General features: G+C 36.1%; 3 protein-coding genes and 1 non-coding gene across 4 annotated transcripts; 1 reads left to right on the top strand and 3 right to left on the bottom strand.

Moving 5' to 3' along the window:
- Positions 1-3,932: 3,932 nt before the first annotated feature.
- LOC146168277 (claudin-15-like) lies at positions 3,933-8,008 on the top strand. Its single transcript, XM_083386246.1, has 4 exons — positions 3,933-4,179; positions 4,450-4,614; positions 6,685-6,837; positions 7,890-8,008. The coding sequence occupies exons 1-4, from the start codon at positions 3,933-3,935 to the stop codon at positions 8,006-8,008; spliced, it is 684 nt and encodes a 227-aa protein (XP_083242372.1).
- A 22,562-nt stretch (positions 8,009-30,570) lies between these two features.
- On the bottom strand, positions 30,571-44,047 carry LOC146168275 (arylsulfatase B-like). The gene is made up of 8 exons (XM_083388972.1): positions 43,861-44,047; positions 43,396-43,485; positions 42,802-42,988; positions 41,688-41,884; positions 40,960-41,167; positions 39,019-39,156; positions 32,355-32,639; positions 30,571-31,889 (listed from the first exon to the last, which is right to left on the bottom strand). Exons 1-8 carry the CDS (start codon positions 44,011-44,013, stop codon positions 31,570-31,572), a joined length of 1,578 nt encoding a protein of 525 aa, XP_083245098.1. The 5' UTR covers positions 44,014-44,047; the 3' UTR covers positions 30,571-31,569.
- Trnaq-uug (transfer RNA glutamine (anticodon UUG)) lies at positions 34,535-34,609 on the bottom strand. Its single transcript has one exon. It is a non-coding gene; the product is annotated as a tRNA-Gln (tRNA).
- A 7,581-nt stretch (positions 44,048-51,628) lies between the features above and the next one.
- Positions 51,629-61,002, bottom strand: LOC146168274 (WD repeat-containing protein WRAP73-like). The gene is made up of 2 exons (XM_083383339.1): positions 59,843-61,002; positions 51,629-53,959 (listed from the first exon to the last, which is right to left on the bottom strand). Exons 1-2 carry the CDS (start codon positions 60,967-60,969, stop codon positions 53,758-53,760), a joined length of 1,329 nt encoding a protein of 442 aa, XP_083239465.1. The 5' UTR covers positions 60,970-61,002; the 3' UTR covers positions 51,629-53,757.
- Positions 61,003-72,089: the final 11,087 nt, after the last annotated feature.

The following is a 72,089-nucleotide window of genomic DNA, read 5'->3' as shown; positions in this document are numbered from 1 at the left end:
TGTTAGCGACAATAAAAAAAACAGCCAATGTTATCGTACACGTTAAAAATATATAACAACATAAAACTTTTTAAGCCAATCAATTGATATTCATGCGTACTAATTTATTGATTTACAGTTTGTAAGTTTATAAAAACAATCTATATAGGCCTGTGGTTTTCAAATTTTTTACAGCATGCGGCTCACCGAAACAAAAAAATAACGCTACATTTTATTTTATTGAATATCAATCTATTACATCTATAAATTGACCATCACCCTTCATATACGTTAAGGCAATGTATATACGATAATAAGATCAGTTATCTGACGAATAGTGTGATATCAAGTCTGGCATTGCTCTTTTATAATAGATAGGTCTTAAAAATAACAAATAAGTTGAGCTCCATTTTATGATCTCTCTGGCGAGGCACACTTCTACGCCGATGGACGCAGTCCGAGAAACATTTATAGGAAATAAAAAAGACTTAACACCGATGCATTTTTAGCGTATATACAAACTAAAAACATCATAAATGTATATCATCTTTAACCGTTTGATCTTTAAAATGATTCTGGGTACCCCTTGCTGGCGTTGTAAAGAGTTTGTCATTGTTTTTTCAGTAAAATCGAAATCAAATTTAAATGCCCTTAAATATAACTTATACTTCTACAGCTTTTGTTCAGAGCAATAATCGTTTAATTTTGAACCAAACGCTTTAAAATGTTAGTCAGTGTCTTTACTGCGCAGTACCGGTAACTTGCAACCAGCATTTAAATGCATTGATATACAAGCTACATTGTTAGATTTTAAATACATACTAAGTGGTGGCATGTTTATGCTTAAAAATGCATACCTAGTGTTGGCATGTTTATGTTTAAAAATACATACCAAGTGGTGGCATGTTTATGCTTAAAAATGCATACCTAGTGGTGGCATGTTTATGTTTAAAAATACATACCAAGTGGTGGCATGTTTAACCTTTTAATGCGAAAGGTACGTATTAATTTGGAAAAGTCAATTGCACGTGTCGCCGGCGACACCCAACATGGGCGACTGAACGTTTCACTGTGAAGCTAGGGACAAGTTTTACTTGTCTTTTATACAAGTTTTATTTGTGTATATTGATTTGTTGCATGTACCATTAGCCATTATTAGCCACTTTTTACACTAACCTATTTATCGCTAAAAAACACATTTTCACGGAAACAAATCTGTTAAAATATAGAGTTTTGCAATTTTAGAAAAAAAGGAAATTATATTTCTAAAAAATAATATAAACCTTGCATGCTTTGAAGATTTATTTTTTATCAATTTAATTTCATCCAGGCTTCGATTAGAATATTTCTAATTTCCTGTTTAAGGCGCAATTGTCTGTCTAATTGCTGAAACCCGAGGGGGGAAAATAAGACGTATTACGAAAAACCTATTTACGAAAAAATAAAATGTTAGGACCAGAGAATCCATTTTGATGGCGGTTACTCAGATTTGAAATAACGCGGTCCCTACGTCTCGTTCTTTTTTCTTGGCGCGAAAATGTTGTCCTGGCTCTTTCTACTTACCATGCGCTTATTGAAAATTCTTCAAACGATCGGTGCGCGGTCGCGATTTGTTGTGCCCATGATCCGGCCTCGAAAAGACGTCAATCAGATGGTGAAGAGGCAGGACGATCCGCGCTCAAGTACCACTTTAGTCGCACGGAGCCGAGAGCGCGCCTGAACGCACCGCCTTTGCCCAGCTGCTCTTTAGGATTGTATGGAGCACCCGCGCCTTTTTCGCCACAATATTGTCAAAGAATAATTTATGATCCGATTCACAGTAGCTCTAATTTATTCTTTTGTTAATGATTAGGGTTCTGGTCTGGTGCAAATCCCGGATTTTTGTTTGGGGAAGCACTTTTGTTCAGCGCTGGCGACATAAATGCACATCTAAACGTGATGTCATAAAAAATAACCTTAAGAACAACACACAGGTTATTTAATCTGATTTTTGATTGACGAGATGTTACTTTCAATATTACAAAGATATAATCGATTCCATAAGGCCAAAAAAATCCCTTATAAGTTTTTTCTTTTGGAGGGCGCTTTTGGTTTAAAATAATTCAACAAAATGGGTTTGAGATAAACTAAAAACATAATTCAGATACTCGAAAAAGTGTTGAATTACGTAGTTTAAATATCTAAAAACGACAGAGGGGGTTGGCACCTTCTGTGTACAGATGCACGAATCATGCAACCTAGTTCGAATATAAGTAAATAGGAAAAAATATATTATAGTTTTTTTCGGATAAAGTTTTAATCCATCCAACTTAACCAAGCACGTGATAAACGATAATTCAATGAATTCAACGACGCCTAATGCTAATTAACTATCCCAACGGCCCTTTGAGAAATTCCAATATTAACGTTTCTTTGATTTTCTGTGTAACATCATTGTCTTGAAAGCGTTTAAATTGTAATGCGTGTTTGGGAGCAAAACAGTTTACTGGTAGATGTTTTTTTGTACGATCAGCCACTGTTACCGTGATTTATATATTTACAATATTCTTACTCAAACCGTAAAACAGTGTTCTAAAATAAATAAATTTCTGGAACAATCTGACTAAAAAGGTTAGAATAACAAAATAACCGCAAAACATTTAGAATAATAAAACAAATTAATGCGCGTGTCCGCATGCAATCAACACTAACTGTTAAATAAACACTGCGGTAAACCATAATAATTATTCAAAACCTTATGACTAACCTACTTGAATTTAAAACGCTTTGTTTCACTTTTTTGGTTATATAAAAACAGCGGTGAAAGTAAGCCGAATGTTATATATGCACGACATAATAACCTTCTTAAACGTCCTAGCTGTTTTGATGTTAGTTTGTGCGTTCAAAGATTATTCTTTTTTTACCCTGTACAAAAAATATCAAACAAGCTTTTCTACCGATTGTTCAAAGGTACTGTGATCAAATCGAAATGAGCATTACACCACGTGGTGTCGCTTTTGAGCCTAAAATTCCAGTAGTTTATACAGTTTCGATTAGTATATGGGTGGGTGGCTTCAGCTCAGTTTGGAGTTTGAAAATATATATACCAAAAACAAAATCGCTCCTTATCTTTAAAAATCAACAAAAAAACAATCAAAAACACATTAAATCAAGTGTCATATAGAATCTAATTCCCAAGCCAATGTGAGGTAAAATAATAATTTTTTCGCAGAAGTAACCACAAATTTTTGAGAAATTTGTGAATTTACGGGTTTTTTTAGTAACTTCAATAAAATATAAAAGAACACTTGATTTTTACACTGACGATGGCATGAGTTATTGCTGAAACGTCTGTAAATTGCGAAATGTCGCTCTTATCAAATATTATAGCTTTTATATTTTTATTGTGAATTTAGTTTTTAGCTATTTTAATTCGTTTGCTGATACGAGTCGTTAACGTAATATCAAGTTGCAGTAGCTTAAATGTCCCAAGCATAACTACATAATCCCTAATCCTATTCGATGCATGAACTAAGTAATCCGAAAATTCAAAAGCAAATGTTAACCCGACAGAGGATTTCAATACGAAATTGGGTCGCACATATAGTTTGTATTGAGTCTTTGTCAAGCGATGTGTGATGTCTGGCAACCGTCGCGTTTTGTTTGAAAGGCGCGACTTAGTCTTACTTTAAACTATATAAACAGGAGGTGGTTGGACTTGCTGTAGTATTTTTGTTTGAGCCTTTTTTCGGTAAATCCGAAACCGTATTGCGAAGAGAATTTTACACCCTACATTACAGTACAGTTAGTCTTTGCTACTGTGACATGGTAATTTAAGTAATAAAGTTGGCAGAAGCTGCTTTTCGTTATTGTTATACGTATCTCTAGTTGTGCATTTTGTGTTTTGCACAGTTTATTCAACTGATTGTGTTTCATAAGACGTAATACCAATGTACAACCAAAATGCCAGCACCATGGTGTCCAATACACCTATTATGGTTCATCTGTTGCAACTTGTCGGGTTAATAGCTACTTTCTTTGCTGAGGCCGGCAGCTTGTGGTGTTTGTTCGATCGTTGCTGGAAGATGTCCAGCGAGGATCTTGCGGTCCAGCCTTACAGTGTTTGTTACGGTATCTGGATCGGTTGCACGATAAACACAGACGGCAGTTGGGTTTGCGATGGATATTTTGGGAAAACAGTTATCGACAGGCAAATCAGTCGTAAGTATCGTAATTAAACTGTTCATTTTTAAAATGGTATATGGCGTAGCAAATGACTGACAAAATATTGCCTAATAATTAAGTATGTTAAGCGTTTTCAACAAAGATGATTCTTTTGTATATCATGACAAATAAAGTAATATAGAACAAAATTAAATCAAACTATAAATTGGAAGCTAACGTCTTTCTAACATTCGTAAGATAAAATTATTATTTTAAATGTCAGTTTTAACGTACATAAAGTTAAACATGTCCCAATTTGATTGTTAGCACGACAGCACTACTGCAGAGCAGCAACCATCACCGCCATTATTCTGTTTGGGTGCGCCATGCTGCTCGGTGGCTACGGTGGACAATGCTGTCGGATTAAATCGTTGCAGTTGACACAAAAACATCGGTTTATCACCATCGCTGGATGGTTTTGCATTGTAGGAGGTACAGAAAGTCATTTTTCAATAACTACGTATTAATGTAGTTTTACTACTTTTTATTCATTTTGTTTTCGCTCCTTAAATGTTTTTTGAGTATTGCGTTAAAACACTTAGTCAGTTGCTGCTCAAAACGGTTTGCTAGCATATTTATTTGTGTTCGATACGGCAGTTCAAACAATGGCAAAAGCTAAACAAAAAATTGCATTGTGCTGGCGCTTGAGCTTTATTGAGCATTTACAAAACAATGTGGAAGAATCGTTCTTATCAACAAAGCTTTTTAGGTTTCAATTTTCTAAAATTACCATTTTTCCGAAAATTTAAACACTTATGGAAAAAGAAAATACACGAAAACGCGAATATGTAAAACAAAAATCGCTCAAAAGTTTCTGGATCCTCCTTAATTCACGATGAACTGGTAAAATACGACAAAAATTTTAACCTTATTTGTGCATAAAACCAAATTTTATCTCGGCCAAGTATTGTCCCTTTTAAATAAGTTTGGTGTAGGTGTAGGCCTTTAATATAAACCTGTAAAGCGTGTGTGTGGGTGGCTTTTATGGTTGTTAAGGAAATATACCACGGTTTCCTAAAAGTTTACTCTTATCCTCTAATGCAGCCGTTCTTAACCTAGGGTAAATATCCTCGTTTTAGGAGGTTATGAGCTATCAATAAAAATATCCAAATCAGTTAACGGGACAGAAAATTTGTGCCAGATCTAAGTATTTCCTATTCAGATTAACTGCTAATTCGAAGCTAGATTAGGAGCCTATTGATTCTTTATCGTCTAGTGTCGCTAACCTTATGCTTCGTTAATGGATATATTTTTTAAGGCAACATCCATGTCTTAGTTACTTCATTGTTACATCCTTTGCTGTTTGAATTCATCAGCTTTTTCGGCAGTCACGTCGTAACTTTGGGTAACGTGTCTGGGAGCAGACAGCGTGTTTTAAGTTTAATTTTTGTGCAGTTTATGTCTGGAAAGTTTTGTGTTTTATTAAATTAGTAGCGATCACTGTAAGGTTTAGTGGCCTACACCTTTTAAAATTTCAGTGCTTCTTTTGCATGTGATTGCCTACTTTTTGTCACTGTCCAGTAAGTTTATTCTTGATCGTTTTTCAGTGGTAAAAATAACAAATCATTGACTGATACATGTATTCTGTAAAAGTGACTAAAAATGTATTGTTAAAAAATAGCAAAGAGAAAGTACCAGGAAAAATATTTGGATTTACTTTTTGAGGTGTTTTTCAAATTCCTTAGTGTGTTGTGCAAGGGCAGCCGTCGCATTGAATATAACTGCTAATTTGTTACTTTCATTTTTTAATAAATGAGCACCATTTTATATTTTTGGGGTAAATGTAAATCGGATATTCATCTTTGTTGAAACGGTAAACATACAAAAACAGTTAAGCATCTCCTACACTAATGAATTTGTACCCGTTTAAAAAAATTATTTAACAAAATTTAGAACCAAATAAAAGTTAAATTTGGATGAAATGTTAAACTATAAACGGAGATTTTATAAGGATCTGTTTATATTTTGGAAAATATTTTCCATTGTTATCTTCGTTTAATAGTATTCAAGTCAAGTAGGTCGAAACAAAATTTTAAATCCTACCCGCGCTTTTATCGTTACAGTAGTCGGCCCGTGATTACCAGTCTCATGTTATCTGACCCTTTATGAAAAGATTGGTGACCTCTGCACTAGGGTCTATAAGCGACGATGAACTTTCATAAGAGCGCATGTTTGATTTGTAAAACAGCTAAAATTATGTTTAAACCAAAGTTAAGTAAAATATCAGAATTATATGCTGGCATCATCGGTCGCTCATCCTAATTCTAATAAAAAAATCACTTGGGTGTAAAATAGAATTCGCTCCCACCTTAGAATAACCCGAACCAATTTGCTGGTCATGTGTTTAATCTGGTTTAAAACTTTTTTTCGTTTCAGATTTTGTATTGGTTTTACTTGAATGAACGTATGTATTTGAGAATGCCTAAAACCTCCATTAACGCTTATTTAACCTATAAACCCACTTAATTACTTTACCTTATTTGTTATATTTTTAACTTTCAGCTATATTAGTTGGTTCTGCTGGAAGCTGGTATCTTTCGGAAATATATTATGAGAGAATCTGGTATCACCAAGCCCCCAATGCCGGTTTGGGTTACACGATTGGCAGAGGAATATTTCTTGCTCTTGCAGCTAGTCTCCTTGGTTTAATTGCTGGTTAGTATTTTTTAATTGCTTAAAAAGTAAAAAAAATCATCCAAAATTGAAACATATTTAACACCGAGTTCCTCGTTAGGCTAAACTAAATACATCATACAAAAATGTTGTGTGCAAGCAATGCATTCGTCGCCGAAAAAGTGACCTGCGGTAAGATTTATACAAAAGGCCTAAAAATCCCGTGTTAAATGGAAATCTGTTTTGAAACACCCACTGTCTTACTTCAACGGCTCGCCAATAAAAAAACAAGCTGCCTATCAGGCTAAAAACCGAAATCAGGTGGCCGACCAAAACAATTTGCTAACTATCTCTATAATAGCTATAGCCAATCGCTAGAAAATCTATCCTGTGGTGAAAACCAGTCGAATAAATAACTTTTTTGTGAATATCGGCCTAACTGACCACTACTCAGTTAAACTGTGCGTTCCAAAAAGCATTATCAAGTTTATTATTCATTTTTATAATGATTTATCCCTCTTTAAGATAACAGTAAGTTAATTATCTATGCTGAATTTCAGGAGTATGTTTTTTCTTTTCCAAATCGGATTGCTGCATTGGCCAAGAGGACGACAGTATATATAACTCGAGCTTTCGTAACGTTACTCTGCCTCCAGCTAAAAGATCTCATAATCACTCAAGTTACAGACCAAGAGACTATGCACCGAAAGTGGCTTCGGAATACATTTAAACGTGCGACTGCATGGCCGTTTTTTACCAAATTGTTAAAAAAATAAATGATGGTGTCGTTCTATACTTTTTCGTGGTATTACCAAGACGAATTGATATCCAAATTGTTAATACGATCATATGCAGGTTCAGACATAGTTTATAATCAATTGGACGGATTGTCATTGTACTTATATTTATGGACACAACGCATTTTTAGATCAGGATGAAAAAACAATTTAGTTGAAGAATGGTAAATTGATTTACATTTATTACGCACTGTCAGCGTTAAGTTTGTAAAAACGGATCGCATACAGTCAATATTAAAGGGGAATTAAACAATGATTTGCCTTCTATCATGTATCTTATTTATACATCTTCCTCAGAATATAATGGATTCCCAAACGTCATACCAAAGTTATTAGTAAGTGCACCCATGCCAGGCAAGCCAGCCACACTACTGTCCAGAGAATGTTCTCCTTTGGATAATCCTGTCGGTTTCTGAAAATATTACAATATAGGCTATAACAAATATTAGGACGTGTTAACACAAGGTCTTTTACAAATTCTAATCCAAATTTTGGTTTTGTGGTGGACTTTTAATTATCTTGGCCGTTTTAGGTGTATAGTACAAAAATGTGCGCAAATATAATCAGGATTCTTCAAAAATATATTTATCGTTCTTGGTATCTCAACTATTTGTTTTGTTGTGTTTCGATAAAAACAAGAAACAAGGTATAGTTTACTTCGTCAAGGCTCATGTCATATCCGGGATTGTCTAAATGTTCAACTTCATCTTTGTACTCTGTATATAATCCGCGTTTTTGCGGTGAATATCTGCAACAAAACATTTTACAATTTTGTCACCTTGGAGGTGGTGTCACCTTACTTATCAGGCAAATTGCTTTGCTCATCAAGCAATTTAGATAAAAAATGGCAGAAGCAAAACTTTCTGATTTTCAGCAATTCCAACAAGTAGACTTGGAGAGGATACAAGTATTATTCAAGCACCGCATTGTTTATACGCGGAGGGTCTAAGGGCGTACCGTTAAAACTGCATTGAATTTCTTTAAAACCTGCCCGAGCATCATAAATAATATGCGTTTTTCGAAAATTTTAAACTAAATTTCTCAATAGCTATTTGAATGTGTTCAACAAAAAATGGGCTGGATAGAATGTCATTTTAATCTATAACCATATGGCGTTTTTACTCTTTACATTATAGTTTACCTTTTGTTGTACGCGATCACTGTAATAGCGAATAACAAAGTAAGTGCAACAACTCCAATAACTATTCCCGCAATAGCTCCTGGTGACAATCCGCTTTGAGGTACAATGCCTTCCCCCGATATACTTAAGGTGACATTGTTGGCACCTAATTGGTAAGAATCTACAAGACCAAATCGTTTGTGAATAGCTACTCGTCTGTGCTGTTAAATAGGGCTTAAATGAATGTTTAGTAGGGATATCCGATACTTGATATTTCAATTTAATCACAAAACTCCATATTTTGGACATTAAAGTATGGCACGATGCCCAAATAGCCTAAGCAAAATAGCCTAAGAAAAATAAAAGGGTGAAACGTTAAAGAGTAGTTCTTGAGGTTATTAGGTAAAATATTGCTTTAGCGTGATGAGCATTGGTTACACTTAAATTGTTAATATATATACATATATATATTTTTTTTTTTGATAAATAAGTTATAAATCACTAACGCGTTGGACACAGATCATTGCAAAACCTATATTAGTTTGGCACCGATACCACCCTAGTATCGGACGAGTACCGATACTACCAATTCGCGTCGGGTATCGTTTCCGATCGGATACTAGTGAACATCCCTACTTTTCAGCGCACGTTTAAAACGTTACACCTTTTTATTGCTTGAAGTAAGGAATTAACTACAAAAACCGGAAACAACAATAACTTTATATAACTAGGCCAAAACGCGAATTTACTTACTTTTAACAAAATAAAGCGTAAATGTGATTTTTATTTCTTAATAAACAAAATTAAGGCTCTATTTTTACATTCATACAATGTTACCTAGTTTTGTATCAAGTGTTTTTGTATACATTTTTTCCCTTTTTTATATATGCTTTGTTGATAAATTTGTTGATAAAACAACCCCGTTTTTTTTTATCTTAATCGCATGGCGCTCTTGGTAATACGATGGTAACAACAAAACCGTTAAAAATTTTAGGTGTTTGCCTATTGAATTTTCTTTGGGAATGATTGATACTCGAAGTTATTTTCTTATGCCGATACCTACACTTGTTGAAAAGTATCGTAATCCGATCCGATCAAATAAGCAAAATAGATGACATTGAAAGGTTCAGAGATAATTCTCATTTGGTTCGCCCAAACTAGCTTTAGCGGTAATTTATATAGTTACCTCCAGTTATTAAACTACAATTGTTTGATAAGTTTACATTTCAGGGTAGACATCGATGCGTCAAAATGCAAATCATGAAATTTCTATACTAATTGGTTATCCGATAGACACCGACACCATCCTAGTATCGGACGAGTCACGCCGCCAGTATCGGACGAAGACCACTAATACCAATTGTCATCGGGTATCGGCTCCGATTTGATATTATCGAATATCCCCACAACTCATATAAATTTTTTTTATTTTAATTATATTACTAAATTTTACTTGACGTTAAATCGTTGAAGACTCTTTTCGCGTAGTCCTTAGCGACGCTTCCAGTTTTTGTTCCAGTTTCTTCATCCGTCACAAATATTTGAACGAAATCCTCAAAAGCTAACAAAGTTTACAAAAATGTGTATATTTATTAAGATATACGGTTCATGCGATTTGTAAAAATTAAAAACATTGATTGAATTATAGTTTAATTTCGAATAGTCCTACTCAACAGCAGACTTCAACGATTAGAGGAATTTGTAAATTAGAATAGAATTTAATTTATGGGCTTTTAAATTTGCAAATTGGATTTTAATTACGATTATTGCCATTTAGTTTTTGAAGATTGTTAGAGTTGTCAAAACATATATTGAAATCAAATAAATTGAAATTTCGTTTATTACAGTTATTATTTTTGTTTGAAATGCTGAGAACAAACTCAATCGATATATCTGTTTAACAGTTGCTAAATAAAGAAAACATTCGAGCCCAGAATATACAACAATCGCCAACTTATATGAACTTGTGATTGTTTTACCTATTTTTAATAACCTTTATATCATTTGAAACACTTTTAACCGCTTTGTTTACGCTCAAGTTTGACAATACAATTTTAGGATATTTACAAAATATTTTAGGTTAGTTCAAATCATTCCATGTTGAACGTTATATATTCTATGAAAGACACACACAAACATATGTGTTTAATAACATCTGTGATCTAGCCTCTCGGAAGTTGCTTTATGACCAACGATTACGGCTTCCGTTGTACTATTGATACGGAAGCCGTAATCGTTGGTCATAAAGCAACTTCCGAGGGGCTAGATCACAGATGTTATTAAACACATATGTTTGTGTGTGTCTTTCATTGATTGATACGGACTGTTGATCCCCCAGTGTGAAGTTGCTTGTACTAACAAAATGTGCAAGTATTGGCGCATGGTTGTTTCTCGACTCGCTCCTCTCTGAGCCTGCATAGCTCAGTTGGTAGAGCGACGGTCCCGGCTTGACCGGAGGTCGTGAGTTCGAACCTCATTGCAGGCCAGTTGTTTTTCTGGCTTGCTCTGCTTGCATCATAGATCGACAGATTCGGCGAGTCTGCGATGGCTTTTCGGTGTATTATATATTCTAGTGTCATGTTCATATTCAAACAATTTCAAGTTACTGTAGAGTGTTGGTATTCCAGTATATAAAACATATTATAAGAAAGTCCATCTTACGCTAAGCCAGTAGTTCCATCTTACGCTAAGCCGGTAGTGATTAATTTGCATTAGTGATCAGAGATGCGAAGTGGAAAAAAATGATACCACAGGCTATCCTATTTTTTATAATTTATCATGCCTTTATTTTATTTTATTTCCTAGTATATACGGTAGCTTTTGTACCACTTGCTGAAAAACGGTGTTGCACAAATTAGCATTTTCAGAAAAATGAGATATTAGATTAGAATTAAAATTAAAGCACACGAGCTTTTTTTAACTTAGACTAATACCGGAATTAGTGGCATGCTGCTTTAGTTAATAAAAATAAGACAATTATTTTGTTGTACAACTCCCATGTTCGGTACAGTATTTACCTGTAAAAGTCTGTGCTTGATATATGTTTTGTTTTTTCCGATTCACCATGATAGGTGTTATTTTTGACAAGGTTATATGACATCCATTGTACTATACAAAACAAATTATAATTTTACTACATTTTAGACCCCATGTAATGGTCATATTTTTATTCAGAAGCTAACATGTTATGTAACAGTTGCAATAACAAAAGCTTAAAAACTAGACGTATTTACAACAAAATTATTAGTGGAAATGCAATACGACCAACCAAGACCTTATTAAGCTTAGCTTTGGCCCACGACTATATGAAAAGGTTGCCGACCTCTGCCCTAAGTTAAGGGATCGATTAACCCCCAGTTGAAAAACACTGAGGTAACACAATCATAGAGCAAAATAATTAAACGCACCTCTGGTAAAAGTTGAAATAAATAGTTCTTCATCGAGGCCTCTGTGTATGTATTGTCATACTTAAAAGTAAGCAAAGCACCACAAGCTGGACAACACTGTCCCACTGGCGAGATGGTGTTGTCGCACATCACATCTGAACATCTGATTTGACTACATATCCACTTTTCTACAGCCTTCACACGTTTTTAGTTAGAAGTATAGTTTTATAATAAATCATATATGCAAGTTCGGTTTCTTTAAGTATATTTTTGTATAGTACTTGTGTGTTGGTCTTGCTTCGACAGGCGCATCCGGTCCTGTCTTGACATACTCCATTCGTGGCTGCAACATTTCCAACCCCAGCGAACTGGTAACGTCCACTAGATGATTTTCTGTAGTCAGTGAACTGATTGGTCGTGTAAAACTGTTATAAAGGTGTGCAATATGCATGCATAAGATTTGTGAAATAAAATTGTCAAATTTTGCAATGAAGAGATTTTTTTAAAGAGATAAAATAAATTCCGGATTACTAATTTTGTTGATTCTTCTTATTTCGTTGTGGTTTTTGTGTAATGTTTAATAAAATTTATACCATACCCGGGGTTGTCCGAATTAAATGAACTATTTACCAGTTTTTAATTGCAATAATTAGGTGCGATAATTTGCGAAACCTGCTGTGGGCTTCATTAAATTCATCACTATTGCATATTACGTTGTAGCATGTCTGTGTAAATTTGCTAGCCTCGTGTTATAACACATGTGTATGAAATGAATGTGTTAATTAACATGGAACTAAAAAGTACTATAACAGATAGCGTAACATCTTTATCAGAGGGCTGAATAATGCAAGAATAACTTTTCTAATGGCATACCATTTTACTCAGACCTAATTGCACTACGTTGCGCTACACGTTTAGGAAATAAAAAAAATCATAACATGTGAAGCGTTTTTTTTTGTTCGCGGTGTTTGTAGAAGACACATTGTAAAACAGCAACGGCGCTGGTCCTCCCATGACTGTTTGCCTCTGTTTGTGTTCGAATAGGGTTAACTAAAATTATCTGCGTGACAGTAAATAATCAAATTAAATAAATTATTATTCTTCGTAAAATAGAATTCTCAAAAAGATTTTACATTTCGTTAAAACAATGCGCACAGCCAAATTGAAAACGAACCTAAAACTCAATGTTGTATGTCACGTCTAAAATGGATCGAACAAATAACCAGCCGGGATTTATGCTAATATAAACACGTGATATTAAGGGCAGTGACCTCATGATCACTGATACGTGTTGTACTACCATACTTGTGCAAGTTTGCTGAAGGCGCATGCTATAGCAAGATTGTAGCAATTAAACAGGCAACTAAATTGCAATGTTGTGTTGCTTTTGAAATGGAAAGTCTAAATACTCGGCTATAGCACACAACACTTGGCTTAGCATGTAACACATAGTTTACGTAACGAAAACCCGTGACATATGTCAAAGGGGAATCACCCACCTTAAGTTCTAGCAGCAATTGTTTGTCTTGTGCATTATTGAAGCAAATACGTATCCCTTTACCAACTACGTCAAACGTAAAACATATATATGCCGTTTCAAAATAAAAATTGCTTACAGTTCAAACTGCTGCACACAACGCGATATTTTGCCTAAAATTTAAGTTAAACATACAAATTATCCTCAGGTAAGTTTTTTTTTACGATATTCGTGTAAGTTTTGTGATGCCTAGCCAAATTACGTTATGGATACGACCCGTGAGTTAGCAGTTATAATGGATCGCTTTAAATTCAAGCAAACGCATAATCCTGGTACCAAACGGCGACAAACGTAAAAAAAATCCGTAACCCGTTTGAAAATGAAGACTGTTAAAAGTAAACCACCGAATTAAATGCAATGTTTTGCGATCTTTGACTAAATTTGTGTGATTAAACATACTGTAAGAAGCAATTAAGCTTTTACCTGTGAACGTTTAAAAATAAAAATTCCTATGTCTATGCACGCTCATTGCTCTGTCTTTCTCTCATAAAAAAACAATCATTTTTCTGTCAGGGAGAAAATGTCTGTCTTTCTGTATCGCGAGGCATCTCGCTTAAGAGGAAGCGCATGGCTCCATCTCTATCTAGTAACAAACATCTTCCGTTGTCGGCCGGGAATCAACTAAGAAATTCATAGAGATAGAGATATAAATGATTGTCACAACGTTATCCATGTAAAACTACTTCACAGACCCAGACGTTGCGCTACTCTGCTATCTGTCAATGACCATTGTGACGTAATATCCCTATTGTGACAACAACATTGGACATATGTGAAGCAAAGTGGCTAAAGGTAGTCAACGCAACCATTAACATCCAAAAAATGGTTCTACCGCGAATAAGATAAACCGCTATCTTATCGCTACCCATTCGAGCCGCATTTTACCGCCTAGCATCTCGCACTGCTCATATGTATTTTTTCCCCTTCCTCCACTTATTTGCGTCGCCTACTCATTTATCCCAGTCGTGTTGCCTGCGAGGCTGTAGTGCTTTTCATTGCGTTTTTAGTCTATTATAATGTTTTAATATTTTATTGTTTACTTTTATTGGTTTGTTGATGGCTGCGCTCTGATTTTATTTATTTGTACTCTTACAGGAACTGATGATGCCACTTTGGCGAAATATATTTTCCTTTAAACAAAACGTCTGATCCTGTTTTTACTCATGTTTTTAACTATGAGTTTTACTTATCCCTATTGTGATATATTGTAGTGCAGTGGTTCTCAAACTGGGGTCCGCGGTCCTTTTGGGGTCCGCGAGACAATTTCTGGGGACCGCGAAGCACCTAACAAAAATCGACACGACGCTCCTAAAAAAGAAATTTTTCTGTGCATTAAAATTTTCAGTCAACTTACATTTCCAAACCAAGCTGATAAGTTGTTTATTCACGTTATTGTACGCTTCGAGTTAAATTGTGCATTGTGACGTCATAGTGTTGCATTGTGCTAATGGGAATTACGTTTTTACAGCTTGCTGCGATGATACTGTGAGCTGTACGGTAACGGTTTTAAAACTGTACATGATTGCTTTACTTAAATAACGTGATTCGTTAGAGGTTAACAAAGCCGAGTCGATAGCAAAGAAGCAAGTGCACCCGTCCCATTGATACCATTAAAAACAGCGTGTTATTTTGTGTTTATTTGTTTATATTTTTAAGGGACCGTGTGCAATTTAAAAAAAATTTGGGGGACCGTTGCATAATTTTTTTTCAAAGTTTGAGAACCACTGTTGTAGTGCGGCCAGTTGATTTATGAACCTGTTGTTTTGACATGACTTTGTGGCAAGGCGTGGCGTGTTATCCTACATAACTTATATTGAACCTGAAACAGAGATATATTTTTAACCGGTTTGAAACAATTTTTGAAGAACCGGAGATGAACCGGAATTGAAGTGAATTTAAAAAATACGTAAACCCGAACCGAAACTAAACCGGAAAAGTTAAACGGTTGAAATCCCTGATTTAAAACCGTTTTTTTTGTCCTTTGGTGACATATAGTGGCCACGGATATGCAGCTATCGTCGGCCAGCTAGTCCTACATCTACATAATAAAAGAAAAGATTTGTGAGATGTGTGTGTGTGTGTGTTTGTGTGTGGCAACATGTTCGCCCGGTCGGTCGCTGGCAGAGCAACGTCGTCGTCGACTAACAAAGAACCGGCGACTCCCCGTGGTTTGCTCGCTTCTCCACGGGCGCGTGAAAAATAAATTTTAATGTTTTTAACTTAAAAGATGTTTGATGTGCTTAGCCGTTGGGCATTTAATCCTTGCAGCGGTTTTAATAGTAACCAATTTTCAGTTTTAAGCGAGATTTTAGGGATTTACGTAAAAAGCACACCACATGTTATAATTCATGTTAGCAAACGTGTGCAACGTTTCAAGTAAAGACTTAAGTTTAACAATGCCAAATTTAGGCAAAGTTCGCAAAATATCGCGTTTGTTGTCGCAGTACGTAAAAGATAGTCCAAGTTTGACATATCCGCGCAAAACTTTTTTTCAAGCGCAATTACCCGCCTGGCCATAAAAAAATAATATTAAGTATATTTCACTAATAAAGTACAATTTTAATGGTTCCAACTAAAGACTATTATGTTTAGGAACTTATTGATGTCTGTTACCGCGTAATATTTAGGAAGAGTTCGCAAAATTACGAATAACTAAATTTAGTACCGGTGTGGTACCGGGATTACATAAAAAGCACATCACATGTTATAATTCATGTTAACAAACGTATGCAATTATCCAAGTAAAGACTCAATAAGTTTAGCAATGCCAAATTTAGGCAGAGTTCGCAAAATATCACGTTTGTTGTCGCAGTTTTAACAGTAAGCAATTTATATTTTCAACGGGTTACGGGTTTGTCTGGCGTTAGATTCAGCTTAATTTGGCGTTTAGAGCAGGTTTAGCAATTTTAAATCTTTTTTAAACATACTTAAATAAAAGAATAAACATCAGGAAACCTGCACGGACATCCAACAACAAACGTGTTTAACCACGCAATACTTAGCAGAGTTCGCAAAATATTGCGTTTATTGCAGCAGTTTAACAGTAGGCATTTGTTTTTTCATTGAGGATTTTTACCACGTTTGACGCAGTTTAGCACCGAGATTACGTATATCACGCTATCAAGCAGGTCTAAACAATTGCTGCTACAACTTAACGTCTGAAAGTTATTCTCAATTGACAAATGTTACGGGGTTTCGTTACTTAAAAGATGTATGACATGCTTATCCAAGTGATGTGTGATATAGTCGATTATTTAGTCATACCATTTCAAAAACATTACACAGCATTGTACTTTGTTTGCATGTTAAATACAAAGGCGCGCGTGCGACTTCACGCAAAACATCTCGACGTATATGGGTAAAACGTTCCCAAACATTTATAGGGCAATAACCTGCGTGACCGTAAAAATCAAGTCAAGTACATTGCCTTGGTAATAAAATTTCATGTGGCAAAATTTCTGCTTTATGTTTTATAGCTTTTTGCAGTTTGTTTAACCACGTAAGTGCAGCCTAAGTTCGCATGATATTGCGTTTATTGCAGCGTTTTCCTTAACATTCTTTCATGAGGCATTAGGACACTTACACAGACAACGTACAGCAACCCTAACCGAGTATAAACTACGCAACATTTGGACTGAGTTTGCAAAATATCGCGTTTATTGCAGCGGTTTGCACAGTAAGCAAATTTACTTTTCAAAGGTTTTTTTTTCGTTGGATGCAGTGTGATATCTACCGGGATTATGTATTTGCTTGAATTTCGCGCAATTTGAACAATTGATGCTACGACTTTTTTTACGTTTGTTAGTAATTTTTGATCGAAATATGTGTTTAGCCTTGTGTGTTTAGTAGCTCCATTTTATAAAACGCAAAACGTTGCAATTTGGTTTGATGTTAAATATATATTTTTTTAAATATCGGCTATAACATGCGGCTTCAGGAAGAAGGTTATACAATGCTGGTAACACGTTATTAGTGATTAAATGGTCACAGAGCGTTCGCGCCTTTCCTTTTAGTGACTTATTTCAGACCCAAAACGGCTTTTTATACGTTAATTTTTCATTTTTACACCGTTTTAACCAAATGCAAAAATTAATGGGAGTTTACAGAAGCCAAGAATTAAATCTTTAGAGCCACGCAGATAAGTCACATAAATAAATTCCATTCCACGCCATTCCACGTTTCCACTCATGGAAAGCATTAAGTTAACCGACTTTAGACACACAATATGAGATGATTTGAAACACATCACATGATTTGAAATTTGTATTTAGTGACACGCAGTGCAAACGTTCAGGCATAAGCAAATTTATTATGACATTATAAAATGATGTTTGCATTTATGCCTCTTACGAAGCTCTCATGCTATCCGTAACATTACTTTTTGAGTATATTCTGATTACCACACCTATCTTCCATAATCATGGGCTATAACATGAGGACAGCAGTTTAACATGTTACAACGTAATGTGCAATAGTGATAAAGAGCAAACAGTATAATGGATTGTTTCATTTTGTTCAACCAGACAAAATTCAAGTAGACTTAGTACATTATGATGGTTATTGTAGGTGTAATTCATTTTTAGCCAGTTAAAATAACTGATAAATTTTATATTTAACCTGGGCAACGCCGGGTATTTCGTCTAGTATATAATAACGAGCGAAATCTAAGATTGGTGTACCCAAACGTAATACAAATACCGTGTGCCAAACGAAAATAACAACTTTACAAGGAAATGTTTAAGCCTTACCTTCTCCCATATAGAAATGCTGTTGATATCAATATCTTGCGGAATAGTTACGGTCCAACTGTTCTTTTTGGGGAAAGTCACAACATCAAACTCGCACGGAACCTATAATTGACAACAAAATTGTTAAACAGAAACAAGTTAGTCATTTCCACTACCTGTTTTACACTCGTCTAATAATTAATTGTTATGGAAGTATCTTTGGACCTGGCATAAAGTGGTTACAAAAGTCAATTTATAATTAATAATACCTTCTCAATATCAAGCGTATCTTGTATGTCAAGAAGTTCCCCTTCAAAGTGAGTTTTCCAGTTTTTAACATCAAACCAATCATCGGGAGAAGAATCGTAGGTAACAACTTTTGCAAAATAAGTACGAGTTGTTCCGAATGGCATACAATGTAGTTGCAGTGGTAATGTTGGTAAAAAAAACTTTTTTTTAGCAAACTAGACCTTTGTGCCGTTTTCACTCTGCTAACAAATTTGGCGAACAAAAACACTTTTACTAATGTAATAAGCCTATCATTATGACCTTAAAGGCTTACTTCATAAATAAGATAAAAATAGATGAATCGAACAACATTGAATATTTAACGTACCGTAACAGAAATCACATATGCTGGTAAAATAATCTAATTTGATACTAGTGGTTAGAAAGTAGTATCGACAGTACCGCGTTGGTCATGTTCTTCATTCTGGCACGAGGAAAGAGATTGGTCTACGCCCCACACAACTTCATTGCCAAAAACAAACTCACCATCTGCAGGAAATATCTACAGAAATATAAATCGAATACAGCGAAACCTTACGCTTAAAAATGTCGTGTCTGTTACAAAAAAGATTTTAGTCCACGCCTTTTTAAATTATAATTTAGGCCAACAGGCCGTTAGTAGTCTAAAAGTTTTACTGCAAAACTAGCTATCATTTAACGTCCCCACAGACTTACCATTTCAGTTATGGTAAAGTTGGTTTGTACAAACACCGATACAGCCTGCAGTAGAAAAAATATAATTGAAAGTTTGCACTGCAATAAGTTATTAGAAACTTTTTTAAAAGCACATATTTGCAAATAGGTGAACGTTTTTTTTAATTGACGACGATTCTGCTTGAAGGGCACCTGCCCCATTAAAAGTAAGATTAATCTAAAGAGTTTACACAATGTTTTGGCAGTTATGGTGTCCACGTATTTTGATTTCACTAATGAGAGCTATCTTCACAGGGAGCTTGCACTGATTTTTAGTTCGGCGTCAGTTGACCAAACTTTTTAAATAGATTTCGCCTAAGTTCTTAAGCCTACTGTTATGCCCATAAATGTGTTCAAACCTTATCAGGAAGAAACCGAACGCTGTCTCCAGCACACGGCAGCCCTTGCTTCGTTCCACTCCAACGTTCAGAATCAAAGTTGGAATACGAAACAAATGTTCGCTGATAGGACTTTGCCTCAGAAAAACAAAGGACTGAAACAGGACAAGAAAGTCTATACTGTTTTGACTGAACCAGATTTAGTTCTCACGTTAAGCCTATATTAAAAATGATTATGACAGTGTGACGTTCAGCTTGTCAAGATAACTTATTGGTTGGAAAATTAACAAACTCCAACGTCGTTTATTTAAAAATTACTTATAGGCCTACTACATAAAAAATATTTGTAAAATTATGCTACAATAGTACATAATAAAGTTCAGTATAGGCTACATTTTTGGCTGAAGTTTAAGACGATATTACCGTACGCAACATTGGTTGACAAAAAGGCAATTAAAATAAAAAGGGTTGTACACTTTCTTAAATTTTGATTAAACATTTTTTACAATCAAATAACACGTTGATTGTAAACAACATTTAGGTAAAAATATCATTTTTTACTTTTTTTAAGAAATCAACCCAATTGAATTACAAATAATATGTTGTATGCCACGGTTTATTTCATGCAACTTGTTCGATTTACGGCTAACTTACCGAGCAATATGGTTAAGACACGAATGGCGACTGAAGTCATCTTTGCCTGTTTAAACTGGTCGTATGGGCATCTGCTATAATCTGCTGTCGTTTTTTTGCCAAAACAGGCCCTCTTCTAACTAAGGTCAACAAATATAGTAATAAAATGCAATTTTACCCCTTCGTACTGGAACAAGTAGGTACCAAACCAAAAATAAACATGCGTCATTTGTTAAACATTAACGATGTTGCCTCTGGTCGCGTAACAAAACAATTGTCGTTTTATTTGTGACGCATTTTAATTTTGAATTTCACATTTATTCTCAACTTACGATTCCAGGTGGCATATTTGATACAAGCGTGTAAATTTTCTTGAAAAGCCTATATAATTTTAAAAGATTTTCCCTAATTATTATTTTCGAATCAAGTCGTAAGATTTTTGCTTTAATAAAAAGCCTAAGTTTCCAATGAGGGAATTAGTACACGCAAGTAGCGAGCAAGCAGGGAGACGGGGATGCGAACATTTTTTGCACAATGTGCGCAAAAATGTGCGCACTTTTTTTACAATGTGTGCACATTTTAAATCAAATGTGCACACATTTTTAGGTTGGAGATAGAGTTAGAGTTAGACTTCAGAGTTCAGCTATAACTCGTCTAACCCTAACTCTAAAAACTCTTACTCTAACTCTAACTCTAAAAACTCTTACTCTAACTCTCTAACCCTAACTCTAAAAACTCTTACTCTAACTCTAACTCTAACTGATGAAAGACACACACAAACATATGTGTTTAATAACATCTGTGATCTGGCCCCTCGGAAGTTGCTTTATGACCAACGATTACGGCTTCCGTATCAATAGTACACCGAAAAGCCATCGCAGACTCGCCGAATCTGTCGATCTATGATGCAAGCAGAGCAAGCCAGAAAAACAACTGGCCTGCAGTGAGGTTCGAACTCACGACCTCCGGTCAAGCCGGGACCGTCGCTCTACCAACTGAGCTATGCAGGCTCAGAGAAGAGCGAGTCGAGAAACAACCATGCGCCAATACTTGCACATTTTGTTAGTACAAAAACTCTAACTCTAACTCTAACTCTAACTCTAACTCTAACTCTAACTCTAACTCTAAACTCTAAAAACTCTTACTTTAACTCTAACTCTTTGAAGGCATTTAAAAATGTGCGCACATAGTGAAAAAAAGTGCGCACATTTTTTAAGGCAGCTTAAAATGTCCTCACATTTTTGCGCACATCGTGCAAAATAGCGCCACGTCCCTTGTTGGGCGGTGGGTCTATGCATGGCTATACACAATCCAGAATCAATCTATTTTTCGATCGGATTTCGGCACGATACTTTTGCATTACAATATTGCCACCGAGTTATCAGTTTTATTTAGTTACTGTAGAATATTTTTGGACAAAGGATATTTTCTTTTTTAGGAAGGGCCAAACGGGGCTCGGCCCCGTAAAAACTAAAAAAATCCACTTCTATTACTTATTTTTGCGATAATTTCTGGTATTATGGGCTGTTTTGGCCTAAACCAAAATATTTTAAAGTTTTTAATGGTTAACAAAACTTATTGCACATAAAGGATTTTACACGAATTGTAAAATTCGTTTCACGCAATGCCATTTGCTCAATGCAGCCTTTTTCCAAAAATTGCAAAGACGGATTCAAGTGGCAATACGCTGACATGAACTATAGGCTATAATATAGGGTAGGGCTACCATATTCTCAGCACCCCAAAAGAGGACTTTTTTGCTTTTTTTTTCACTTTTCTTGAGAAAAGAGTACAAATCCTCGTAAAATAGGATATATGGTAGGCCTAATATAGGGCCTACTAACTTAGTCCAAGTACAATTAAAAAAAATACCGTTTGGTTGTTAATTGCAAATTTGTATCTTTACCAGGTTAAGACTTAATGACTAAAACTTAAGGCATTCCTTTTAATTAAATAGTTGAACGAAAAAGAAAACAAACGTATGCAACTAATGGGAAAAAATATATTAAAAGGCGTAGCTTATGCATAGAAAATAAATGTTAAATGACCAATCGCAGAAATTCCTTCACAATAGGTATATTATTCGTGACTTTTTATCCGCAGATACAGTTATAACATCTTAGCCTTTGGAACTCTGTCCCGTGTTTGAAGCAACACCGCTGATTCTAGCCTTTCCTCGGCCATTGTAAAACAAATTATTGTCAAAGAAGCATTCCTTTTTTAAAATACCCTTTCAGGCTCGGCATTCAGGCAATGGAAATACGAAAAGCACAAAAAACGGTAAAGATTCGATAAACAGCTGGAAACCTGGTTTGCGACCAAATACTATTTTAGTGAGCAAGAGTATTTTAAGGTTGAGTTAGCAGGGGCCGATTAACGTTTTTGTGTAGGTTTTTTGCGTGAACAAATATTCTTAATAACTTTTTGTTTCGAACTCGGAAATGTTCAACTGTAATTGAGTTTAAATTTAATCAAGGATTTGGCAAAAGAGCGGTCGTGCGAAATTTTTTTAGAATATTTGGGTTAAATTGACAAAACGTCTAACTTCGAAAGATAGAAATGTGAGCACACAATCCAGAATCGCGAAACGACTCGCTTCTTCTTCTTCTTCTTTCGTGTTGGTTAGATATCTGGGCAGTGGCTTGTGAGCCACTGCGTGGTAGAGGGTTTTGCGGCCAATATCGCTGCCCAACCACCGGGACAGGAAAAGTTTGGACATTCTTCCACGATGTGGTTTGCCGTTTGTGTGACTCCGCACTCACATAGTGGGGAAGGGGCAAGGCCCCATTGAAACATAGAGGAGGCAAAGCGGCCGACTCCTGTTAATAAGCGGTTGCGTCTCAAATTCGCTGTTCTCGACAGCTCTGGGGCGTGGTAGCGAGCCGCGGAGATGGATGCGTGTAGCTTTGTCGTTTGTTGACCATTCTTCTTCCCAGGTTTCCTCCTTCCATTCTGACGCAGTTTTGCCATCAAGGATTGCTTTCTTGAATGACTGTGCTGCGGTTACAAAGGAGTGTCGTGACTTCAGTCGCGTTGCCTGCGCACAGCCTGAGATTTTGCTGTGCAGTAGATGGTCAGGCCACAAGAGTGCCTTGCGCGATTGAGCAAAGGTTGCTCCCTTTCGCCTTATGTCAGTTGGCACAATCCCTGCTAGCACTGGGAGGTTGTTTACTGGGGCGCTGTTAGACAGCCAGTGATGGTCCGCAAGCAGTTATTTATTGGCACGTCCAGTAGTTTGGTGTGTGCACTCCTGGACCATGCGGCCGCACAGTATTCTGCTGGCGCGTATACAAGCGCGAGTGCAGTAGATCGCAAAACATTGCTGCTGGAACCCCATGTTGTGCCAGCGAGTCTTCTAATTAGAGCTGCTCGGGATGAGACCTTGTTCCTCAAACCCTCCAGGTGTTTTCGATACGTGAGGGAACGGTCCAGTTTGACTCCAAGGTAGGTTGGGCACGGGTCAAAGGGAAGGTTGGAGCCGTTACATATGATGCGTATCTCCCTGGAGGCTTCCCTGTTGTTTAAGTGGAAGGCGGAGGCGACAGACTTTGTTTCGCTCAGCACCAGTCTCCATTTTTCAAGGTATGTTGAGAGTGTGCCGACATCCTTGATGAGAGTACTTTCGACAGTTTCCCAACTCCGGCTTGACGTAAGTATTGCGATGTCATCTGCGTATGAGTATTTGCGGGCAGTGGTTTGGGGAAGGTCATACATGTATATGTTGAAGAGCATCGGTGCAAGCACAGAACCCTGTGGGACCCCATTTCTTAGCCGCCTTAAACGACTTTGTTGGCCGTCGCTGGTAGAGAATGAAACTCCTGTTAGATACCAGTTCCATGCGTTTGTCAGGGACAGTTTTCAGGAGCTTGTAGGTTAGGCCCTGGTGCCATATGGTGTCATAGGCAGCTGTCAGGTCTAAGAATACAGCGCCTGTTTTGTTGTTGGCTTGGTAACCGTCTTCAATATCCTGCGTCAGGAGGGTGACTTGGTCTGATGTGCACCTACCACGTCTGAAGCCTGCTTGCTCTGATGGTAATTGGGGATCAACGACAGGTTCTAATCGTGAGTGTATGATTCGCTCAAGGATCTTGAAAGGGATGCTTAGCAGGGATATTGGGCGGTAGCTCTTCGCATCGTCGGTTGGCTTGTTTGGCTTGGGTATGGCTATCACAAGGGCTCTTCTCCATATCCTTGGAATTTTTAGCCGGTTCATGCACGACGAGAGGAACTTTGCAAGCCAATGGATTGCAGAGTCCCCCATGTGTATGAGGAATTTATGGGCAGCGAACGACTCGCTCATTTGCATTTATCAAGAATTTATTTCAATATTTCAAGGGACGACAGGCCCACACCTGTATATGGCTGAACAGAAATCACGTAAAAAATCCCGCTAAACCCGAAAAATACAGTGCGTTTATAGATGGAGAGGTTTTACCTGCAATACAATGGCGATATTGCAAAGAGGTTATCAAAGCGTGAAAAAAAGTTTAACTTAATATACAACTTGGCAGAAAAATTTGGAGAGCTGCGAATCCACGCTACGCTAGCCTAACGACACAAAGTAAATGTGTAATTAAAATGCTTTCTGTAAGCCGCCTTAATTTTTATCATTTATCTAGTTTAACTTGGAAAAATTTGTAACTTTAATAGGGCCCTTTTGCTCTGGATTTTTTGTTGTGCTAAACATATATAACCCTCAAAAAACTTTTGGTTTCATGATCCCGAATTAATTATTGTCAAACACTCCATTGGTATATAGAGCACTCTTCTGGACTAATTTTGCCTTATTGTTCCTGTATAGGCTTGCCATACGTCCCGGGTTTAAGGCCTTGTCCCGGTGTCCCGCCCGGTTAACCAATTTGTCCCGTTTTTTTCAAATTTAAGAAAAAAATTAAAAAATGTAAAACTCTGGAGTTAGCCATTTATCAGTTCTTTCTCAAAATTACGTAATACTTTTTACTTTTCATTTTTGGTTGGCAAAGCTGCCAAGCAAATTTTTTTAACATCAATTAATTATTTTCCAACGGGTGTTGAAAAATATATTTCTGGGGGAGGTTGCTGGGGCTAGATTCATTTTTTGTGTGGTGAGTAAAAAAATAAATGGATATTATCCGGCGGGTTCTGGGAGACATCTTTTTGAGGAAGGTAAGCGAGCGCCGTCGCAAACCGGTCACCGTTAAGCAATTTTTATTTTCAAGGATTTTTTTCACGTATGACGCAGTTTGGTGCCGGTATCATTAAGTCTAAGCAATTGCTGTTACAACCTAAAGTTTAACGTTTGTTAGTAATCTGGATCGATAAATGTCGCGAGTTTTCAGCATTATAAATCAAATTAAAGTCATAACATATTAATTGCCTTAACAAAAATATTTTAATGTTTCCAACTTAAGACTTATATGTTTAAAAACTTCTTGATGTCTGTTACCGCGCAAATTTTAGGTAGAGTTTGCAAAATTTCGCATTTAAAGCGGCGGTTTTAATAATAACCAATTTTCAGTTTCAAACGAGATCTTAATTACGTTGTACGCAGTATGGTTCCAGGATTACGTATTTGCTGAATCCGAACAATGGCTGCTATACAACTTAAGGTTTTACGTTAGTGAGTGGTTCTCTATCGATATATGTCACTGGTTTTCGTTACGTGAAAGATGTTTGACGTGCTTAGCCGTTGGGTATTTGTCCGCTTTATTTCAAACAAGCACACGTTATTTGCAATTTTGTTTCAACAAATGTAAAATTTTAGTTTGCGAAGACGAACAATTAGAAGTTTCACAGTCACGCAGATAAATTATAACACGTCATCCGATTAAATGCTGCTTCCACACAGGCTAAAGAATGTGACTCCATTTGTCGGGAATCATTTAGTTAACCCATTTCAGGTACAAAAAGCAAAATAAACAGTCAAGGGACGACCAACACATATGCTTTATAATAATTAACGATTAGATAAATTAAAATGTTTTATTTAGAAAAAATTAAAATGTTTACGACTTTACACACTAGTTTTACACTCAAGCCAAACATTACTTTTTAGTAACATGACAAATTACCTTTTTAAATCATCGGCAATAACACGCGTCTCAAGCAAATGACGGAGAATACAACCTAATATGTAATAGTTTTAACAGGCCAGCTTGATGGAACTTGCATTTTGTTTAATTTATGCTGGAGAATGATTTGGTCCGGGAAATACGAATTTGTTATGGACACAGTGCCTTTGCCAACATGTACGGCCTAAAATTGTTGCTGCTTTCACGAGGGCCGCATCTTACTTTAATTGTAAAAAGTATTTACCCAACTCATTTATTCACAATACAGACATTACTTTCGGCTACAATTTAGATTACTTAGGCAAACCACCCTTAAAAATAGGGCCCTGACAAAATACCCCCTGACAAAATATAAAACAACCGCAACCCCGATAAGTTAATTATTTGCATTAAATTATTTTGTATTAGGTCTACATTAAGTTTATTTGCAGTTTTCAAAATGCGTCCCGGATTTACGTTTCTAAAAAATGGCAAGCCTATTCCTGTATAGACATTTAATTTCACGTGAGATAAAAAAATACACAGCATGGATGGTGAAAACCGATTAGGCAAAGCAATTTACAACAGAGGCATATATTACGTCACAATCTACAATGCGGTGTTGATTTGGTTCAGGGCTGGGCAACTTCTCCGGTCGGCGGGCCAGATATGGGAAAATAGAGTACTTGGCGGGCCGGATTAGGTACTGCCAAAGCTTGCATGTTTTGGCGCATAATTGCGGCTAAAGTTGTACTATTTAAACACGGCAACACTTTTATTGCACATCAAACATACTGCTTTCCTGACGTAAAAAATAAACCAAGTACAGAACTTGAGAAACCAAAAATCAGTATGTTTGAATGTTATAACCAGGGCTGGGGAGTCACCGTAAAATAGCATTAACTCCGGAGCCATCAGGCAATTATTAAATGGCTCCGGAGTCGTAAAACTCAATCCTTTGGCTTCGGAGTAGTAAAATTCATATCCTTTGGCTCCGGAGCCATCAAAGACACACCCAATGACTCCGGCTCCAGCTCCGGTGCCACCATTTACTTATTCAATGACAAGTTTTAAAAATTGCTTTTGGCTAACTATAAACGTTGGAGATGGAACAAAATATAATTTCTTAGCTTTAGCACCACAAATTGAAAAATGGCTCCAGCTCCACAAAAATAATAAAAAGGGCTCCGGCTCCAGCTCCACAAAAATAATATAAATGGCTCCGGCTCCGACTCCAGCTCCACAAAAATAATAAAAATGGCTCCGGCTCCGGCTCCAGCTCCACAAAAATAATAACAATGGCTCCGGCTCCAGCTCTGGCTCCAGAGAAAATGCTTAGCTCCGGCTCCCCAGCCCTGGTTATAACATAACAATATTTCGCTACCAAAAGCATCAATACTAATCATGTATTTAGTAGCGAAATAAATTCATCTTATAACATCCAAACATTCTTTATGATTGATGGGCAACCATAATCGTTTGTTTTCACCATTCGTATTCAGGCAGATTTTGCCATTCGAATGAAAATTCTGATTATTGCCGACTTGAGTGAAAAAGTATTTTGCATCCAACCCTTATTAAATTCGCGACACTCTTCGTCAAACTTACGTTTCTTAGCAAATCCATGGGAAAATGTTTATTGGAAATTCTAAATGTAATGTTAACACAAAACAAATAATCTAAAAACACAAAGAAAACAAAGAACTAAAGAATAACGAGCAATCACCATTATTTGTGGCAGAATGTGGCCGCGGGCCACAACCGGAAACTGTCTGCTGGCCGCTCAAAATCCCGTCGCGGACCGTATGTTGCCTGCCCCTGATTTGGTTACTCAAATTTTAGCTACAGGAATCAATGAAAAAAGGGTCAATGCGAAATGCTCAAAACTGTTGCGGCAAAAAATGTAAAGATTTTTTAGTTTTAATTTACGTATGATTTAAGTGCGCAAAAGACAAATTGCATGGTGTGGCTGCGCACTGGCGCAACTTAAGAGGGAACACTGGTGGACGATCTTCCAATCATCCTTACTGACACCTAGTTTTTCCTCAATAAGTTGAGTTTCTTTAAAAATTAATTTAAATGCGTGTTTATAGTCAATGCGCCACATTTCAATGTACGACTGTTTTGTTGCAATAGTTTACATCGCATTGACAAGAACGTTCCCCACCGCAGCAAACAAGAGACTGGTAGTAGGATAGCACAGTGGTCTCCGACCTATTTATCGCGACCCCAAATGGGGTCGCCTAAAAATGTTCTGGGGTCGCGCCATCACTTACCATATTTCGCTGTTTTAGTACGATTTATATATTTCGTTTTCTTTATAGTGACGTGTACATAGCAAACATAAGCTTTTGTTTCTTCTACATAAAATAAGTGTTTTAGCTGTAGACCTGGTAGGATACAAAGATAGCAAAGATTTATTGTTAGACTTCGATACAATTAAGTTACTCGACTCTATCCAATTTTGTGAGTTAAATTATTTTTCCGTTCTCAACCACATAGCTATGTTTAACGAAATTCAGCGCAATGAGCATATTACAAAACGAAACATCGTAAATTCCTTGGAAGTAGAGCATGCCATGCGGTTATGCTTACGCAAAGTGGAGACGCGTTTTTAAAACTGGTGGACACTATACAGGCGTAACCATCACACGAAATGCAATTTAGTGTTCAAACAAAGTGAAAATTTGGTGTTCGTTCGTGTGCTAAATTCAAATTCATACTTGAAATAAAACTTCCTAAAAGAAATCATTTTGGTACACATATGTAGCCACAGTTCTCTGGAAATGTGTAAAATTTACGCATATTTGCTCCTGTTACTTAGTTCCAGCATTATTATAATTATATATTTTTTATTCCTATCTGAGAAAAATGGGGTCGCAGTGTAAATTCTGACTTAATTTTATTTAAATTGGGGTCACTTATTAAAAAGGTTGGAGCCCACTGGGATAGCAGACACACTTTCGGCAATAATTACTCTTCCTCCAACAATTATCCAAACTATTCCACGCTAACTCTTGCAACTCTAACTAATCCAACTAGAATTCTCTAATTCTCATAATTTATGGAAATGCCCCTGGTGTATTAATTGTTTTTTTTTTATTAAAATAGAAAATTTGCTAGGGAAACAGCCTCAGAAAGATTCTGATTTGATGTAAGCAAGGAAATTAATTAAATTTCGCAGCTTAATACTAATCCAAGCAACAAGTTCTAAAATGCCCTTCGTAAAAATGTTTTGAAATAGACATATACGAACCAAGCTAATATACAAATCAAACTATAAACTGTTGCTACCAGGCATGGTAATATAAATCAAAAACAGCTCCTCTGGTAATTGTAATTGTTAACCAACGTTTCGGCAACCTATACAAGCCGCCTTCGTCAGGGGGAATGACACTGAACGCTCATACAATAAATGGAAAGCAAAAAAAGGAAAAAAGCAGAAATACACGCGAGCAACGAAACGATAAGAAAATAATTAGCGACTGCCTCTAGTCCTTCAGCAGATGCTTGTAGCATGCAGAAAGCATCACGTCAGTTTTGACGTTCATGGTGTTGCCCCCCCTTTGGGGCCACCCCAAAGACCCCATCAGTTCCTTTGACCAACGAGGTGTGGTATATTCAATCCCCTGTGTGGATTGTACTTTGGTCTATATCGGCGAGACCGGAAGGTCATTCAAGACTCGCCGAAAAGAACACCAAAGGGACGTGGCAAATAACGACGCAAAGAAGTCTGCACTCTCATACCATGCTGTTTCCCGAAGCCACCAAATTGATTTTGGTGGCGCTTCAATAATAGCACGTGAATCAGAATACAGGAAAAGATTATTTTTGGAATCGTGGAACATCCATAAGAAGGGTAACACCATGAACGTCAAAACTGACGTGATGCTTTCTGCATGCTTCAAGCATCCGCTGAAGGACTAGAGGCAGTCGCTAATTATTTTCTTATTTTCGTTGCTCGCGTTTATTTCTGCTTTTTTCCTTTTTTTGCTTTCCATTTATTGTACGAGCGTTCAGTGTCATTCACCCTGACGAAGGCGGCTTGTATAGGTTGCCGAAACGTTGGTTAACAATTACAATTACCAGAGGAGCTGTTTTTGATTTATAATACAAATCAAACGTTGCAAGACAAGCGCAGATCCACGGCTTTTCGTTGGAAGACGGATAGAATTGACAACCTACCAACTTGTTAAAAACAACACAAGTAACGCAATGGTAGTGCATGATTTTATTTTATGTATTGCTTTATTTTCGATATACATATAGTATGCAAAAGATTATTTTAGTTAGCATTTACCTAGTAGCGCAGCTCTAACCTTCCATAGAACTTGTAGTTTATTAAATGGAATATGCCCGGCGCAACCAAGGCGATTTTGCTTGTAAACAAACCATGAAAAACATTAGACACGAAAACTTTAAAGCAAAATCAATAACATTGTCATATATATTTTTTACATAAAATGCTTATTTAGCTTCAAAATTATCACTAGGGCGATTATTTTTTGACATGTCAATGGAAAAAAATTCAAAATTCATTCATTAGGTCAAAATTCGCACTACGATTTTGCATTCTATAGTTGTTTATCTCTGATTTGAACAAATGTATTGAACAGTATTTGCTGTTTTTTTCGCTTGCGATTTATTAATGCAACTATCCCATTTACTATTTCGATAACTAGATCTTTGTCAGTTTTCTGAAATTATTTTTTCGTTGTATTTCAACTGTTTACACAAAATTTTTCTAAAACAACCAGCGTATTTTTTTTTGTTATTTTCAAATAAAAAAGATCAACTAAGCATTTCCATGAGTTTTGCATAAACCCGACAAAATAACTGATTTGTGTTCGACCGGTAGTCAGTAAAACATCTAAAATGTGTTGTTGACGACGCCAAGACACTAATGCAGAAGTTCTAACAACAATATGTTGTTTAAATTAATGTATTTTTAGGTCAAAGTTTGTCAAAAATTTAAAATTCAAGATCAAAATTTCTCATTTTTTGGTCCAAAAATAATCGCCCTAAACCCCTTATTATCACCTAAATTCAAGTAGATCATCGAATAAGTATCGCACTGTAGTAAATACGTAGCAGGTTTAACTTATAACAGTGTAGCGGCCCACTCAGTGTGAAACATATGCATTATGCAATCGGCAAAAATTTCAGAGGACAAGACTAAAACAAACAATGAAATGATTTATAGTAATAAACATATCAAATGAGATATCACTTCCACGGGCTCCAGACCCCTCCGCGCAATGCAGGGTCGCAATGAGAGTCGCCCCCGGGCCACGAAACAGGAACAGCAGTTTTGTTATAGGCTGCAATTTTTGAAAGCATCTCGTCAACGATCAAAGGAAAGTTCAACGAAACGTCTAACCTTTCGGTGGGGTCGGCTGCCACGTCATACAGCTGTACACTAGGAACAGGTTTTTGGCCCAGACGGGGCTTAGAACAAGCAGGGTGGTAGTTGTTTGAAACCAAACATTCTGTTTTCAAGGTTTGATTTGCATACAGTTTTGGTGGGGGATCCCAGGTGTCGTGGCCTAAGCAAAATGAATTTGGTTGCGTTGTATGAAAATAGGCAGAATTTTAGCCACGAATTTGCAAGTTGCTCAAGTATAGTGAGCAACTTAGTTGGGGATTGTGTTTTGCATCACTTTGAACATAACACTTTGTGTGAAAGTGATGCAGTGCCGTAAACAAGTCATTTTGAAATGACTTAAATCCAAGTCAAGTTATTTTTAACAAATAACAAGTGAAGTTTAAGTCCTAAGTCCAACACCAATCATTGACATAAAATAAAAATTTAAATTGTTAACATAGTATACTCGTCCGATTATTATGAGCAATCCCTCAAACAAAAAACGCAACGTATAGCATGCATATCATTTTACGTGCAAAATTGAGATAAATAACCTAGCTTTATACAAATAGGTAATTTAGTATTTCTATAACTGGAACTAACTATTTATATACAGTAACTGAAATCTAACAGACAAGTTTCTTACCTGGGTCACCTGTATAGAGTTTCCAGTTATTCCAACGCAATGCTGTGTGACCAAGAGTGGTGTCTACCCCATGCTTATTAGGGTAGGGTATGAGCGGAGGAGTTGGTCCATACGGGCGTTTGAAAAGAGGGTCAATGTTATGCAAGATCTCTTTTCGAGAAGATTGAACATCCTTGCTTGCTATGGCAGCCCAAACATTATGACTATCCAAAGGTTTAGTGCCGCTTGTGTCACTGCCAGCCACATGAAGTAATGTTGGAAACCAATCAGAAACGTGCATTAACTCTGCATATTAACAAACATTTGGTTTTGGGAATGCTATTATCCCTATCTTATTAAATATTTTTCCTTAATTTGCCAGTCAGCGTTTTGTTTATATAGCAAGAAAGCGAAGAAACTAGAGAGCGAGCGTTTCGCGTGTATTTAGCTAACGGCGTCTCATTACTCCGAACAGAAGAAAGTAACTTTTACCCATACAATGAAAAGAAGGCAATTATCAGAATTTATCTTGATAGTATGGTGGGGGGCTAAGTGTAGCGCGCTAAAGCCGCCAATTGCCAAAGCAATTTTTACTTAAACATTCACAGGATCTATTGGCCGTTCTAACACGTGGCTTAAGCAAACTTATACATCGCAGATAAATACGCGCAAAAAATCATGCTGCACAAAACGAAATTAGCTGTTGGTCCGGGTAAAAACCAACTGAAATACTATCCCGAGAGAAAAAGTACAAGTAGGACAAATGGACGGTTAACATCAGGTAGGTGCATGAACGCAAGACCTTGTGTTTCATCTTGTGCGGCGCCCACAAAACCTTAGTCGGTTGCCTTTTCTGATAAGACTTGTCATTGGTGCTGCGATAGCCGCGCAAATTGGGATAAAGTCGCGGTAATGTTCAGTTAGGCCAAGAAAAGCCATATTTCTTAGTGGATCACGAATCTTAGTGACGTTATAGCCTTTCAACCTGGTTATACAATTCTTGATGTTATGATCCACGAAAAGTGACGCTGGACGTACCAATGACAGATTTTGATGGCTTGATTGTCACATTCGCCACGCGCAGACGGTGCACAGCTTCCCCGGGGAAATACATATGATCGCTCCACAAATCAGTGTAACCCAATGTGTCGCCCACGTAGCACACTTCCAAGTTAATTGATATGCGTACTCATGGCGCGCATGGCCAAATCCCCGGCGTTTACCATGCCAAATGGTATCTTGAGAAATTCGTACGTTCCTTTGTGGCAAAAGCGATTTTGTGTACGTTCTCTTCGGCGACAGGTATTTGCCAGTATTATATTGTAAGAGCAACCTTTGTAAGGTAGCTGCTCTTTAAAAACGTTTGTAGAACCTCATCGGCTACAAGCATTGGTTTGGGTCGAAAATTGACGTATTGTTTAGCTTGCGGTAATCGATGCAAATAATATTTGAGTAATGATTTTTTCACTATCACCACCGGAGAAGCCTATGCGGATAGCGATCTCTGGATAACAACTAGCAGTAGCAAGTCATCAATGTCCTTTTACAGTTACTTCCTTACGCTAAAAGGGGCGGTGTAAGACTTTCATCGAATGGGTTCGTTGTCTGTCAGTTTAATGCGGTGTTTAATGAAATCAACGTCCCCTGGTGGATCATGAAAAATATCAGCGAATCCGTCGACAAGTGCTCCTATTTTGTCGGGACATAGCTTTCTTCTCGAAGTAGTCCGTGTATCTACTTTTGCACATTATGAGCTTAACGCTATCGTAGACTCCATTCGCTGCTTTAGGTGAATAACGTATTTGTAGCCCTATCACAAGCAGCCCCTACACTCCCGTCATACAATCAGACACGACACGAATCCCAAGACCATTATAACTTCGTCTGGTATAACAAACCTGCTGTATATGTCTTCAGCGACCGCCCCTGTAGTTATCAACGCTGTTGCTTCCAGATAACGTGTGGCGTAATCCACGAGCGTTAAACTATCAATGAACATCTTCATTTCAACCTTCTTGCAAGGAATGAATGAAAGACACACACAAACATATGTGTTTAATAACATCGGTGATCTGGCCCCTCGGAAGTTGCTTTATGACCAACGATTACGGCTTCCGTATCAATAGTACACCGAAAAGCCATCGCAGACTCGCCGAATCTGTCGATCTATGATGCAAGCAGAGCAAGCCAGAAAAACAACTGGCCTGCAGTGAGGTTCGAACTCACGACCTCCGGTCAAGCCGGGACAGTCGCTCTACCAACTGAGCTATGCAGGCTCAGAGAGGAGCGAGTCGAGAAAAAAACATGCGCCAATACTTGCACATTTTGTTAGTACAAGCAACTTCACACTGGGGGATCATCAGTCCGTATCAATCAATGAAAGACACACACAAACATATGTGTTTAATAACATCTGTGATCTGGCCCCTCGGAAGTTGCAAGGAACGTCGATCAACGATGGTAAAACTTCCAAAAAATCTTGTCCACTGTCTTCTTTATTCCCGTATTCTCACCAATCATAGCGTCGCGACTTATTTGGCATTTAGGTCAGGCGGTTTTAACCACTTTCGGTCGTTAACTTTGAGGTGTAAACACATTCGGTACACCAGCTTGTCGATAGCCTTGTACCTCGTAATTTTCAGGCCTCTTGCGATTTTCCAGGTGGCTTACCTATATTTGATTTTTGATTTGGGCCACCTCTTTCTCGACTAAGCGCCCATTTGCAATTGTCAGTAAACTATAACAGCCGGTGATTTCTTCGTCACGACGAACAAACCTTTTGTCAACTAAAATATCTGTACATACTGTGTCGCGCATCGCAGTAATAGGGTGGTCTCCTACGAATCCCCCAACAACGGGTAAACCATAACCACCTTTCATCTTTGCCGAAAATTCTTCTTCAGTCTGCAATGCGGTAATCCGAAGTGGCCTCGCAGGGAAAGAACGGGACTAAGGATGTTAGCAACGTACCCCGCCTTGTCACAGATAAATCGTCTCATAGGGGGTGGTCTGTCCAGCCATGGGCGCTGCTTCTCTTATGGTTCTGGTTTTGTGATGCCTCGTTGACTGTTAAATGTCACAATCGTATATAACAATCATCAGCTGTAACATGAGGCTTCAGCAACTAGCACCGATATGGTACAACATACTATGCAAAAGTGATCAAGAGCCCACAGGCTAATGGATTATTTCAGTTTGTTTATTCACGTCGTCCAGGTATTTCGTAACAGGCTTATTGCAGCGGAAATTACTTTACATCGCTGGGACAACGGCTGTAGTCCCAAGAAATTTTATTATTCGGAGTTATAGGTGACATAGTAATAAACAAGTAAATACTATATTTCAGTGATCCTCAACCTTTTTTCAAGGCGACCTAAAAATTAGGAAATTTCAACCTGGTAAAGTCTCGCGACTGAAGCGTGTCGTTTAATTTTTGTGCTTGCGACACGCGACTTGTTTCGCGTTGTGCCTCATTTAAACTACGCGCTGCTGAAAAGGTTGAGATTTATGTGCGCCTACAAATGGTGACCGTCGACGTGAACTAATCTTTTTATGACGGATTCTCACACAACGTTTAACAATGGCAGAAGATAACATAACAGCAGTTACAAAAAAAAAACACCGTTTTGGCCACAAGATGCATAGCACTGGTTTTTACAAATCGAGGCGCAATTGAGAGTAAGAGGTGTAACGCCATCGCATACAAAGTTTAACCACGTGGTTGCCGCTATCTCACCCGACATCGCAACTATTGTTAGAGACATCATAAAGCACCCTTCATGTTATAAACCGTATGAAAGACTAAAAGAAGCACTAATCAGAAGGAGAGGCATATCGCAATACCAAGCCTTTACAAATGTAACGTGACATGGAGCATCTACTCGGTGATGTCGAAGCCAAGCAGATTCTGCGTGAGTTATTTCTGCAAAGGCTTCCCGTTAGTTTAAGAACTGTTCCGTCAACCCTGGATTTAGATTTAGAAGAGCTCGCTGAAAAAGCAGACAACATTATTGATTTATTAGATTCTCAACCAACGCTGGTAGTGGTCGATCAAATTCAACATGACGTTGTAGCTTTTAAAAGGAGTTCAACCTTCAATCGTCTTGCATTTCGAACACGGTTGTGTTGGTATCACCGTGTTCATGCTACCAGACGTCAACCAACAGCGAGCCAATTCTAGAATAAGGCATTAAAGCTGTTTGTGCGAAACGCGAAACAAATGCGTTTCATAGGGTTAAATGACCAAACTTTTTATTTAGAGAAGACATACCGTATGGACCATAAGTTGCATAGGTGTTAATACGATACAAATAACAGCCTTCCAAGATTCTCGCGAAGATCCTAAAAATTGTATTTCTTGTAGAAAAAAGATATCGAAGCGTGACATAGTAAGACATAGTAAAACTTTAATAAAATAATGCAGCGCACAAAAGTACTCCACGTTGGAACAAAGAATAGGTTTTACGTATGTAGCATTTACGGGACTCCATAAGACAGTTAACAAGCTTTACAAAATCGAAAGCGCGCATGGAGGAAAACAGTGGCTTAGTTGGATATAAAATGCCTAAGATGTGACAAGTTGACATACGGCGTGGATGGTAGGTAATCAAGCCACTTTTAGTTCGTTTTAGATCAGGAGTCGGCAACCTTTTTATAGTCGCGGGCCAAAACCAAACCCAGAAAGGTCTTTGCGGGCCGCACAAAATGTTAACTTAGAACTGTGTTATTAAAATGTTATAGCAACTGTGAATCAGGCGGGCCTCGGATCATTTTGCACTTAACAACGTGTTTTATTACAGGTAGTAAAGTGTTGGCGCAAAGCGCGAAAAAAGTGTTTGTTTCATTTAAAATTCGAGTCCACACGCGTCATCCCGACTACTAATAAAAAGTGTAATAAAACTACTTTGGGGCAATGCGATGAGCTTAAAAGTTAATCTCGTTCAGTGTTTTTTATTCGTTTTAAGTTAGGTCAAACCTGGCATTTCTTTTAAATTTTAAGCCGGATGAATTACATTGGCGGGCCGGATCGGCCGGCGGGCTGTAAGTTGCCGAGCCCTGTTTTAGATAAATTTAGTGCATGACAACTGTTTAACTATTTTTTTATTAATAAAAGAGTAGGCGATATTAAAAACGTTATTTTTCTCGGGAAAGCTTAAAACAAAACATTTTTTGAGTATTTTTTGATATACTAATAGAACTATGCGGTAATAATCAATATGCCGCGCGTGACGCTTACAATTAAATATTATTAATTTGAATCATTGTTTTCAACCTGGTCTAACTCTTTGGATGTTCTTTTGTTTTATTTTGGTTTCATCTATCGAGCGACCCAACTTTGGGTGGCGACCCATACGCTGGTAAAGACCTAGGCCAGTGGTTTTCAACCTTTTTCATACCGCAACCCATTTTAACAACCCTATGTAACAAATGACCCCTTCCAAAAAAAAAAGATTTCTGCATATGTAATACATTTGTGTATGCGCAATAGAACAAAAAAATATTATTAAAAATAACAAAAATTATAGTACTACTCTGTTCAAAAAAATACTCATTTATTAAATTCATGCACAAGGCAGCATCAGTGAGCTTGTCTATGCGTGCTCCGGTGCTCGCGTGGCTCTGTTGTTGCCAGAGCACACCTGAGATCTGGCTCTACTTGTGACATCATACCAAATATTTTTCGTGATAAAATGGTTATTGTGATGTAATAACTAGTTATTGTCACAACGCCGTTGTTGCGACAATGGATAGCAGTTTTTTTGCAGTACAGTAAACACTTGTTTAGCTTCTGATTTCTGTCTTTATTGAATTTGAGAATAAACATAGCGCAATATAAGTAATTGCAACTTGGATTACAGGTTAGAGTTTTCACTTAGTTGTTGGACCAATTGCAAGGGCTGGTGTGTGTACTGTACAAGTTCTTCAGTAAACGTAAAAGTGTGTACTGTTCCAGCAAAGGTTGAAAAGCACTGCCGTAGGCTACCTATGATTGATACCGGGAACTCAATAGTAAGCCTACACTGTTAAAATAATAGTCTTGAAACTTTCTTCCTGGCTGCTGATGTTCAAACATTCACTAATATCTACAGATATTTTTTTATGGCAATTAATTGACATTCTCGTAATAGTGATGGTATTTAATCGTCATCTTCGTGACCCCCAGAGAAAAGGCAAACGAGTAACGACCCACCCGGGGGTCGCGAAGTTGGCGCACTGGATTGGTTTTGGGCAATACCTCCGAAAGTTGTGACGATACAGAGTTGAAATTTCTACACTATCCTTATATTGGTTAAATCTTTCCATCAATCACACTTTTAGCGCAAAAATTCAGCCATATTAACACCTAATTTTCGAACTTTCTCGCTAATTTTTTCACGGTATAAACAACAAGGCATACTCTTCAAAAAGAACCATCGCTTGTAGTCAATATCAATCGGGCCATGCTTTAATATGCGATTAAAAATTTCGTAACTGCTTAAGTTCAACATAATTATGGCCTTTCGATTTCAAATGCCCCAAATAGCATCCAATATTCACGTTAGAGATCTAAAATTTTCACCCACGCCTTATTTTAGCTTCAGCAATCCAGCAATCACACTTTTAGAAAAAAATATTTAAAAAATATTAATATTTATTTTTTAATTTTTTTAGATCTCTAAAGTGAATCCTGTAATGACATGCTGACCTGTGCTGTTGCGCGGTGTATCCATAATCCCCTTTCCATGAACCAAAGCCACACCTCTGACACCTCCTTCCCAGAGTGAAGCTTTTCTGCCACGCAACGGCCAATTGTTCCCTCCATAAAGTGTTTGACCACCATTGTCTACAGATGAGGTAATCTTTTAGCACAAGCAATACAGACAAGGTGGTATTTTTTAACAAATATGAAGCACAATCAGTATTTTGAAATTTGAAGCCTAGTAATGTTACTAGTGTAAATATAAAACAGAACTGCTTCGAACAATCCAATCTTTCTAAAACAAAAACCTAAAGCTCATACCGATTACCAACCAATTAAAAAACAACCTATTACCAAACAATTGTTACGTTTTACCAACGGTGATATGGAAAGATATGCCAAAATCATTTATTTCAGTCTTGCGAACCCCGTCCCTTAAAAAGTTCCTTTAATAGACAAATTCATATTCCAAAATTTTTCCTCAACTGGTTTCTGCTAACAAAAACAGATATGGGATAAAAATTTTAAGTCTTTTCACCAAGGCTTTACTAATGCGATGGGGCAGTTTGCTAATGGATACAATTTGAGTAACGGTCTTTAGGTAAAAAGTAAATTCGTAATAGTAAGAATATAAATACGTAACAAGATAATATTATTTATAAAACTTTTTGGAATACAAACTCACTACCACGAAATTTCCTGAACAAGTTCTGTTTATAAGATATTGCTACCGCTTGATAGGGATATAAAGCTTAAAGCGCTTATACAATGACACTACACTTATTTTACAATTTTTGTTCCCTAATTTAAGGCCCCTAGGGGGAACACCAAAAATATCTCCAAAATTCAAAGTAAAGTAACCCATCTTAAAAAAATATTTTCCTCTAACAAAAAATATAAAATTGTACCTTCCTTTAAAAAATATATCTCCCAGCACCCATCGGATAACATCCATTTAATTGTTTTTACCCACCACACACAAAATAGAAACTAAACCCCAGCAACCCAAAACCCAGAAAAATATTTCTTAATACCCACTGGAAAAAAATCTATGTTAAAAAATTTGCTTGACAGCCCTTCCAACCAAAAATGAAAAGTAAGAAGTGTTACTAGCAGCTCTCCGTTGCACAATGAACATAGCATGTGCAGCTTATCTTCCCAGTGAGAATAAAGTGCACAGCATGATGCCATTTGAACATAATAAGTGTTATGTCCAATATGAACTAAACATTTAGCTAAGTGCATTGGTAGAACATAATATTTTCAACTAATGTTGAGCAGCGGCTGTCGCCAATGCGCTTTCCTACATTAGGCATATTTCTGATATTTGTATCAGCTTGATTGAAATGTGGCAAACCTTTATTTATTATACAGTATATGCTACACCTTTGGTGCTGATAAATAAGCATCTTGGCAGGCAAACTATGATAAACGTTACAAATTTTAGCTCTTACTATTATATATCAGAATTCAGACCTATCATTTTTTATACATTTTGTTGTTTCCCCTAAAGGTACTTTGTAGTTCATCGTATGTATGTACAAGTCCATAAATAAATAAATAAATCATCCCCAAATAATTTTTATCTGTCAAACGGACACCGTTGGAACCCATATTAAGAGTACAATTAGGTAACTATATACCAAAAAATAATGTTCGCCTGACCCAACCAATTGAAATTTTAAACTCGCTTTGTGCTTGTTTAGTTACTGTTAGTAATACATAAAGTAATCGACAGGTGGAATTGCAGCCGTATGGTTACTGCTTAAGAAAGTTTTATACATTCATTGCTAGATGTACATTCATTGCTAGATGGGCACCATTGTTATGGAATATTTGCACTTCAAACAAAATAAAAATAGCACAGAAGATATAATTATATACATTTTTCGGGAGAGGAGTGCCAAATTTACGTGGATTAAAATAATGTATTTATGCTATGATCACCTGTTGTAAAGACGACCAGGGTGTTGTCCCACACATTTTGATTTTTAAGTTCTCTGATAACCGTTCCTATTGCATCATCCATAGCAGTAACCATTGCTGAATATACTTTTCTATGTGGGTCTTCAATATGTTTATACATGTCAATGTATTTTTGAGGAGCTTGCAATGGAAAATGAACAGATTGGAAAGCCAGATACAAAAAAAGGGGCTGCAAAAATAATAACAACAACAATTAGTTAGTTTTTAAAACTCTATTCAGTGGTGTATTCAGGGGGGTTTGGGGATTCTGTTTTTTTAAGTCAGACAGAAAATGTGGGAATTCCTTAAGATGAAAATTCGTGACTCCCTATTTCAAATTTCTGGATACGCCCCTGATTTTATGTAATGTTCATCTTTTATTAAAATTCAATGCATTAAATTTAAATACACCCATTCACAAAGCGACGCCTAGCCTGTTTACATAGCCAAATTAGAAGGTTCCTTTATAAAGTTTTTTTATGTAAACAAAACCAGATAAACAAAATAAAGTTGTGAAACCAGGGTTTTGTGACAAAAACGAAGGCTACTTGCATCTGTAAAGTCATAAAACATGTACCACCTGAAAAAAAACTGTTGGGAACCCCTGCATTAACAATGAAACCATAAAGTTACTTTGATAAATTAAAAAGGAAGTGAGTATACATCTTAGTGCATACAAATAAACCTATACAATTTATGTTTACACTTGCCTTTGATTTATCACGTTCTTGAATAATTTTCACAGCTCTTTCTTGATACAAATATGTGGAATAGGTTCCATTGGCTTGCCATGAAGGCTTAAGATTGTCATGAAAATCAAAGCCTTTAAATTTACCTGTGTCATTCCATCCTGCTAAATTTCCTGTGACCTCTTTGGTATAATAGTCCTGATTTCCACAGTAATAACCTGGTGATATAATTTTCAATTTAAACAAAACTCAAGGATAAAAATTAAAAAATTTAAAATTGGTAAAATTGTTAATAATTGTAAATGGGTGTATATCAAATTAAATTAGCATACAGTGTTAATAACAATGCTAAAAAGTTATTTTAAGTTGTTTATTTAGTTCTAAGAACAATCAGATTATGTAGTGACTAGGGAAGGAGAACACTAGGTTCCCTAAAAATTTAGGATGATTCATTATTATACACCGTTGTGAAAACCAGCAATCATTTAAAATATATATATATAAAACTTTTTTAATTCATTAGTAGTAAAATAATCCTCAAATAAATTTAATCTTACTACTAAATGTAGAGTGATGTCACTTTATTGATAATATAATTTTTGCCATATAACAAAACAAGTTAAATCTAACTAAACTGTGTTTTATTAAAATATATATTTCAGGTATTAAAAAGTTGGTTACCTTTATTGGTCCTAAATAGTAAGACCACTAAATATCTAGTTACCTTTGCCAGTAATCTATTACAATAGCTTTGATAGTTATGTTATATGCAATCAACTTAGCATTTTTGTTATTGACTTTTAGCATGAAAAATAAATTTTAATAGGACACCCATATACTGTAAAATGGATGTTTTACTATGTTGCTATTGAAAAGCATGTTAGGTACTCTGTTTAACACTGTTTTTAATTGATGGTAAACAAAGTTGAGGCAAGTTGCACTAAGGTCCTTTTTACTGCTTTTATTAATATAAGTATAGAACAAATGAGAGTAAAATATGTTTATTTCAGTGAGTGATGTTTTCCGTTGATTATATATACTGACTGACAAAGAAAGATAAATATTTCCCTGTATTGTCCCAGGTAATATTTTTAGCATTCCTAACAATATTAACAATAAACCAGTATAACAGTACCATAAAATGAATCAAAGCCTCGTGATGTAGGAAGACATTCATACTTGCAAAATCCTAAATGCCACTTTCCAACAATGTGAGTTGAATACCCAGCCTCTTGCAGTTTAGCAGGCAACAGGGTTTCATCCAAAGGCAAACAATGTGGTTGAGGGGCAAACAGCACACTGTGCTGTAGACCATAGTGGATCTGAAAAAATTACAAAAAAAATTCACTTTATCATGTCACTTAATCATCTTCAAATTGATTTTTCAAAAATTTTGTCTTGAGAAACTGAACACGTTCATTATAAGTTTGAAGCCATTTATAATGCAATACCACTTAATAACATAAAGCAAAACAATCATTTATCTACTTATTAAAACAAACAGTCACCCACTTGGTATGATAAGAGCGAACTGGGCAATGTAAAAACATGTTTAATAATCCCACCGGTTTAAGAAAAGTTTTATTAGTGATAACCCGATATGAATCCAATAACTGAACACAACTACTTTGGTTTGCCAACCTTAATCCAGTATCATAAAACATAATTCATGCTGAATACTAAGTAAAATTATACCAGAAAAAAAGGTTTTCAAATTAGAGATTCTAACCTGATATCTTCCTGTCATCATTTGACTTCGACTAGGTGTGCAGATTGGCTGGACATAATAATTTTCCAATACAACTCCACCCTGTGCAAGCTACAAAAAAAACTACATGACGCATAAATGTTATTACTATTAATGAATAATCTTCTGAGCCATGTAGGGAAGTAGTCCCCCATAAGCCACATGTAACAATATCATAAGCGATAAGCAATTATCTGAACCTTTGGCTGTCATGTAAGTTAAATTTAGAAACATATTTAAAATGGAATTGGCACATAATTTGTTAAATATTGTTAGTTATTTCTGAATATCTTAACCATCCTATTGAAAGAATTAAACACAAACAATACAACTGATATCACATTTAGAAGAGTATTTCGAAAAAATCAAACTATAAAATTTAAGTGAACTCAAAAATAGTTGCCATTTAAATATTTTTTACTTTCTACCAAATAAAGTAAGTAAAACCTTATCAATGTTTGTTGTTTGAATGTCAGCATTGTGAAATCCCACGTCATGATAACCAAGATCGTCAGCAACAATTACTAAAATGTTGGGTCGCTGAAAACAATCAACAAACCCAAATAGTACTACTACGGTAACTATTGACAAATTCATCATAGTATTGAACAGACAACTAATAACTTATCCTATGTGAGCATGCTAGGAAATATTGAAATATGTTTAAAGCAAGGCCACCTAAGAAATTAGTGAAACAGCTACTGAGAAATTAGTAACTTAGTAAATCACTTCAGAGCAGTGGTTCTCTAACCAGTGTGTATTTTTACGTATTTATCTTCTATTTTTTTATTTTCTACACAGATAGTTTTTACCAAGCAACTGCCACCCGATCTGCCAGAAATTAGTGCAGTTCTAAGAAAAAAGGTCTACGACAATTAGTGCATCCAAAGGATCAAAAAGTATGACTGTTAGACTTTGAGGTCTTGGCCATAAGAAGATTATGTTTAATTATACTTGACCCACCCAAACGCTAACCAGCACCCTAACTCAACGCTAACCAGCACCCTAACTCAATGTGCGTTGATTTAATAATTACATAAACGCATCAGGTCCCAATACCTCAATGTGACGTAAACAATCCTATTAAATGCCGAATCACTAAGAAATCAGGAGCTATCCATAAAATTGTATATTTCAACAGGGGTGACATGACCACCGTACTATCTGAACTCCACCAAATCGAAACTAAACGAACTGTCGTAGCATTTCAAAGTGCATACTGTCAGGTCGCTTATAGATTTATCGTACATTCACATAATTCAGCATAGTTCGCTTTTAACAAAATGGCTTACAGCGCAGTAAAAACACGTGTTGCCAATAAGGCGTGCATTGTTGACCGTAGTTTCGTAGAAAACTAACGTTGCAGTAAAAGAGAATGCGTTGGGGATTACAACTAGCCAGTTAACGAGCAGGATGCAGGGAACAGGAACTACGGCAGAAAGACTTTAGCAGACTTTTAGCACACGCACAACAAACACAGTACTGTAAATAATAAATACAGACGCTGGTTCGCTACAAAATTGAGAAGGGGGTCCAAAATTTTCAACTTTGGGAATTCCCCTATTTTCCGTCTGACGTAAATTAATAATAAGTTTTCTAAGTTCCATCAAAGAGAAGAGGGTAATTTTGCGGTAAGTCATTACATAAAAAGGCGACTTCGAACAGCTTCAGTTACAAAAAAACCCCCGTTGTTACACCAACATCGGATATTAGCGCAGACAGCGAATAGCGAGAAACGTTAGTTGCGCCTAACTAGTTTTAACAAGAATTAAAAGACAAGGAATAATGCTTGACTCATCGTCATAAAATTGTCGAATACATACTTGCTAATCAGCCAACCTGAACTAACAAAAGAGAAAAAACATCCTGAGTTTACGGTTAAACAAATTAAACAATGAACGAAAAACGGCGATTTGCGTTGGATTTTGGTTTCGCATTGCGTTGGATTTTGGTTTTCACGATTTGCTTTGGATTTTGGTTTCCCCCCTTTAAAACGCCACTGCTAAGAATGTGTTATTAAGTAGCCTACCCTAATAAACAACGCACCTAACTAGGGTTACCATATTTTAGTGGCCTAAAATCCGGACACTCTTTAGTCCCCACTAGCGGTTTTTAAAATGAGGTATGAACACATTGTCTGTCAATATGACGTCACACTGGCAATGCTTTGCCTATCATTGTATACCGGAGCGGATTTTTGAACATAGTGTAGTGAATTCACTAGTGACTAGAGTCCAGGGGTCCGCAAATACGGGGTCGCGACCCCAATTTGGGTCGCGGGACCATTCAGTTTGGGTCACGAAAGCCTTATTAATAAAGGGCTTGTCAATAGAGGCCTATATTTTAAGTTTTCTAATTGTTTCCATTAGTACACTGAATTGTATACAAGATAGCCGTCTTACTTGGAGCGCGACTAAAATTGTTACGCAAAATATACACTAAGCCCCGTAAAAAGTCGTGAGTGTTCGTTCGATCCAGGTGATGGCAAAGAGCGCCTGCAATCCACCACTATTTTGGCCATTACCAAACCAAACTGATCTGCTTACCGCAATCTGGGTTTACTTCTTGGTTTATGTTTTTAAAGAAACTCTCTTTCATTTTTTATCCCGTTTCTGTAACCAAAGCGTCGTAAGCACGCTGTTCTCTTTGTTACATCGTGTCTTAAAACAGGGGTCGGCAACCTTCGGCCCGCAGGCTGGATCCGGCCCTCCAATGAAAATCAACCTGCCCGCAAACTCTTTCACAAACTGTACACAAGGCCAGCATATGCTCAATATTTTTAACTGTTTTAACTATACGAAATTGCACAAACTATTCCCCGCGCGTATCAAATTTGACTTTGAATTACATTGGCGTTTTGATGTAGTCTTCTCAGACCAAAGGTGACGTGCGCATAACAACTATAAGTAGGAAATTTTTCGTAGCTATGAAACTCTCTAAAATCAATTTTTTTCAAATTAATTCGCTAATGTATTATTTAATGATAAACATTAACAAAAAGAGCATAAGAAATATGTTCGTATTTTATTTCGTGTGTGGAAAATGCGTCACGTCTCCTTGTAAATTTAAAGGTTTGCCAATTTAAACATTTTTTTCGCGCTACGCCCGTTGCTTTCATGTTGTAGTGTAACTAGACTCATTTTCACTGCGTCAAACATTTGGGTTTGTCCCTGATTAAGAGTTATTATATTAAAGTGCTTAGAGGCCACATGTTTTTATAAAAAAATTGTTAGCGGAAATTTAATACGGCCCGCCGAGAACTTGCTAAATTTGGTCTAGTCCGCGACTTGGTAAAGGTTGTCGACCTCCGTCTTAAAATTTATATTGCCCTCTGAAAAATCCTTAGATGTGAGCCTTATAATATTGAGTTTCCTAAAACGATTGCGATGAGACGTCGGACATTTTTTAGTGATTAAACACAATTTTAGTGATAAAACACAAGGCTTCTTTTCAGTTGTGTTACAGAACCCTTTCTCTTTAAAAACGCATAACATGTAGATCTGTCTTAATGAATGGAAACACAATAAATTACTGTGTTTTTTTAGCAAAGCTATTTTGTTAAAAAAAATCGAAGTGTTTGGGTCGCGAGACCTTGGAACTAGCAATTTTGGGTCGCACCAAAAGGTATTTGCGGACCCCTGGACTAGACTATTGGGTCATCTCTGATTTGACCTATGGTGATCTCTATGCTAGGGTTACTATATTTGATACTGCGCAATCCATAACAAATTTATCTCAGTTGCATTGTAAACCAACTTTAGAATATTACCAAAGTACTTTACCGCCATTGTTTTGTTGTGAAAGAAGGATAAAGAAGAAACTATACACAAACAGAAAATAAATGTTGTATTGCAATACACGAATGCAAGTTCTCATTAAGCATTAAAAAAACGACAATTTCCTTGGTATTCTCATTTGGTCTGCAACAGACTTCTTGTTGCGCCACTTTTCTACTGCTTTATAATTAGCGAATTTACGCTCTTTCAGAAGGCCTTCAGCTACTATAGCCCAGCTCCACTCATCCATGTATCCCAAATAGAGCGCTGTATTGTCGTTTTTGACGTAACAATGAAATTATTACCCGCAACGCAACAAACAATTTAAAAAAATTCCTGACGTTTAAGCATATTTTGGCATTCCACCACGGACGCAGTTTGAACACTAAAATTCCGGACATGTCCGGGGAAATCCGGACGTATGGCAACCCTAACCTAGCCTAGCTACATTTCCAGCCTCTTAAAGGTGACCACACTTTGTTGAGTTACTCTTCAACGTTTTTATTGACACTGTCTTTTTTATAATAAAATGTTGACACTCTCTCGACTGGCGAGTGCTAGAAATGAATGGAAAGGAGAATGTGCAGTTTGCAACCAAGGCACATTTGTCTCAGTTTCATACAAAGGTTGCGCGGATTTCATTTAATCACATCTTGGTTGTGATAAACAAATCAAAGCAGTAAAAGGTGTTTGAGGGTTAAAGCTAAGGTGACGAAATATTTTGCTACAACAGGAAGTAAGGCTGAAGATCACGTCAAAATGATTTGATGTTGCCAACTGCCCCAGTAGGGACCTATATAATTGTAAAGACATTTGCCACACTTTCCCAACGATACCACATTTGCCATAATTTACTCTTGGATAAGTGGTTCAATCGGCGATAATCGATATTAATATTCATAATCCGACCACGGTAATTTTTAAACGAACCTTTTTAAACGTTTTTCGTTTTTCAAAATTTTCATTTTTTGACAAGATTAAGTATACAAAATCATCTTGCTTGATTTCGAATTGAATTGAGCAATCTAGAGCTGTTAAAAATGTCTTAATGATAGTATAGCGTTCGTTGTGTGCGCCCCGGTTTGTGCGCAGAACGCTATATGAGTCTAAATTCTTGTAGCGAAACGAGTCTCCTATTTCAGCCTCTAAACAACCACACACAGCTTGATTTTGTAGCTTGTTGTTGAAAATGAAGAACGAATCAAAGAAACTGGCGCAACACAGGAAGGAGACGCGTTTCGCTACAAGAACTGCGCACAAACCGGGGCGCACACAACGAACGTTATATAAAGTTTCAACTATTTGGGGGGAACCGGGAGAATGTGAAGTAATCGGCGTCAGTTACATAACATTTCAAACGCCAAGAGATTAGGCAAATGTGTCCGAGAAAGAGCGAAATTTACACTCTCAAAAGGTTCACAAGAAAGGGCACAAGAATAATCTTCCGAGTGACAAATTCGTCCTGTGACACGAAAAACAGCAATACAAACTTGCGCCACGACAGTCAAGCGAAAAAGAAAGCCCGCGTGTATCAGAAAGTTAGTTCACAACGGTACAGCACCAATATCTCATAGAAATCGATAATTATTGGCAAATACGATGTAGCAGATAATATAGGTCTAATTGGCAATATCGAATCATTTTGGCAGGATGTTGCTGTAGGATGATTTTTTTCTCAGTTTTATTGCAAATATGGGAACACACAATAAGACCTAAAAAGCAACAATACCTAAAGCAGAAAAATCTATTAAACTATAGTATTAGGAGAAACGACATAACAAAGCCAAACACGCAGTAACATGATCGCAAGGATCGCTAGAATCGCTAGGATCGCTATGATCGCAAGGATCGCAAGGATCGCTAGGATCGCTAGGATCGCTAGGATCGCAAGGATCGCAAGGATTGCTAGGGTCGCTAGGATCGCTAGGAACGCTAGGATCGCTAGGATCGCTAGGATCGCTAGTATTGCTGGAATCATCGCAAGGATCGCTAGGATCGCAAATATTGCAAGGATCGCAAGGATCGCAAGGTACACAAGGATCGCAAGGTACACAAAGATCGCTAGGATCGCAAGGATCGCAAGGTACACAAGGTTCGCAAGGTACACAGGGAAGGCATTTTTCAGTTTGTAGTTAGTCCAGCATTAATTGTGGTATGCGGTCGTATAAATAACAAAAAAAATTTCACCCAAGAAAATGTTGCAAATAATTGCAACGTTTGTATTACTCAACGGCACACTTTTAGAAAGCGTTGTGTAACTGATGCTATTATTTCGTCACAATTGTTGTATTAGCTAGCCTGTCGCTAAAATTCAAGTTTTTTTTATCTCGTGTTGTTACAATAGCACCTTAAACTAGGGTAGCACCTTAAATAATACTGGTTCGATGTATACCAATAGGCAACTATTTTTTAGCAGTTTAAAAAGGCCCCAATATTTGTATTTTTACCTGTTGTATGACAACAGTTAGCACAAAAGTTTTAAATTTTTTTAGTTTTAAGTTTTAAAAATTGACAAAACATTTGTGTGAACAAACAGCTCTACAATAATTCATAACTCTTGCGGTCTTATTAACAACGCAACTTTTAGTGTGTTAATGAATTATGTCACGAACTTTTCACTAAAAAAAAGCATGTTCTGAGTTGTTATTATTAATTTCGCTGTATTGGACACTCTCAAAAAAGTCACAACAAAATTTATTTGTGTAACATTCTAAAGGTAAACCTAATAAATTCAAACGCATCGACTGCCAAAAAAATTGAATAACACAAGGAATATTTTTCTTTCGTTTTTGAATTTCTACCATCCTAAAACAACGTGATTAAAAAGATAGCATACGCACAAGTTATTTAAATATGTTATGTTTAAAAGTTACTTCAAAGTAAAGGTCATGAGGGTGATTTTTTGGTTTCATCTGAAATATATATAAAATACGTATTGGTTAACAAACAAAATTTAAAATAAGTTCAAACAAACTCTGCATTTTATAGCCCCAGCCTTGCAACTGAGAAAGCGCGCGCACAGTTAACCATTCACAGTTAACGATCCTAGCGATCCTAGCGACCCTAGCGATCCTAGCGATCCTTGCGATCCTAGCGATCCTAGCAATCCTAGCGATCCTAGCGATCCTTGCGATCCTAGCAATCCTGCATATTTTAGATGCACCCCTATTCTTAGCATTAATGTAGTATAATTTTTTCTTAGAAGTTTTGTCATATATATGTTTATTTACCTTTATTTATTTTTTGCTAACATTTTGTGCTGTGTAGTTCAGCTATAGTCAGGATTAGCCTAATGCCTATCACAACCGTGACAGAATGTTTTGTATTCATTCTGACCCATAAAAAAAATTATTTGAATACTTTCAGGAAGGCATAGCACTTGAATACTTTCAGGAAGGCATTAACCTATGGAATTTCACCCTGCTTTTATCCACTGGTGTAGGTTAGGATCAAGGGAAGTGACAATGCCCCCAAACTGTATTTCTGCCTTATTTAGTTACGTATAAATGCAAAACTGTTTGGTGCTCCGCGGGAAATTAAATTATGTTTCTATTGTCCTAGCCCGGGAGTGGGCAAATGTATTCAACGGAAGAGCCATTCGTAGAAAATACAAGTTTCAGAGAGCCTCAAAATTATTTCAATACAAAAACGGTAAATATAATGTAAGTTCAGCAATAATAACAGAATTGTTTCGGTAATAACAAATAACACGCACAATATTTATCAATATCAGTCTTTTTGTTTAACGTTCATAAACGGTACACTTGGTAGCCGTTCCAGTTTTTTTTTTTTAGGTATTTTACGATTTGATATAGAAGAGCCACAAAAAACATGCCGGCGAGCCGCATGTGACCCGCGAGCTGCAGTTTGCCCACCCCTGTCCTAGCCTATCTAAAAAATACGTTTTAGCCCAGGTGTCGGCATATGAAAATGTAAGTAAATTAAATAATAAAAATGCCCTTTTTGCCCCGCGATCTGAGATCTTTGCAATGCATCGTTTTTATTAAAACTAAAACCTACCTAACCTAAAGCTTTACCAAACGCAGCAAACTGTGTGGTGTTTTTGAAGTTACTTCTTTATGACGTCACATTCACATAAAACTTTGTGACATCACGTGTTATGGTAAATTTGAGAAGTCATATCTCTCTTTACTTTCATTTTTTTTTATACCCATACTGACAATACTGTTTGAGTGCAATTGACTGTTTTAGTGCTTTCAAATGACTGAAATTGATTCGAGTTTGTTGGGCGAAATGATTTGAGTGGGGGCATGACGCTTTAAGCACAGACTATATTTATTCACATTAGTCGATAAATTGGCATTTATCAATTTGTTGGGGTTTGGACCCAACACCGGCAATGATGCATAGAAAAGACGTGAAAAGTTTGCACAAAAAATTACATTGCGTTTACCTTATTGAGATTTTAAGTTGCAGATGTGTTAGGCTACTTTTTATTCAATTGCCATTTTGCAAAGACTGTATACGATAATTCGGAAGAAAACGAAAAAAGTGGCATTAACTAAATTAAGTTAATAAAATGTAAATCGTGAAGTTTCAGAGGTTGGAAACAATCGAAGACGGAATACATTTAATCGAAGCGCAACAAAAATGCTTTTATAAATATAAAGTTTTACAAACGTTCATTTAAAAAGAGTGCCACAGTACAGAGGCACCAATTTTCTGTAAAGAAGCCAAAAAACGCATGAAACCGAAAAAAATTCAGTTAAGTAGGTATATAAAACAGCAATGTTGTAAACAAGTCATTTCAAAATGACTTAAGTCTCAGTCAAGTCATTCGTAAAATAACTGAAGTCCAAGTCAAGTCATTTTTAGAGCAAGTCTACTTCAAGTCAAGCCGTTTGTCCTCCGATTATGGGCAATAACTCTTATGGCAATAAGTAAAAAATAACATAAACAAATTTGGAGATACTTGTAGCTTAAATACAATAAATTTGGGCACTTTTTTGTCCGTACGTAGCTCAAATAAAATAAATTTGGGCACTTTTCTGTCCGTACGTAGCTCAAATAAAATAAATTTGGGCACTTTTTTGTCCGTACGTAGCTCGGATAAAACTGATTTGGGCACTTTTTGTTTCGTACGTAGCTCGGATAAAACTAATTTGGGCACTTATTCGAAACTTTCATGAAGCAAAAATGGGATACATAAGGTATTATATGTAATAATGTTTGCAAAATAGTGATAATGGGAACTTCAGGAGACGACTGGAGGTCGAATTGAAGTAAAAAAAACAACTTTTAATTTTTTTTTTTGCTTGCGCACTTCCGTGAAAAAAAGTGAGCAAGTGCCCAAAATTTAGCGGGAACACTGACCTCAAGCATATTTTGGTGCACCGTGCACACCGTTGAAGAGCACTGCCCTAGACGCATCTATCCATAAAACAATAATCCGTTCTTGGCTATCTCAAAATTTTTACTGTGTTTTGATAACATGCTGCCTAAGATTTTGAAACATTTCCGGAACTGTGAGCCACATAATGAAGGTATGGAATAGAAAAAATGAATTTTCAACCTAATTATAACAACAACATTTACTTCGCTATCTGCTGTTTCAGTTTTTAGCGAAAATGTTTCTATTTAAAAAAAATTTTTATCTATTTTTTTGTTTACTGCAGGTTTGTTTTTCTGTCAGCAGGGTACATTGAAGTAGAAAATAAAAAGTCGAAAACTTCCTGGTTTTTGCAGGGGTTGAATTGACAGTGTTTGGCTTTATAAGGGAGGTGTATAAAAAAAACTTGAGATCCTCTCGTCTAGATTAATTTGGCAGATATACTGCATTTTTGACAGTAAGTCCATGGTGCGTTCGACTTTGAACACAAATATGTAATACGAAAAACTTTTGGGAACATGACAAAAATGCTTGTTTATCATAGTTTAGGTTAGCAGAAAATGTGATTTCAATTCGGCGTTGAAACTCTCCATGCATTTGGTAGTGTGGCCCAAAAAGTCATATTGTTACGCAGGTCTCTATTCGGACTGTTAATTGTTTTTTCTTACTTAAACTATTATGTTTAGATTTGTGCGTTTATTAACAATATGTGATACCATTAATCTAATAGAGTTTATTTCTTTAAGCAAAACCAGTTTGCATCGATCAACTTTTACAGGTTATGTGTTAAAGGATGGGAGCCGTAGGCTGACCTGATTAGTTATTTCATGTTTAAAGTTACAATCACTTTTATTGGCTAACATTGTTTAATCGAGTACTAGCTCTACATTTGTGGAAATAGGCTACTGTATGCTGTCTAAACAAGCAGTAAACAGTGTACTTTATACTTCACAAAATAAGGCGTAGCTTATATTTGAATTAAGTATGGCCATTGAGTAAGGTTGTTGTGCACACCTGTCCTTGAAAGTGTACTCCCAGATATAGCCTTTATCACTCTCACAGACCGTTCATTTTAACAAACAGATAAGACAAAGAAAATACATTTTTGTAGTTAAGGATGTAAACTTTGTACATTAACATATACATTTCTGAAGGCTAAGACAACCTTTGATGTACAAACTAAAAAACATCCACAACAAATCAGGTATTGACATAAGTCTACTCATTTTGTAAGTAGCAAACACAGGTTTGATCCTTGCTGAGCAACAAAATAGATTTACCATCGGGGTGCCATTTTAGTGAATGGACATGAAAGGCTGCACCTACTGGAACTTGAACGGATACGGAGCCAGAGGGGGACCACAAATACATCTTATCATTTCCAGTACACAATGCCAGCCGATTTCTGTGTGGGTCCCACCTGATACAATATATATGTAGTAAATATGGACAATCACAAAACTAAAACAAACAATAATGGGATTATATTTTGCATTGGATAAAGTTTATTCCTTACCCTTGACAACTTTCAAAAAGTTATTTGCTACATAAAGTGACTAATTTGTTTTGTAACACATACTTTTTACACACAAATAAAACATAAATAAAAATATAATATTGTGTATAAATATTAACTCATTGGATGTTTTATAATAAAGTTATTTTACCTTTACCCAAAGCTGAAACCCGGTTATTTTTTGACTCAAGTCAGACAAAGTCAAAATTTACATGTTAAACGGAAGAAAAATCGTTTAAATAATTACCAAAAAACTGTAGTCAGCTTTTTGAAATTGTTGTTCAGTTAAAATTTTATCAAAATTTAATTTTGAGTTAAGCCGGCCTTCAAAATTAACATGCAGGCCTGGTTTATCAAACTTCGTTTTTGCTTCGAGTAGTTATGTATCTCTGATTTGGATAAACGTATTCAACAGTATTTGCCCTGTATTTTTTCATTTGTGATTTGCAATTATCCTATTTCATATTTCAATAATATGCTGGTCTTTATTAACTTTCCTCAATTATTTTTACCTTATATTCATACAGTTTCCAACAACATTTTTCTAAAATAACAAGTGTCTTAACAATAACAAGCGTCTACCTTTGGTATTTTTAAAGCTGTTCATCTTTTAGATAGGACTATAAACATGACATTTTCAAGAGTTTTGCATAAATGGGAACAAATAACTGATTTGTGTCAGACCGTTTGTCAGCAAAACAGCAAAAACGAGTGGTTGACTATGCCAACACAGTAATGCGATACCTCTTACAACAATGCTCTTTTTAACCCTTTTTTATGTATTCCTAACAGTTTAAAATTTTGTCTAAAAAATATTTTTAGGTCAAAAAGTAATCACCCTAACCTAATAATATACTAACTAAAATTCTGATGATTATTTAAAACTTTAAAGTATGTTGGACACCATCTTAAAATATAACACCTTGCTAATGGGCTGCAGGGCGGTTTTCAACAAAATGGTCAAATAAAAGGCTTTAAATGTAAAAGGAATAGGGTAAAGATACATGTTAGATAGGTTAGATTGTTAGTATATTTAAAACAATTATTTAAAAACAAAACATGCAAACTATAGACAAAATATTGTTTTCCGTTTTGTTCAACGAGATTACTAGACCCAATAACCTTAAAAAGTACCCATTTTAAATAAGACAAATCCTGTTAAATTGTAAAATGATTTAACCGAATATAATTGTTAAAAAAATAAAAATATTACTAAGTGTCAAAATATGGTTGATGTGAACTATATATATTTTTGGTGTAATGCCAGATGGTCATTTACTAATTGCCAGTCTTTCTGTACAAATCAGTTATCAGAAAATTTTTGTTATTTTTTCCCATAAATTTTTTCCTTGTTTATGCAAGCAAAAACAGATGTGTGCCTCTTTGTGTGACTAGAAACTTCATTACACAAAGGTAGGTAGTCTATCAGGCAAGTAATCTAATTTTTATGTTTCATTTTAAAATTTACTGCCATAACAAAGTTGTCTAACTGCTATTTTTTTAATGAAGCTCACAAATAATATTTTATTCTTTATCTCCCTTAATTACCTTAACCTTTGTTTGTCAAACCCCTCACAAACCTTTTTGACTTACCAATAGGTATTTCATGTTGACAAAACAGGTTTATTTTGAACCCCCTTCATACTTAATCACCACTAACCCAGGGGTTTAACCTTCTCCCCACAAAAATCAAACTTTTTACATTTGCCCACTGTTACGCCCCGCCGCGACTTGTGCACTGGGGCCTATAGCGCCTAACCCTTTTCAGCTGTCACCGCAGGACGCAACCACGTGAGTTCTTAGTTGGTTCGGCGAAGGTTTCTGGTCAGATATGCTACCTGTTAAAACCACAACTAGAATACCAATCAAAAGTATATATATTGTTACAAAGTGAATTAAAACGTAATCAAAAAGCATTAAAGAACGTATATTGTTTTCAAAGTTAATGTGCGACAGATAGCCACTGGAACTCTATTTGGCTTATGGCAATTAATTTATTTAGGTGTTTAATATGTTAGTGAACACGTAACACTTAACTTTTTTAAAAAAATTTATGCTTCCTGCTTGATTTTTCATTATGTGTCACATAAAAATCAGTTTCACAAGTTTTCAAAACAATTGGACAACATTTAGCCCCAAAGTTATCACACTAAAATCTGTGACTTCCCCTAACACGATACTGTACGTTTTTCTTTAAAAACAAAGAAACCTTGTAATTTTTATATTAAACAATAGCAAGAAAGCATCACTAATCTATTTTCCAGTTTTATGTAACTTAAAATGTATTCTTAAAGCCCCCAAAGCCCTACTTTATCCCATTTTTAGAGTTGTCATTTGATTTATTACATATATTTAATAAAATTCATTTTATCAAATTATTTAAAACCTGTTTATGATCGCCTGTGATCTTCAACAGTCTGTAGCAAGCTTGCACGTTGCTGAGGATTGTCATTTAACATAGCAGCGTATTCAGTGATTAATATTTTTAACAAACACATGGTCAGCATGATCATGGAACTTGTCCATAATCGCAGCTTTGTTCTAAGACAAACATTGGCTCCATCAAAGCAGGTTATGATGCCTTAGAAACGGCATGCCTCAGGGATCAATTCTGGCTCCTTTGCTGTTTAATGTTGATTACAGTGATCTGCCCGCCACAGTCTCCAAGCATACGCTGATGACTGGGCGATCTTGCCTGCTGAAGGGAATTGGCGCAGTGTTGAGAGGACTCTTAGTCCACCTCAATAACAAGGAAGTTAAATGTTTGTTGTCCGTCAATACCAATGGAAAAACTTTGGATTTCTACGTCTACATACCTTGCATTGCATCTGGACAGGACACTCACATTCCGACCCTGGCAGGCATCTAGCCCGCTGAGCTTCGCCCCAGAGGAGCCACAATACCAAAGGCTACTATCCTCGAGATGCCCCTTTGTACCAGCTGCACTCAAATCACTGCAGAAATGTAAAAGCTCTGGTGTAGGTGAATGGATGGCCACCTCCAATAAGTCGTAGGGTTTTGGGCTGTCTATTCGAGCCTAGACTCGCCTTAATAGGCTGAGTAGTCTCACGGTGCCGACATATCGCCAACCAAGTGGGACAAATGGTCTGACACTCTTGGACGATGAGACTATCCGCTAGTATCTCGACTTCTGCCCGGACATTTGAACTGGAATAATAAGATCGTCCAAACAAAAGAAGAAGACGATCAAGCAGGTGCAACACACAGTACAAGGTGGATGGGACAAGTTTTCTATGGCCAAAAATGTTTATGTGGTCTGAACAGATGGGTAATGATGCTATTTTTCTAGACAAACTTGTCACATTTCCCATGTTTAATAATCACCCACAAATGACCAAGGAAAGGCAGCAATTGCCCGAAAACTTCTCTGCAAAACCTGAAGATTTTCACCAAGGCATTCCAGTTTTGCATCATAAAATCAAAAGTTATACCACTTTAGAGGATTTGATTGGCACAGATTCCTGGTTTATTTTACGCTACTCAATCAGATATGTGATTGGCCGACGCATTCTCCCGATTCATGGTGCTCATAATGGGTACAACGAGTTAAAGTCTTCATGTACTGTTAAAGTTGTGAATGATGCCGCAGAAAGAGGGGTTAAAAGTAAACACTGATTGTGCTGCTATATTAACCGACAATTCACAGCAACAAACAACTTGCTACAAGCTGTTGAAGATCACAGGCAATCATACCCAGATTTTCTAAAAAAAAACGTTGGCTAAAAAATAAAAAAAAGCTATTCATTGTTGTTTCCTTTTTACATTTTTTAACTATGACATTGGTATACTTTTTCTATATTTCTTCTTTATTCACTGTTGATTAAAATACTTTGCTTTTCATAATATACAATTTGTTAAAATATATTTTATTGTACATATGTGATAAATTAAATGACAGCTCCAAAAATGGGGTAAAGTGGGGATTCGGGGGCTTTAAAAATACATTTTAAGTTACATAAAACTGGAAAATAGATTAGTGATGCTTTCTTACCATTGTTTAATATAAAAATTACAAGGTTTCTGTGTTTTTTAAGAAAAACGTACAGTATCGTGTTAGGAGAAGTCCCAGATTTTAGCAATTTCAGCGTGATAACTTTGGGGTGTGTGCGGAGCCCCTAAATGTTGTTGAATTGTCTTGAATACGAACCTCATTTTTATGTGACACATAATGGGAAATCAAGCAGGAAGCATAAATTTTCAAAAAAAAGTTAAATCTGAACAACCCTAACGTAACACCCACCTAGCCAAACCAAACCCACCCATGAAATATGTACAACTAAAAAAAAATAAAAAAATTATTAAATAAACAAAACCAACAGTTTGGTTGCCAAATTAAAGCTGCTTGAGGTGTGACCCATACATCACAATGGCTGATCTGCACCCCTAACAGAAACATGAAAATCTAAATAACTATAAAAGACTGGTTTTGGGATGATAATAGCAAGAGTGAGTACTACCTCTTTTTAAGCATGTTGGCAATGTAAAACAAAAAAAAATTAGGGGGGTTTTGCATGATTAGATCGGATTTTGCACAAATGCACTTGAGAAAAAAATGCATTTTCAAGATTCATTTTTTATGATGTATCTTAGTAATGCCATCACTGAAATTTTTTCATGGAGTATGCATGAACAATCATTATACCAACTTTACTATGTGGCTTGCGAATGTTTTGTACTTTTTATGATCCCGGTACCACTGCGTTATGCAGGCCTGCATTACACGTTAGCCGCACACACAATAAAATGTGATTGGCATCTAATGAACCAGAGAATATCGTCAAGTAATTGACTGTACCACATGTCTACAATTAGAGCGAGCACAGTAATTTTTGTCCACCGCTGCAAGTCTTGATCTAAAATTGCCACTTGCATGTGTACAATTAAATGCAGCCTTAAATAGTAAAAGGAATAAATTAAAGCAGTTTCAATCATACAATATAATCGGCAAAACTGGATTTAAATCAATTTCTTAACAAAATGCCCAATTTTTTTATGTGATTTGAATTATATGGCAGTACTAAATTAGGCAAACAGGTTGACAGTTTTGTCTATTTTGAGTATAGTCAGGGTTACCATATTGTGCTTATTTGTGTTCACAGTTTAGTTGATGGCTTGACGCTAATTTATCACAGAAGTTTTCACTTAAAATGCAGATAAAGCTTGACCTATATTAACGCGAATTTGTATTTTGTGATTTTGGGCGATTTGGTTAACATATCTGCAGTTGCGAACAAATTTACACTTTAGCAGATTTCATGATGTTATTCAGCAAAGTTACTAACACTGTTTGTAAATAAAAACTAAAAAAATAAAGTTGTTGGCTTAAATTGGTGATTGTAGTATTGGTAGACATTTTTTTAGTATTGCTTGCAAGATGGGCACATGGTTTTGCAAAAATTGTTATTTATAGTCAAAAAAAATGTTTTTGTTTTTACAAACCATTGTACATGAGCCAAAACGTTCATATATATTTATTTAAATCAAGGTTTATTTTTAACTTCAATTGCATTATGATGGTGTGTGTAGTATTTGACCAATATTTGACCTATTTGACACGGTCAATTGACCGGATTTTATTTGACTGGTCAAATGCCCAACCCTAATTTAAACTGCCCCATTGAATAACCTTTTATTAAATCAAGCATACGTGTTTACCTGGTATTTAAAACATAACAGGATTGAAACATGCAAACACCAGTTAGTTTAGATATGATCCAATATTTTACTTCTCTATAATTAATATCGATTGAAAAATAAATTCATTACCTTGCACATTTTATTGGTGATGCTTGAACTAATACAACAAAGAGTGAGAGCTTGTGCATGCTCCATATATGCACAGCTTTACGCATACTGTCATCGATTGTAGCAAGGTACTTGTTATCAGGACTAAATTCCATCCAGCCAATTCCAATCTTGGGGTTTGCTTTTTCGGGATCTGGCTGTACTACATCCAATTCCACAGGTGGTGTAACAAATTCATATTTACTTTGCGTACTGAAAATTGCAGGCGCTTGTTCTAAATTTCCACTTTGCATAGAGGTCACAGGGTGAGTTTCATTTTCTCTGTAAACAATAACATCACTTCCTTGAACTGTTTCACAGTGTGAAAATTGAGAAATGTTATTCCAAGTGATGTGGTTTAAAATACGAACTTTTTGATCAAAGCTTCCAACAGCCAAAAATTGACTGGTAGGTGACCATGAAACACGCTTTACCCCAAGCGCCCAATCATAAGCTTTGTATATACTAATACACCGACCATCCATTGTATAGATAAGTATTTTATACCAAAGACAATGATCCCATACACAAATTACCCTTCCATCTGGTGACCACTTAAGGCCACTAAGATCATCTGTTTCTGTTTCAAAAAGTTTTAAAAGTTGCCATGATTCAACATCAAACACGCTAATGCAATCTTTACACTTTCTGCACTCTGCAAGAGCCAAATATTTACCATTTGACGTAAAGCTTAGACAATCTTTGGAATTTTTTACAAATCTAATATAGGATATTGATTTGTTGACAAGTGACCAAACTGTTAGTCTCAGATTAAAACTTGCAGATGTCAAAATGTGACGGCCATCAGGACTCCATTGGGCATTAATTAAACCAGCTGACCCTTCATCAATTTTACAAGTCCAATCAGGTTGCTCAATTGACCAAATTTGACATATGCCACGTTTATACATAGCACATAATAAAAATTGTGAATCTGATGACCATTCTACTGCTTGTATTGTATCCATGCAAGTATAGAGTCTAACAATTTGCAGCGATTGAACATCTCGTATAATAACTTTATATGACACACAATTCACAAGAAATTTGCCATTTGGAGAAAACTTGCTTTGGGAATTTGATTGCTTAAATAAATCTGAAAAGTTCATATTTTTACTAAAATCTGCTGTAACACACTGATAATTTTGATTAAATCTGTGCATTTTATATAATATTTGTAAACAATGTAGCTTAAAGACCAGTTACATATATAAACCAAGGTTAAGACCACTGGCTCCAGATTGGAAACTTATATTGCGTTGGTATACATTTACATAGCATAAATTGCGTGGCTGTATTAAAGTTTCTGCAAGAATTTTCGCAGCTATAATTAAATACTATACCAAAAAACAAGTAGAAAAAATGTTTTGTTCGATTGAACGACTTTTGCAGCTGACAGCTTTTATTTTGCGCCACCGAGATTGAAAATGCACAGGGGATTTCTAACCTGGCCACTGGTCTAGAATCCTACCACAACAAACATTTTTTGGCTTAGTGTGCGGGTCAGCGTTTGGATTTTGGTAGGTTAAGAAATCATAGTATTAAATAATAATACTTGACCCACCCTAACCAGAACATTGTGCGTTGCCTTAATGCTTGTTTTAGGCCACCTGGCCTATTTTAGTTGATGAAAATTCCTGCAAAATTGCTTCTAAACAATATTGTGAAAATTAGAATTACGTTTAATTTATTTTTATTATAATGCAAGAATCAAAACAACGCTGCATCAAAAGTCGTTGTCACTATGATCAACATAATGTAAAATTAAAGCATACTGTATTCACAATTGAATAAAAACTTAACATATTTTTTGGAAACCAATTGAGCCTGAAGTTCAAAACATGTAAGTTAAGACCGAATCTACTTTAAGCCAAGTTTTGTTCAACCTTGGTGGCATACCGCCTTAACATTGCTGACAAAATACTTAAAAGTTTCCACTACCTGGTTTTAACAATCTGGTTATATTATACATTTTTATTTAAGAGTCGAAAGGCTTTTTGAACAAAGTGGAACGTTTTAAGTTTTCGCGGATTTGCAAATTTCAACCGTTTTTTACCTAGTCATGGATGGTTGGTTCCAAATCAAAACAAGGAGTAGTCCTTACCCAAAGTCCATAGAAATTATATAGAGACTTTGGTCTTACTCACTGATCTCTATGAAACCTGGATAGCGCAACACACCCGATTCGTCAAGAAAATTACCGAAGCACATCGGTGAACTTACGAAAAAAAAACGATTCAACGTAAAATCACCCGATCCGTCAGAAATCAGTGCATATCTAAGCAAAAAGGTCTATGACAATCAGCGCATCCTAAGGCAGAAAAGTCTAGACTTTTAGACCTTGAGGTCTTAGACAATGCACTGATTGTGAGCCCTATGCAGATTTGGTTTGTGAGCGTTCACCCCATCCGTCAGAAATCAGTGCAGTTCTAAGCAAAAAGGTATACGACAATCAGTGCATTCAAAGAATCAAAAAGTCCGACTTTTAGGTCTTGGACAATGCATTAATTTGCATTAACAAATGTGCATAAGAAGATTAGGTTTAACATTACTTGACCCAACCAAACCCAAACGCTAACCAGCGCCCTAACCCAAATAATGTGCGATAATTTAATAATTATAACGCTTCAGGCCCCAATACCTCAATTTGTGACGTAATAATCTTAAATGCAATTGACGAGAAACCATCTTATGCCCATCCGAGTTTGGGCTTTTTTCCCCAGCATTTAAAGAATTATTAAAATAACGCACATTATTTGGGTTAGGATTCGGGTTAGCGTTAGGGTTTAGGTGGGTCAAGTGTTATTAATCCTATCTCATACTTTTTGTTATCTTTTCTGAACTTTTAATGAATATTTTTAATTAATCTACGCCGGGAGTTTACCTAAAGGTCCAAATCAGTGCATTGCCAGGACCTCAAGGTCTAAAAGTCTAGACTTTTCTGCCATTGGATGCCCTGATTGTCGCAGACCTTTTTGCTTAGAAATGCACTGATTTCTAACGGATCGGGTGGTAAAATTATAATTTTCTATCCCAGGATATAATCTCGCTCGATTGGATCGTTGACCAGCGATGCGTATCGCGAACAGACGATAAATGCTAGGGTTTGTATATATTTTTTTCAAATTGGCGTGTTTGACAGGATAATGGGCGCTGGTCTAGAATCCTACCACAACAAACATTTTTTTAGTTAGGGTTTGGGTTTTGGTAGGTTAAGCAATAATATCCACCCAATATATAAAATAATGCTTAATTATTAAAAAAACGAAAGTAACAAATTACATCAGTTAAATTCAATGCGATGGTTGCCATTGTTTTAACGAATTGTTCAAAACATTCAAGTTTGGTCTAGTTTTGTCTTTTCAAACTGGACAGTTTGTCTCAAAAAAGGACCGGATTTTGCTCATCATACTTGGATGACCATTTAGGTAAAATTGCAGGTTTCATGGTACCCTCAATAAGATATCTAAATCCAAAATTAAATAATTTCTTTGGTGATTTGACTTCTTTAGGGACATGCCGAAACACTTTAGAAAGTAAGGAATCTCCCACAAACAATAAAATGTAAAAGAAAGATTCTTGCTTTTGTATCAGATGATCTTGGGACTGTTTGTGAAAACTGTCTTAAAATAATTAGGGACATGCTATTTGACTAAATTTTTTGGTAACTTTTACAGTATGTAGTAATCAGTCAATAAATTATTTTCAACCCTGAAACGTCTTAATCACTGGGCTAAAAAGATTAACAATAAACTAATTTGGCTGGTTAAGCCGTATCCAGTAACAAAAAGTAGGCAATCACATTCATAACCAGCACGAAATTTCGAACAGGGGTTTCAACCTTACAGTTATCGAGCTACTAATTAATAAAGCACTTAACCCACTATCTCTGTACTTAAAAAAACACACGGTTTGCTTCTATACTCGTTACCTGAAGATGTTGCCAATAAACTAAAAAAAATATTAATCAAATTAGCAGTTAATCTGAACTAGAAAAGTAGGCTACCAATACCTACAGCTGGCACAACTTTTCTGTCCCGTTAACTGATGTGGATATTTTGATTGATAGCTTATTTACTGCCTAAAATGACAAAATTTATCCAAGTTTAAGAAAGGCTACTTGTTAAAAAGATCCATGACTTGTCAGTTCAGTAGCTGGGTATTGGGATATTACAGGGTTCAACAAAAGCCTGAACACAGTGAAAGGGTCCTTGGATTTCTGCCTGCATTCCATAATTTTTGATAGACAAACAGTCACGCCAGAATTCTGAAAAATATGTGCCAGAAAGGCCACAACTTATGTTAAATCTCTATTGAGGCAACATTTTACCTCACATTAAGTCAGTGTAATGATTTTGGAAAAAGGCCCAAAACTAAAACCCCAACTATGCTCCAAAACAGTACACCAGTGCACATGACATGTACAAAGTATGACAATACAATGTTCCAGAGTAGAATACCGATATTTAGGTGCGCATAATAATCCCCATGGGGGCATAAAGGTTAGGATGGAGTAATAAACTCGAATCCATTTACTAGTTAGATATATATTGTAAATTTGCTAAACCTTCCTATAATAGTGACATTTAAATTATTTTTTAAATGCAATGGTCAAATAAATCCAAGCTAACATTGTCCTGAAACACCTCTTCTTATATTGGGTAGACACCCGATTCGTCGGCAAATTTGGCTTAGCCATGCCACAGCATACTGCATTTTTGTCGCAAAGATAAGCCAAAGGAATATGATTTCCTGATTCCAGGATCACGCCTGTTAGCATAGAAAGAGAAATGCCTGATTCCCGTTGGATGGGGACTCCCCTTTACCTTTTTTGCGACTGAAACGCGAGAAAACGCGATTCTGGGCTAAAAGGCGCTTTTTTCAAGCAACATAATTTTATAAACTAATAAAACAGACAAAAGTAAAATAGCCTGGAAAAGTAACTTGGCGCTGGTCTAGAATCCTACCACGATTTTGCAGCTTGAAATTGCGCGGCTGTAATTCCTGTAATAACGTTATTTGAAAATTTAGCGCGACTGATAATGGAGTACAAGAATGAAAACCGTTATCGCGACAAAAGTTTTGCGCGTTTGAGCGATTTTTAGTGGCTGGCCGCATTATACGTTGATTTTACATGGAATGCGCGGGAAACTGGCCTTACTTACGAACCTGAGCGTGCGTGTGGGTGAGTTTTGTGTTGTTATATTCATTATTTAATTATTATACTTGACCCACCCTAACCCAAATAATGTGCGTTTTGGTAGGATTCTAGACCAGCGCCAGTAACTTCTTGTACTTGTAGTGTAGGTTATAGTTATAATGAAATGTAATAAATTGGCACAGAAGGGGCATATGCAGGGTTTCTGTAGTTTATGTAATTGGCTGCCCTCTCAACAAACAACAGAGAAGCTCTTTTAACACTGTAGCTTTATATGTTTTCTCATGGAAAGGTGCCATTAAGCGTACAAAATGGTAGCTTGCTATACAAACTTAGCAACGTTTAGGGGAAGTAGCAAGTGTCTTGGTTACCCATTAGCCACCATGCAGTACATAACCAGTCTGCTGTCTGAATTTCATTGCACTTTACGCCGAGATCTCTGGCATACAGAAACAACTTTCAAGGTGTGCAATTATGTTTTTACACACCTTGTGTTGGAAATCCTACCACAAAAGCTTTTTTCAATATTTAAGTGTACAGTATACCAATTTAGAAGTTGGAAACTCTGGTTATTGCAGTGCTAAAATAAAGCTACGTCAAAAATTTGTTGTCGTTTTACAACTGACCTGCACAGGCTCAGTGGGAGCTGTTTGAAACATGACAATTAACACAGACGCCTGCTGCATTTTGTTGGTAAATACAACTTTATTTGAAGAGGATCAACAGCCCATATACAACAAATAAAACAATTTACAATTTGTGACCAAGCCCTTCTGGAGCTGTGCTGACTAGGGTTCCTCTTTTTCCCAGATTTTTTCACTCCTGAGAAACAGGATTGAAAAATGAAAATCCTAACGAATATATTTGTGCCTAATTTCATCATTATGATGTTTAAAACTATTTTATTTTAGCTCCAAACATTTAATTAATTCTCCCTAGTGCTGACCAACAACCCTAGTGCTGACCAATGATATTTCCACACATTATATACCATGCATCATGCCTTCGGGAAGGCTTACTGAAATTAGTTGGATCAGGATTTTAGTGCAAGCAAAGAAAGGTTATTTTCTAGCCTTGCTTGCATGCAAATCCTGATTAAGCTAACTGATTTTGGGGCACCAATTTTTTTCAATTTGGTAAGTAAAGAGTAACGCAAAGAAAAATAGTCTGCAAACACTGCAACACACATTGTTTGGGTTACCCTGCAGGTTGGGGTTTCAAGAGTTCACACATTTTTTATTTACTATTAATAATAATGCTTGGCTAACACTAACCCAAACGCTAACTCAAATAATGTGCGTTGCAGTATGTGGTATTTGTAGACCGTACCTTTTCGTATTTTTTTGCCTTTTTTGATGTACCAAATTAAAAGAGCCCCCAATTTTTAGAAGCCTTTCTAAAAGCATGTGTACATTTGTAGAATCAATCATTTTGTTATGGCTCTTGGTCTGTTACATTCATTTTTTCAAATTCCTAAATTCATTGCATAACATACAACAAATAAGTGCTCTTAATACTATTGAAAGTTGTGTTTTCTTGGCATCAAATTTTGAAATTTGAAATACTGTCCACGGATCTGCAAAATTACAAAGTGATCCAGGGTTGATTTTGAAGTTAAATTTTCACTCGCTAGCAGGGATGCGGAGTCGGACTCGGGGAGTCGATTTGTTTTGGTTTGAGTTCGACTCTGAACTCGGGTAACACCTTGTAAATCTACCCAAGTAGACTGATATGGTCGCCAAATGGAAATTGTAATGGTGTAATATTTTCCAACCATGTATTGTGAGTGAATGAATTATTTTATACCCCTATAGGTGGATTGCTGAATATCCACGTTATAAGAGTTACGCAATTTGGTGAAATACAGGCTGTAGAGTCCGGGCCAGGCTCGGTACTTGACAAAATAGCTCTTTTGACTGGAGTCGAAGTCGGTGTGGGATTCGGGTTGTTTTTAACCAACTCCGCAGCCCTGTCAGTCTGGTAAGTGCAAACAAATCAGTACTCACCTGGACAAAATGCCACATGCCAAAAATATCAGTCTGTCATCTGCAAGTTTACATTCTATGCCATTGTTTAAGCAATTATTTAACCTGCCTTGTATTTTGGAGAGTTTACTGAGATCAGTGTTTCTCGACCTTTTTCACGTGGTGGCGCACCTGATGCGCGAGTCGACTGCTAACTTTGTTTTTTGCTGGCAATTTTTATTACACCAGGCTCCCAATTCTATTATCTATTAAGCAGCTTGCGGAGTCGGTTAAAAATAACCCGACTCCAACTCCCGAGTCCGACTCGTCTGCAATCCTACAGCGTTTAATTTTCCCATTTAAGTATCTAAATTAAGGTGGATTTTCAACAATCCCCTCATAGGGGTGTCATATATCTCATCCAACCAAAATACATTGCTGGAAAATATCCACCATATGCTATTTCGCCTTTTTAATTTGCATTTGGCGGGATTATTAGTTTTAAAATTGGTATTGCGCACGTCAGACAGTCCGATTTCAGCAAAATAAATCGATTACGGTACGCCGAGTCTCAAATATGACTCCCGACTCCACAGACCTGCTATAAAATACGATGTGCTCAATAAGACATGCCTAAAGAGAATTAAAGGACATATTCTTGGCATTTACCTTTTTGGTGTCGTCGTTAGGGTGCCATAGTGTTTTGGCACAGGATTGTTTGCCTCTGTTTGGGGTTAGGCGCGAGTAATGGGTAGAATTAGAATTTGGGTTATGGTAAAAATTATTAGGGGAGTTTGTGTTGAAGTTATGGGTGGGGTTTGGGGTTAAGTAAAAGGTAGCAAAGGCCTTATTCTTGCCATTTAGGCCTTATTCGGACGAATTTAGGTCTTATTTTGATTTAAACGCTATTACGAGTATTAGATATTAGTCCTATTGTGGTCTTACTCCGAACTGTTTTATTGCCGAAGTTGCTGTTGTTTTAATTGTGGTCTTAAGGTGGAAGCCCCACTAGATTGCAATAGTTCCTCTTTCTTTGTTAGCGAAGAGCCAACATCAACCATTGGGATTTCAATAAGGGTTACGAATCCAGTCATATTGCTCAGTGTTTATTCACAGAAAATAGTGACGAGAGTTTATTCTAAAATTATTCGCAAATTCTGCAAATAGGCCTAATACAGAATTTTTGTAACATTTTTTCCCCATTTTCTTGCGGCGCACCGGTTGAGAAACGGTGACTTAGATGTTGTCAATGTAATCAACCCCAATTGTTTACGCCAGGGATCCGCAAATACTTTTTGGCGCAACCCAAACTTACTCGTGACCTAAATTTCAATCTAACTATTTGTAGACCCCTGGTTTATGGAACTACTGAATGTTTAGTACTTTTTGCCATATCTAAAGCACAGGTATTTTTCTATTTCAATAACGTGCATTCATTCTTTTCTATAATTTGTCAAGATCTTATCATGGGATTAAAAATACCGTGAAACAAACACCGCATCCACTGATTAAATGGACTTCAACCAACATTTATTGTTTTTTATAATGTCTCACAATATTTGCTTTTGATTGCAGTTTAGTCGGAGATAATTTGCAGATGTTTCAGTTTGAATGTTGTCCGGCTAAATATTCCTTAATTTGATTTTTCTCTTGATTAATACCCCTGTACCTAAAATATCAGTGTGTTAAGTAACAGTGTCTGAATACAATTATGTCCACTCAAGCATTTTTCCAGTGTTTAAATCAGAGTCAGACTAGGACTCTGTTTGGTTTGCTGGAGTTGGACTCAAGAGGAGTAAAACCACGTAAAACGACCAGAGCCCCGAATCCGACATGTGCATGCGCAGAACCAAATATTGAAACTGATATGGCCCTAACTGGAGATTGTAAAGGTGCAATATTTTCCAACCATGTAGGTTTAAAAATATAGTAAGATATGGTATTCCAGTTTTTCATTTTTGTGAATATTAACACATAAAAGTGTGAATCAACCAATACATGCGAACAGAGACCATTTTATGTATTAGGATAGTTACCTAAAGTTATCTCATTTAATTTATTTTCCCAGTTTTCCTTCTTTGCGGTCTAGTGCAGTGCTCTTCAACCTTTTTTGATTTGATGACCCCTAAAGTTGTTATGACGAACTCATGCTCCCTGTTTACTTAAAAGTTAAACTGAGTTAAAAAAATAGTATGGAAAATCATTATGCATATCAATATAATTTGACATTATGTCAATTAAACTGAGCAAATCTGCCGAAGTTTTATACACTCTTGGTGAGAGCTTGCCTGTAGGCTGCTTGCGAGTACTATTGAATGTCATAAAACAGCATTCCAACAAACTTCAAAAAATAGCAAAGAAGCTATTTAATGACTGTTTTATCAAAAAAATTGTGGTATTAATGGTTCATTAAAATTTTGTGATGCACCAGTGTATACTGTTCTGGTGCACCCCATGCATATTTTGGTGTACTGGTCTAGTCTCTAGTGTACCAAATTTCTAAATGTTATGTAAATACCACCTTCTCTCTAAAAACATATAATTTTTCAAAATTGTTTACATACCAAATCCTGCAAATCACCTCTAAAACCCCAGTTTAAGAAGGTTAAAAATGTTTTTCAATTACACATGATTATTTCTCTAATTTGTTTTTCAGAAATAGCAATAGTATATTTTAATGTTTATATGACATACTGAAAATCAAAAATAAACATGATAATTTAAAAAACAAATGAGATGAGTCGATGACTATGGAGGATAAATCGTTTAAAAAAGATTGATCAGTAAAAACAGGTATTATGAAATAACAATGGTCTAAATTTTATTATTTCCTTAAAACATAGTTTCAGGATAAAAATTGGAGTGTCTAAAAATAACTAATTGTATTTTCGAACTGCATTATCTTAAGCTTTAACCCTAATAGAGACATAATCGATTTTTTCACTATGTGATAGCACTTTTGTTTCTATTTGAGTGTTAATCTATGAATATTGGCATGTTTGCCACTTCATATACATATTAACAACTTTTATATATACTGAACAACTTTACAGATTCCATTGTCAACGCCACGAAGACAACTCCTTTCAATGTTTAAAAATTAGTAAAGATTATTTTAAAGATTCATCATTTGCTACCTACTTCTGTATAAATCTAACTACAACCTCCATCGTTTTTCTGCCCACACGCATTGACTTATTTGTTGTGTAGAGTGGATGTAAGAACAGTCTTTGGGAAGTGTCGGTCATTTTATATTTAAAATATTTGTTTCCTAAACACTGAAATGTAAGCGTAAAGGTCACAAGTTGTTGTGATTTTATGGAAGGAAACCACAGCTTATAAAAGGTTTAAAACCAGTGACATAACCCATGTTTTTTCTAAAACATTGGATCTGTTCTAAATGACAAAACAGTTCCATGCGCAATTGTCATATTCAGTGGCTCTTATAATTCTTCTTTGTTTTTATTTTGAGCTTGGGTATTTCTGCTGGTCACGGCCTACCCCGTCATTGAATATGTTTTTATGAAAACGTATTTTTACTGCTTTGTCACACAGGTGACGTTGTTTCCACTTTGTATGTATAACGTTATAAAATTAGCAGGTATCTATCATTGGTATAACAGAATTTTGGACGTTTGTTATTTTGACTAAATTTTTCTCACTTATAAAATAAGTGCATATTTTGCATCTACAATTAGAAATGAAACTATGCCTAGTTATTATTTGCAAATTTGAATATTGGATTTATTTTGTGTTGCTTTTCGTCTATTTGTGAAAATTTCTCGCGTTTGTCTTTTTCCTGTCGTTCTATTTAGAATAGTAGTACCACAAACGTAATCAGTTGACCTTCTTGTTAACAATGGTTTGAGTATGTTCCTCTCTAAAAAACGAAACGATACAACCATATTCGGTAACTTTATCAATTGTAAGATTGGTATTTTTTATTTATAACATAAAGAGTTTCAAAAGAGTTATTTTTTGCGACATAGTCATAATAAACAAATCAGTTATTATCAAAAGGCGGTGATGTTGTGTTTACAGTGTTGTCAAGGCAAGCAAGTCATTTAGAAAATCTCCCAAGAAGTCCAATTTAAGTTAAGAAAACTGCTTTAAACCAGAGAATAATGCTCCTTTGCTAAAAATGTATTCAACTAAAACATTAAGTTTAAGACAAATCATTTTTTCCAAAATACTTAATGTGATATCATTTTAGGCAAAAGTTTAAGTGCAATTTTGAGGCAACCCAAAGTTTTAAGGTTTAACAAATAGTAAAGAGTAAGTTGTCGTACAATGGACGACACTTGAGTGGTTCGAGCCAAGTTTAAAACGTGTTTCATAACTTCGTTGACTAACATACTTAATTAAAAAAAAATCGTAAATAATTGTTAATGAATCAGGTCGTTTTTACAAAACGTTGTTTTAAATGCAGCAATTCACATATTTGTTCACATATTATTGAACGTATAGTAGATGGTAGGTCATTTCCAACTGATCACTTAACATATACGACACGTCTTAACATTCTGCTGTGTTTACGCAAACGTTTTCGATGGATACTGCCAATACGAAAAGTAAGTATTTTTTCTGAAATTTGTTTTCTATCGGTATCAGGTTGCGAAAGACTTTCTAACTTTCGTAATGTTAAGCGAAACAACAATTAATAATGGAAGACGGTACTAGTAATTAATACATATTTGTTTTCAAATCATGCTGATTTGCCATGGTGGTTCAATAACCTGAGCGAAGACGTTTAATTTACCTTTCTTATTTAATAAAAACGACTTTGTTATATTGATAAGTTCTAGCGCCACCTAGCGGGTATGACAATTCTGCTGTAAATTAAATTTAGTTAAAATATTTGTGCAATATTTTTGTGACTAAAGATTATAACACGTAAATATATTCAGCACAGGCTTACAGCGCACTCCACTGTCGCTTAACGCCAGGATTAGTATTCAACTAAGAGTAATAACGTTTAGTGTTAAATATGCCAAAAACTTCCTTCAACACAAAAGAAAATGTTAAAAAGCAAGTTTTAGCGAAAGCTTCTTCTCTAGGTTATGTGTTAATAAGTGTTTAAGTAATATTTGATGTGTTTTGTTACATT

This window comes from Ascidiella aspersa, chromosome 1, assembly GCF_963924565.1.
Source record: "Ascidiella aspersa chromosome 1, kaAscAspe10.2, whole genome shotgun sequence".
Taxonomy (NCBI): Eukaryota; Metazoa; Chordata; class Ascidiacea; order Phlebobranchia; family Ascidiidae; genus Ascidiella; species Ascidiella aspersa.
The sequence above is the reverse complement of the archived record's forward strand: the minus strand, read 5'-3'. Positions and strand labels throughout refer to the sequence as shown.

Coding starts and splice junctions, on each gene's coding strand:
- LOC146168274 (XM_083383339.1), bottom strand. CDS start 60,969: ATGAACTTTTCAGATTTATTTAAGCAATCAAATTCCCAAAGCAAGTTT. Junction 53,960..59,842: donor TCACCAATAAAATGTGCAAG/GTAATGAATTTA, acceptor ATATTGTATCAG/GTGGGACCCACACAGAAATC.
- LOC146168275 (XM_083388972.1), bottom strand. CDS start 44,013: ATGATGAATTTGTCAATAGTTACCGTAGTAGTACTATTTGGGTTTGTT. Junction 43,486..43,860: donor AAACAACAAACATTGATAAG/GTTTTACTTACT, acceptor TTTTTTTTGTAG/CTTGCACAGGGTGGAGTTGT. Junction 41,168..41,687: donor AAGAACGTGATAAATCAAAG/GCAAGTGTAAAC, acceptor TTATTTTTGCAG/CCCCTTTTTTTGTATCTGGC.
- LOC146168277 (XM_083386246.1), top strand. CDS start 3,933: ATGGTGTCCAATACACCTATTATGGTTCATCTGTTGCAACTTGTCGGG. Junction 4,180..4,449: donor TATCGACAGGCAAATCAGTC/GTAAGTATCGTA, acceptor TTTGATTGTTAG/CACGACAGCACTACTGCAGA. Junction 6,838..7,889: donor TCTCCTTGGTTTAATTGCTG/GTTAGTATTTTT, acceptor CATCTTCCTCAG/AATATAATGGATTCCCAAAC.